At 30.6% G+C, this 70,725-nt stretch overlaps 5 protein-coding genes and 2 long non-coding RNA genes across 8 annotated transcripts; 6 read left to right on the top strand and 1 right to left on the bottom strand.

Annotated features, from left to right (window-relative positions):
* Positions 1 to 10,113: 10,113 nt before the first annotated feature.
* Positions 10,114 to 11,707, bottom strand: LOC111627389. The gene is made up of 5 exons (XM_023370954.1): positions 11,697 to 11,707; positions 11,003 to 11,354; positions 10,633 to 10,920; positions 10,221 to 10,517; positions 10,114 to 10,134 (listed from the first exon to the last, which is right to left on the bottom strand). The coding sequence occupies exons 2-4, from the start codon at positions 11,344 to 11,346 to the stop codon at positions 10,364 to 10,366; spliced, it is 786 nt and encodes a 261-aa protein (XP_023226722.1). The 5' UTR covers positions 11,347 to 11,354; positions 11,697 to 11,707; the 3' UTR covers positions 10,114 to 10,134; positions 10,221 to 10,363.
* An 864-nt stretch (positions 11,708 to 12,571) lies between these two features.
* Positions 12,572 to 13,356, top strand: LOC111627395. Its single transcript, XR_002756993.1, has 3 exons — positions 12,572 to 12,843; positions 13,127 to 13,192; positions 13,275 to 13,356. It is a non-coding gene; the product is annotated as an uncharacterized LOC111627395 (long non-coding RNA).
* A 2,064-nt stretch (positions 13,357 to 15,420) lies between these two features.
* On the top strand, positions 15,421 to 21,567 carry LOC111627393 (nuclear nucleic acid-binding protein C1D-like). The gene is made up of 4 exons (XM_023370957.1): positions 15,421 to 15,758; positions 20,988 to 21,054; positions 21,135 to 21,190; positions 21,559 to 21,567. Exons 1-4 carry the CDS (start codon positions 15,624 to 15,626, stop codon positions 21,565 to 21,567), a joined length of 267 nt encoding a protein of 88 aa, XP_023226725.1. The 5' UTR covers positions 15,421 to 15,623.
* A 194-nt stretch (positions 21,568 to 21,761) lies between these two features.
* Positions 21,762 to 22,546, top strand: LOC111627396. Its single transcript, XR_002756994.1, has 3 exons — positions 21,762 to 22,033; positions 22,317 to 22,382; positions 22,465 to 22,546. It is a non-coding gene; the product is annotated as an uncharacterized LOC111627396 (long non-coding RNA).
* Positions 22,547 to 22,728: 182 nt separating this feature from the next.
* On the top strand, positions 22,729 to 34,939 carry LOC111627410 (nuclear nucleic acid-binding protein C1D-like). The gene is made up of 6 exons (XM_023370976.1): positions 22,729 to 22,824; positions 24,567 to 24,954; positions 30,198 to 30,264; positions 30,345 to 30,400; positions 33,410 to 33,533; positions 34,712 to 34,939. Exons 2-6 carry the CDS (start codon positions 24,820 to 24,822, stop codon positions 34,750 to 34,752), a joined length of 423 nt encoding a protein of 140 aa, XP_023226744.1. The 5' UTR covers positions 22,729 to 22,824; positions 24,567 to 24,819; the 3' UTR covers positions 34,753 to 34,939.
* Positions 34,940 to 43,126: 8,187 nt separating this feature from the next.
* Positions 43,127 to 68,222, top strand: LOC111627409. 2 transcript variants are annotated; one of them, XM_023370975.1, is made up of 6 exons: positions 43,127 to 44,265; positions 44,357 to 44,482; positions 67,483 to 67,575; positions 67,641 to 67,787; positions 67,852 to 67,913; positions 67,989 to 68,222. In XM_023370975.1, exons 1-6 carry the CDS (start codon positions 44,220 to 44,222, stop codon positions 68,067 to 68,069), a joined length of 555 nt encoding a protein of 184 aa, XP_023226743.1. In that variant the 5' UTR covers positions 43,127 to 44,219; the 3' UTR covers positions 68,070 to 68,222. The 2 variants fall into 2 exon arrangements, with proteins under 2 accessions (XP_023226743.1, XP_023226742.1); XM_023370974.1 differs by having other exon boundaries at positions 43,134 to 44,265; positions 67,983 to 68,222.
* On the top strand, positions 49,346 to 53,731 carry LOC111627407 (serum response factor homolog). Its single transcript, XM_023370973.1, has 3 exons — positions 49,346 to 50,009; positions 51,385 to 51,645; positions 51,845 to 53,731. Exons 1-3 carry the CDS (start codon positions 49,686 to 49,688, stop codon positions 51,917 to 51,919), a joined length of 660 nt encoding a protein of 219 aa, XP_023226741.1. The 5' UTR covers positions 49,346 to 49,685; the 3' UTR covers positions 51,920 to 53,731.
* Positions 68,223 to 70,725: the final 2,503 nt, after the last annotated feature.

The raw sequence follows: 70,725 nt of genomic DNA, 5'->3' as shown, positions 1-70,725 counted from the left end.
TTTTTAAAAAAAAAAAAAAAAAAACAATTGCATTGTTCACTCGAGACACCTAATCCGTTTCCTTAGTGTCTGAAAAGGAGATTTATTTTCGATCGACACCCCTCATTCGGACCTCTCAATCGATCCCTGTTCGGGTCCTCACATAAGGCCCTTAATGCCTATTCCTGAGTTATCTCGGGTTATAAGCAAAAGGGGCTAACTAAATAATAAATATGTAATTTCTTAAATTTTAAAATAATGTATTTATTAAAATAAATGTTTGAATGCAAGTTTTTGAATGAATTATTAAATCGCCTTTTTGTAAGAAATTTATTTCAAACCACTCTATAAGATTTTTATAATTTTGAATGTGAACAAAAATTACTATAAAAATCATAGAAGCTATTTTATTTATTGAGCATTATAAAATATAGTTTAAACATACAATCTTTAATAATAAATACATAACAAATAAACATTTTGTAAAAATATGGATAAAATACAAACAAATAATAAACAAATTTTTTAAAATAGAAATAACAATAAATGAATTAAATATAAACTTTTTTGAATTTAACTGAATAACAATAAATAACAAATAAATTTTTAAAACGCGAATAACAATAAATGAAATAAATATACTTTTTTAAATTTAAATAAATAACGAAAAATAACGAATAAAAGTTTTAAAACACAAATGACAATAAATGCATCGGATATAAACTTTTTTTTTTTAAATATAAATGAGGAACAATAAATAACAAGTAAACTTTTTTGAATACAATTAAAATTAAATGAATTGAAACTGAACTTTATATAATATAATATGAACTTTATATAATATGAATAAACAACAATAAATGACAAATATAATTCTAAAATAGAAATAACAATAAATGAATTGAAAATGAACTGTTTTTCTAAATGTAAATAAAGAACAATAAATAACATATAAACTATTTTAAATACAAATTAATAATAAATTAATTTGAAAAAGTTTTCATCTTCAATATGAAGAAGGAACAATTAAAACAGATATAAACTATTCTATATACAAATTAATAATAAATTAATTTGAAATAAACTTTTTTCTTCAATATGAAGAAAGAACAATAAAATAACATATATATGTCTTTATAAATTCAAATAATTAATAAATGAAATGAAAATAAACTTTTTTTTTCAATTGTAAATTTCAAACTTTTTTTGAAATTTTATATTTAAAATATTTTTTTGTGTTTTTATATTTTAGTGAATTTTTTATAATTTTTCTCGAACATTTTTAAATAAAGATAAAAATAAAAATGAACAAATACAAGAAAAATAAAATTGAATATAAATAAATGAAGAAAAAGTAAATACAAAATCTGTGAAATTCTTCTGTTTTCTGTAAAAATAAAATAAAAATAATAAAGATTTTTCTATAATATTCAATTATTTAAATCATTTTTTAATGAATAAGTTTATTTTTTATAAGATAATAATGTGTGCAATTTGTACCGAATTATATTATGTTAAAACACTTGCATATCTACTATGAAACTAATGAAGCTTATGATTCACAGCGTCTGATTCCAGATGATTTCGAACCAATACATTTTCGATATTCTGCAGCTTACTTGTTAGATTAGGAAGACCCGTTGCTGATTTTAGAAAAACCCCATTACACTTAACGTTGAAGGATATCGAAAATGTAGGGAGGCATTGAGTCTGAGCAATTTAGTGTTTCTGCGACGTGTGATTTATAATCTATCAAATTATAGTATTGTCAATTCATATTGATATTACGTAAAGTTACTAACTAGTATTTTTCTACATACATTTATGCTATTGCTTTCGCAGTTTCACGAGAGTACAGTACTATCTTACAAAAATATTGTCTTAGAGGGAAACATTGAAACACATATTATTTAGATCAGCTATCCAACAAATTAACTGAAATTGTATTCTTTAAACACTACTTTGAATTTATAAAGTATTGTACTGTACAGTACATTTGGATAAAGTACTGTACAGTACATACATTACTGTATGTACTGTAATACAGTACATACAGTAATGTATGTACCAAACATTACTAGTTTGGTACATACTAGTAATGTATTACCAAACATTAGTAGTTGGTCGTTGTTTCGAATCGAATATATAAACAAATTAATTGGAATACAGAAATTCAATCAATATTTTTGGGTGATATGTACGACATTATCTAATTAAGAAGTGTTAATAGAGAGGTTGCGGACGACGTTTTCAACGCGAAAACATGTACGTTGGAAGTTCAGCACCGCCTTCCTGTAAGCCTACAAGTTTCACAATGGCGTTTGAAACATCGAGCATGATTCCACTGACGTTCCAAATGCCATTGTCAAACGTCTAGGCTTACAAAAAGGCGACGCTGAACGCCTGACGTACACGTTTTCGCGTTGAAATCGTCGGCAACAACCTCTTTTATATAACTGCCGAATTTCATAAAAATTTCTCGAACGGCCTATGTGTGCATAGCAGATAAACATATTCATTTACATTTACATATAAGTTAAAGATACATACCAAAAGAAGAATTGGAAAAATTTCTTTAATTTAGAGAACTTTTTCTTTTTCGGTGCATGATCCATCGATTGATTAACATGCACATTAGGTGTTGTATTTTCAATTATCCTATTTTTATCAAAATGAAAAATAAATAAAGAAGAAACGTTTGATGACATATATTTATTAATTTTAATTAAAGATTAAAACAGCAAAATAGAATAGAACGTTTCAATGGAGGAACGAATCGATTTTTCTCCATGAGTGAAAATGTTATGTATCAAACTTTATTACATAATGAATGTTATTTATGTATATCCTTTCAGACAGAGATATTCAGTAAACTAAAAATTTATGTTACATTGACTTGATGTTTTTACAATGAAAGAATGAAACATGCGCTGATACTACCTATTTTCTCAAAACTCTGTCGATTTCATTAACGTATCACCTTCATCTANTTTAACAAAAAAAAAAAAAAACAATTGCATTGTTCACTCGAGACACCTAATCCGTTTCCTTAGTGTCTGAAAAGGAGATTTATTTTCGATCGACACCCCTCATTCGGACCTCTCAATCGATCCCTGTTCGGGTCCTCACATAAGGCCCTTAATGCCTATTCCTGAGTTATCTCGGGTTATAAGCAAAAGGGGCTAACTAAATAATAAATATGTAATTTCTTAAATTTTAAAATAATGTATTTATTAAAATAAATGTTTGAATGCAAGTTTTTGAATGAATTATTAAATCGCCTTTTTGTAAGAAATTTATTTCAAACCACTCTATAAGATTTTTATAATTTTGAATGTGAACAAAAATTACTATAAAAATCATAGAAGCTATTTTATTTATTGAGCATTATAAAATATAGTTTAAACATACAATCTTTAATAATAAATACATAACAAATAAACATTTTGTAAAAATATGGATAAAATACAAACAAATAATAAACAAATTTTTTAAAATAGAAATAACAATAAATGAATTAAATATAAACTTTTTTGAATTTAACTGAATAACAATAAATAACAAATAAATTTTTAAAACGCGAATAACAATAAATGAAATAAATATACTTTTTTAAATTTAAATAAATAACGAAAAATAACGAATAAAAGTTTTAAAACACAAATGACAATAAATGCATCGGATATAAACTTTTTTTTTTTAAATATAAATGAGGAACAATAAATAACAAGTAAACTTTTTTGAATACAATTAAAATTAAATGAATTGAAACTGAACTTTATATAATATAATATGAACTTTATATAATATGAATAAACAACAATAAATGACAAATATAATTCTAAAATAGAAATAACAATAAATGAATTGAAAATGAACTGTTTTTCTAAATGTAAATAAAGAACAATAAATAACATATAAACTATTTTAAATACAAATTAATAATAAATTAATTTGAAAAAGTTTTCATCTTCAATATGAAGAAGGAACAATTAAAACAGATATAAACTATTCTATATACAAATTAATAATAAATTAATTTGAAATAAACTTTTTTCTTCAATATGAAGAAAGAACAATAAAATAACATATATATGTCTTTATAAATTCAAATAATTAATAAATGAAATGAAAATAAACTTTTTTTTTCAATTGTAAATTTCAAACTTTTTTTGAAATTTTATATTTAAAATATTTTTTTGTGTTTTTATATTTTAGTGAATTTTTTATAATTTTTCTCGAACATTTTTAAATAAAGATAAAAATAAAAATGAACAAATACAAGAAAAATAAAATTGAATATAAATAAATGAAGAAAAAGTAAATACAAAATCTGTGAAATTCTTCTGTTTTCTGTAAAAATAAAATAAAAATAATAAAGATTTTTCTATAATATTCAATTATTTAAATCATTTTTTAATGAATAAGTTTATTTTTTATAAGATAATAATGTGTGCAATTTGTACCGAATTATATTATGTTAAAACACTTGCATATCTACTATGAAACTAATGAAGCTTATGATTCACAGCGTCTGATTCCAGATGATTTCGAACCAATACATTTTCGATATTCTGCAGCTTACTTGTTAGATTAGGAAGACCCGTTGCTGATTTTAGAAAAACCCCATTACACTTAACGTTGAAGGATATCGAAAATGTAGGGAGGCATTGAGTCTGAGCAATTTAGCGTTTCTGCGACGTGTGATTTATAATCTATCAAATTATAGTATTGTCAATTCATATTGATATTACGTAAAGTTACTAACTAGTATTTTTCTACATACATTTATGCTATTGCTTTCGCAGTTTCACGAGAGTACAGTACTATCTTACAAAAATATTGTCTTAGAGGGAAACATTGAAACACATATGATTTAGATAAGTTATCGAACTAATTAACTAAAATTGTATTCTTTAAACACTACTTTGAATTTATAAAGTATTGTACTAAAAAATAGCTGCAAGGGTTGTTATTCATTCATTTAACAAGGCGTGAAATTTCACACGTGCAGTCTACATTGTTCAAATACTGGTTGGCCTTGAGAACAGCTGGTGTAAGCTTTCCCCAATAGTTCTCATGTAGTACGCCTCAGGGAATATCGGTTTGAAGCAGGAGGAGAGCTAACTTATTGCATTATATTTGAACAGATGCAGTATTTTCAATTTCTATGCTGTTAATATATGAGGGGATTGGAAAAAAGTATGGGGAAAAATTCTACTGAATAAAAAACAAAAAACCTGTTGATGTGAAAAAACACATCCAATAGCGTTTTTTAAAAAATTTTAAGAAAGTCAAAACGGTCAAATAGAACTTTGGAACGATTTAATGAATTTGATAAAAAAAACTCCCATAAAAAACAGTAGCACAATGAATTATCTAATTGATAAATCGTCATAAAATATTTTTCCGGCAAAAATAATACATGAAATTTGCAGAGATCACAAATAACAATGTATATATTCTGTACCATACATTTTAGAGTGTATTAAATAATAGCTTTTTTTATAAGTGTGAGGTCAGCCGATTAGGGTGAGGTTTTTCGACAGCCGAGCGGTCCGTTCTGTCGTGTGGGCGCAGAATGACTTTCTGAGACAGGTTTACCATATAAAACCGTTTATTAAATATAGAAGTTTTCCTTACAAATTCCTTGATGAACGAAGTGGCACCACAAAGTGCGCGGATAAACTTCGAAAAATTCGGTTTTCGTTACTTGTGGATGGACGCTGTCGGTGAAATACTCCGTAGGCCCCGGGGCGTTGATCACGGCTTTCGGCGGCTTCTCGTTGGACGACCTGACGAATCTGTAGATCGCTAGGAGGCACCCAGAAAACGATGCTTCCACGGTGTTCCAAAATGTTCTTTTATTTTCCAAAGATCGGGAGCACGCACGTCCAAGAGAAGAATCACTACGTATCCAAGCACCAAGAACCTTTGTCCCATGAGTCGCACGGTTTTTATAGATTTCTTAACCGTAGTCGCCTCTCCATTGGTCTCTCATTGTCACCTGGTGACAATTCGAAACCTAATGAAGGGCGCGGGAGAGGTCAACGTTGCGACTGAATATGATTCCTCTCTCTCATCGCGTTTTCCTCGAATTTATCCGTTTCCATTGTTTAACTAATTTACCAAAAAAAAAAAAAACAATTGCATTGTTCACTCGAGACACCTAATCCGTTTCCTTAGTGTCTGAAAAGGAGATTTATTTTCGATCGACACCCCTCATTCGGACCTCTCAATCGATCCCTGTTCGGGTCCTCACATAAGGCCCTTAATGCCTATTCCTGAGTTATCTCGGGTTATAAGCAAAAGGGGCTAACTAAATAATAAATATGTAATTTCTTAAATTTTAAAATAATGTATTTATTAAAATAAATGTTTGAATGCAAGTTTTTGAATGAATTATTAAATCGCCTTTTTGTAAGAAATTTATTTCAAACCACTCTATAAGATTTTTATAATTTTGAATGTGAACAAAAATTACTATAAAAATCATAGAAGCTATTTTATTTATTGAGCATTATAAAATATAGTTTAAACATACAATCTTTAATAATAAATACATAACAAATAAACATTTTGTAAAAATATGGATAAAATACAAACAAATAATAAACAAATTTTTTAAAATAGAAATAACAATAAATGAATTAAATATAAACTTTTTTGAATTTAACTGAATAACAATAAATAACAAATAAATTTTTAAAACGCGAATAACAATAAATGAAATAAATATACTTTTTTAAATTTAAATAAATAACGAAAAATAACGAATAAAAGTTTTAAAACACAAATGACAATAAATGCATCGGATATAAACTTTTTTTTTTTAAATATAAATGAGGAACAATAAATAACAAGTAAACTTTTTTGAATACAATTAAAATTAAATGAATTGAAACTGAACTTTATATAATATAATATGAACTTTATATAATATGAATAAACAACAATAAATGACAAATATAATTCTAAAATAGAAATAACAATAAATGAATTGAAAATGAACTGTTTTTCTAAATGTAAATAAAGAACAATAAATAACATATAAACTATTTTAAATACAAATTAATAATAAATTAATTTGAAAAAGTTTTCATCTTCAATATGAAGAAGGAACAATTAAAACAGATATAAACTATTCTATATACAAATTAATAATAAATTAATTTGAAATAAACTTTTTTCTTCAATATGAAGAAAGAACAATAAAATAACATATATATGTCTTTATAAATTCAAATAATTAATAAATGAAATGAAAATAAACTTTTTTTTTCAATTGTAAATTTCAAACTTTTTTTGAAATTTTATATTTAAAATATTTTTTTGTGTTTTTATATTTTAGTGAATTTTTTATAATTTTTCTCGAACATTTTTAAATAAAGATAAAAATAAAAATGAACAAATACAAGAAAAATAAAATTGAATATAAATAAATGAAGAAAAAGTAAATACAAAATCTGTGAAATTCTTCTGTTTTCTGTAAAAATAAAATAAAAATAATAAAGATTTTTCTATAATATTCAATTATTTAAATCATTTTTTAATGAATAAGTTTATTTTTTATAAGATAATAATGTGTGCAATTTGTACCGAATTATATTATGTTAAAACACTTGCATATCTACTATGAAACTAATGAAGCTTATGATTCACAGCGTCTGATTCCAGATGATTTCGAACCAATACATTTTCGATATTCTGCAGCTTACTTGTTAGATTAGGAAGACCCGTTGCTGATTTTAGAAAAACCCCATTACACTTAACGTTGAAGGATATCGAAAATGTAGGGAGGCATTGAGTCTGAGCAATTTAGCGTTTCTGCGACGTGTGATTTATAATCTATCAAATTATAGTATTGTCAATTCATATTGATATTACGTAAAGTTACTAACTAGTATTTTTCTACATACATTTATGCTATTGCTTTCGCAGTTTCACGAGAGTACAGTACTATCTTACAAAAATATTGTCTTAGAGGGAAACATTGAAACACATATGATTTAGATAAGTTATCGAACTAATTAACTAAAATTGTATTCTTTAAACACTACTTTGAATTTATAAAGTATTGTACTGTACAGTACATTTGGATAAAGTACTGTACAGTACATACATTACTGTATGTACTGTAATACAGTACATACAGTAATGTATGTACCAAACATTACTAGTTTGGTACATACTAGTAATGTATTACCAAACATTAGTAGTTGGTCGTTGTTTCGAATCGAATATATAAACAAATTAATTGGAATACAGAAATTCAATCAATATTTTTGGGTGATATGTACGACATTATCTAATTAAGAAGTGTTAATAGAGAGGTTGCGGACGACGTTTTCAACGCGAAAACATGTACGTTGGAAGTTCAGCACCGCCTTCCTGTAAGCCTAGAAGTTTCACAATGGCGTTTGAAACATCGAGCATGATTCCACTGACGTTCCAAATGCCATTGTCAAACGTCTAGGCTTACAAAAAGGCGACGCTGAACGCCTGACGTACACGTTTTCGCGTTGAAATCGTCGGCAACAACCTCTTTTATATAACTGCCGAATTTCATAAAAATTTCTCGAACGGCCTATGTGTGCATAGCAGATAAACATATTCATTTACATTTACATATAAGTTAAAGATACATACCAAAAGAAGAATTGGAAAAATTTCTTTAATTTAGAGAACTTTTTCTTTTTCGGTGCATGATCCATCGATTGATTAACATGCACATTAGGTGTTGTATTTTCAATTATCCTATTTTTATCAAAATGAAAAATAAATAAAGAAGAAACGTTTGATGACATATATTTATTAATTTTAATTAAAGATTAAAACAGCAAAATAGAATAGAACGTTTCAATGGAGGAACGAATCGATTTTTCTCCATGAGTGAAAATGTTATGTATCAAACTTTATTACATAATGAATGTTATTTATGTATATCCTTTCAGACAGAGATATTCAGTAAACTAAAGATTTATGTTACATTGACTTGATGTTTTTACAATGAAAGAATGAAACATGCGCTGATACTACCTATTTTCTCAAAACTCTATCGATTTCATTAACGTATCACCTTCATCTATGATAACAATTTTAAAAGTAGTGTCAAACCTTTCTATTATACAATGTCGTTTAAAACATTTTAGAAGTTGGACATTGATATATGCTGTCTACTGTAGGACCACCTGGATTCTTTGGAATAGGGCAGAAGTAATACAAATACAGAATGTATTAATCCATATAACTTGCAAAAACCAAATGTAAATGCCTCTCTTACAACTTAGCACTTTGAAAAGAATCTATCGCAGACAAGTCTAGTTTTACTATTTGCGTATTCATGCAATTCCCTATGATAAGGGCAATGCTATCTTGTTCTTATGGAGCAGAGAATTGTGGAGGTACAAAGGATTAAAATTCGAACTGCTAAAGATCCTACCATCAGAGATAAAGAAAATTTAATAATACAGTTTCGTGCATCATACATAACAAGAATTTTCAGGTTATTTGCCTCCTTCTGTATCTGTTAGCAAAAAGTTATCTAAAAACTACAGATCATAAATTACTGAAGATATGTCACTACTATCTGCATTCAGACAAACTTACAATAAATAAAAAAAGTTCTGTGAAAATATGAAATTTCCTGAACTTTAAGGATATTAAATACAGTAGAACCTCGATTATCCGGACTAATTGGGGATGAAGGTAGTCCGGATAAGAAAAAATCCGGATAATCGAAAATCCGGATAATGGAGGTCCGGATAATGGAGGTTCTACTGTACTTAAAATCATTAAAGGTAATATTGTATTAAATCTTTAGATCTTTCTCTTCAATTTTTACATAAATAAATTCTAAATTCAAAAAATAATGGTCATTGTAAAAACCGAATTTATCATCAATGAAGAACTTGCTCATTATCATTAAAGTATAAAAGAAATAGCAAAATTTAATTATGATTAGATCTTTCATTTTATTATTATTCTTTAACTACATAAAATGTTTCATAATTCATAACTACATAAAATTTCACAATAAAATGTTAATTTTATTGTTAATAAACGATGTAATAAAATTACATCGTTTATTTAATGTTAGTGAATCTATAAAGATTAAATATTAATTTCTGTAATATGTCATGTCTTTATATTTTCCTATAATATATTAAAATTGTTTTATTTCCAAAAACAATACAGAATGTAAGATATTAATATATGTTAAATAAATATGAAAATCATACCTATTAGAATCCTCTGTAATAACTTCCTGCTCAACTGTCTTATCACAAGATACAGGATTATTTTCGCATTCATCAGAACAAACGTTAACATTATTTTGTAAAATCTGTTGCGAGTAACATTGTTATCGTTGAAACAATCCTCACTAACAAGTAAGATCGAGAACAATATCCGAATAATCCGTTTCTTTGAATCCTTCCATGTCCCAACTCAAGAAATCATCTCGATCATTATAATTTTGTAATTTCATACTAAGAGGAGGAGGATGAATTTGTTCCTCACACATTAACTCATAATTTCTAGAAACAACAACAGAAAATAAAATAAAATTGAATTTCTAGAAACAACAACAGAAAATAAAATAAAATACATATTAAGTACGTTTTTACGTATGATTCTTATATTTAATCTTACCTGTTGAGACAATCGTTCACAGCTTGGAACTCAACTTTTTGAGCACTCGATACACGATGATTTTCGTACTCATCGCAACGAAAGTGAATATTTTCTTTATGATCTTGTTGCGAATTGGAATTGCTATAGCCGAAATATTCCCCAGAAAGACCGAGAACAATTTCCATATAATTTGTTTCTCGGTAACTTTCCAAATCCCAACTCGAGAAATCATCATTTCGATCATCGTAATTTGTTGATCTGAGATCGGGAGGATCAAGTTGCTCCTCACACAAATACTTTGAATTTCTAGAAACGACAATATAAAATGAAATAAAATACGTATTGCATACGTACAGTACATACATAAGATTTTTATATTTAATCTTACCTGTTGTGACAATCGTTGATAGCTTGCAGCTCAACTTTCTGAGCACGCGACACATGATGATTTTCATACTCATGGCAACAACAGTAAGCATCTTTCTTATCAACATTTTGTAAATTTGTATCGCTATAACATAAATAATCCTCAGCAAGATCGACAACAATTTCCATATAATTTATATCTTGATAACTTTCAAAATCCCAACTCAAGGAATCATCTTCATCATTATAATCTGTTGGGAAATTTACGCTGAGATCAGGAAGATCGAATTGCTCCTCAGACAACACAAACGCTGGATCTCTATTTTCATCTTCAAGCATATAAACATCTTCTATATTCTTTTCCATCTTGAAATCTGAGAAAAAAAAAACAATTTGTGAATTATTTGAGTTTACGCGTCAGGAAATAATGAAGCAAATATTTTTCACAGATTTATGCTCATTATTATTTACTTTGGCTAACGTAAATAAAATATATTCTATTTCAAATCAGTTTAAAATATAATTAGTAATTAATCTTAAAATTAATTTCTTATTCTAGTTTTTTGCTGTTAAGTTTAAGAACCTTATGATTACCTAACGACTAATTTCTAGATCTGTAATTCTATTTTTATAAAAATATTTGTTATGTATATTCTGTAGTCTGTCAAAATATTACTTACATTTATTATTAACGCAATTTTCTTCAAGAAACTCACCACAAACTTTCGAAAACGTCTTTTACCTTTGAAAAAAACGACTCAACAAAGAAATTGTAGCAATGGAAAATCTATTGTTGCCAAAGTTCTTGCCTTTCCGCGTGACGATTAAGCTGTCGTAGTAAAAATACATCAAATTATTAAAATATTGAATGCATGTTTATTTATTTCTGTTTATACCATCTTTGTTACCAATAAGTTCTGTACATTAATCGCTGGGCATTATAGAAAAGTAACATTTATAAACTGTGGATAAATATGTTATTAATGCATAAGCATACGTTTTATATTTATAAATAAGCTGCTCCTTTTATCTTTCTTCTTTTGCATCAGTTTAAATAATGCTGAATTTACAATTCAAGTAAAATTTGGAACAAAAATTTTAATCTGTAAACTAATTTGATAGCAACATTTAGCTGTAACTGTTACTATAATTAGAGTTATACTACTGCTGTTTGTGATTAAAAATGTATCTTCGGGAATCAGAAACGTATATTTTTAATTGAACAAGTATGTGTTAGTTCAGAGTAGAGTGATGTTTTTGAAAAAAAAAAAAAAAAAGGATCGATTGTATCCCAAATTTAACTTTTCCGGCCTGTATATATTACACGGGAAAGTATGACGATCGATGAAAAAATTATCTTTAAAGCTTTTTACATTTTTAAACTTAAGACACCTTGAGACGTCGGAAAATGCAGAAACTGAGAGAAAGTGTTTTCTGTATGTATAAATGTTTGTATGTGTGGAGCAGGATTTTGTTCACCCTTTTTGCAGTTGTGCTTTTTGTTGTAAATTTCTAAACTTTTGCGCAGAAATTTGTTTATTAGGTGATAGATGCTATTAAATTTTGATGAGTAAAGATCACTGATGGGGAATTAAAGGGGGTCATGTGTATCTCCAGTAGAGTCTGACTTAATTAATGACGATTTTACTCATAATAAGCATTTACAAATTTCCTAAAAAACCATTTTTACTCTAAAAGCAAGATTAATAAAATAAGGTGATACAACATTTAACTGGCTTATTAACGATCAATTCTTACCATGAGAACTTTTCATGAAAAAGAATTACAGGCCTAGTATTGGACAGAAAAAATCCGTATAAACTCAACGTGTCTAAACATTTTCGAGCTGAGAACCCACGACAGGTACTAGAATTTAGTGATTTTTTAATGAAAGTAAAAATTAGTAAAATTATACTATGATTTTACAAATTAGAATAAAATTATTTGTAGAAATTTTTATATTTTGAAAGATTGTCAGATTAACAAATCCATAATTAAATTAACAAACAGTGCATTGACAAGTTCCAGATTAACAAACTTATACTGTAATATTATTTCTTACATTTAAGATAAAGCTGATAATAAAGTTATAAATCTAAGCTCGTTCAATATTACTAATATATTAAAATTATTTATTATATTTCAGTTGTAAGTACAATGAATATTATATTATACGTGTTTTTCGAATATATATGTAATGAAACACTATTCAGTGAGTATAAATTCATCCATAAATAGCATTAATGGAGCTACTAAATTTTTAAATATACTGTACAACAAACGATTATTTTCAGGAGATATACCGTACCTACTTAATGAAAAAGGAGTGGTTACAGCAGTGTCTTGTTACGAACCATGGACACCAAAATACATCGGAACAGTAGAGTTAAGCTTACGATATGTACTGTACCTACATTCTGGAATCAGATGCATCCTGTTGACACTCCAGTAAATGCTTCTTTTGTTGTTAAAGTTGAAGAAAAAGTGCTGAAAATCGTAAGTACGCATCAAACTTGTAATGAAAAATTATCCTGTGTAATTCTGAACTCTTGCTTTAGTGTATCAGTCTGGAAAGTTGTGAATCTTTTTCATATAAATTTAAGTACGAAATAAAGATACATAGGAACCTTACTGTGACTATTGGTCTTGCATACGTAAGTAAAGTTTTAATAATTTTTAATTGAAATAAACATGTAGTTAGAAAGTTACAGCATAAATATGTACACAATTAATATATATCACATTTCCGTTAATCTGAAAAACTTATTCAATCAGATTAGAATTATTTTTAACCTAGTTGAACAGTTAAATTAGATAAGATTGATTCAGTGCCCACAGAATGAAAAGAGTAAAAAATAAATTTGTAATACATATAATACATATATATATATATATAGTACGTGCAGAAAAAAACAATAAGCTTCACAATAGTTTTTACTACGCACTGGTTTCCAGCATTTCTCAGTTAAAACCTCCATAAGAAATCAGAAATACAGTAATACCCCGAACTTACGCGATAGGTGGGACCGAGCGGTAACCCAGTGGCGTAGCGTGGCTGTTAGCCGCCCGGCTGACACCCAAATTAGGAACATATTTAACCGATCGAATGAACTTTTTAATTGGCAAATTACCTATAATGTTTTGGCCAACTTCCCATTTAACCGGCTTGTTTACATGGGCATTTCGCCGCGATGATATAAACATAATGAAAGTCTGAGAGGCAAGCTCCTCTCAGACTTTCATTCTTTGCCAGGGGCAACTTTCCTATCTCTTTGGGATATCCCTGACCAGACTCTCTGGGCCTGGAAGGAAGATAAACCACTTCTAAACGACATTGTCTCCCTATCTCTTAGTATACAGTAGCATGTAAGATAGCAAAGGTTAGTTATAATTAGATTATAAGTTTTCTTTCTTTGGTTTTTGGGAAGTGGTTTTTTCTCTTTAGCCAATCAGATTTCCATCTCCCTATCGTATTCCCTGTTAGACTACATTCCTATGCCTTCTTCCATAAGGATATGGCAGTAGTTTTGGCGGGGGCTCATACCTCTGTCCGTGTTATCCAGTGATTCACCTGACTTCTGCGTTATTGGATAGGATACTGTTTCAATTTCGTCTTCTAGTCGTTGACTCCCCTGCTGCTACAGCATGTGTGACGAGGCAATACTTTGTTTTTTTACGTCTTCTTTCCTCGGAATACAGAGAACAGTCTTATTCACTAAGATGAGGCACTGTGCGGCGAGGAGGTACTGATTAAATGATCAGACAGTTATTGCGGATGAGGGTGGGTGGCGGTCTTTCGTCATTTCGCAGGAGATTTATTCCCCCGTGTAACATCAATGAGATTCAGATAAGAAAAGAGCTGTCGATCGAGCGGTCTTTTTCACTCATATTCGGAAAATAAAATTTCTTTACGTAAAGAATTGCGCAAAGAAATAATCCTTTCCGGACGTTTTTACATTCCCTATTTGTGTTTATTTAACACGGGCCCACCAGTGGCCAAGCGGTCATCGTTCTCTGAACACTGGGAGTTCGGTCATTGGTTCGTGCCTCGTTCGGACGGGCTAGCACATGGAGTTTTCCAGGTTTTCTCCACGTCTGTAACGCCTAAATAGGTGCAAGTTTCCCTTAATTAACGGGGGTTGAATTTCGTTGAACGTCCAATGAGATGAAAGGGTTATGGAAACTTGGACAAACTGGGGGAATGGGAGTTAAAATTTCCAGAAAAATACGGACGTAATTTATGGACGGTTCCAAACTAAAATGTCTGCAGGAAATAAATAGTAATTTTAAAAAAATGGCATAAATGATATTTTTGTATTCATTCACTTTTACAAAAGAGTTAAAATTATTCATAGTTTTTTATTTTGTTATATGTATTGTAAATTTTCAGTTTATGACGATAATTTAGAAAAAGATGTTTTGCTCTAAACTATTTCAAACGAATTCTAATTCTGGCAACACTGTTTTCGATGAACGAAATGATCAAACACGTGGAAAATATACTGTAGTTGAAATGAATGTTTATCCGTTTTAGTGGGAACGACGTTATTGTTCTTGTACACATATAATATATATATATATATCTGTTATTTATATAAGAAGATTCCGGTTTAAGAGATTTCAAATTATATTTTGAAAAAAATATGATTCTGAAGATGGAGAATTTAGACGATTTTCCGACTGAAATTCAAAATCAACTTGTTACTTTTCATGGCAATCTCGAAAAAATGGGAGATGTTTTACAGACTTTACTACAGTTTGATTTCGAGGACGAAAGAGTAAGATCATTCAGTTTTAAATTTTACGAATAAAAAATTGATAGTAGTTTAAATAAATATACAGAAACTCGCTTTAATATTTGGCCACCCCTTGAAGTTGATGTTTTTAATGTGTATAATAATAATAGCCACTTTAATATTCGGTTACCTCGGTTACTACTGTATACGATTGTGAAAATGCTGTCTCGAGTAACACACTGAATAGGTCTTAATATTTAGTTGGGTACCCTTTATTTTTTACCACAGCCTTCAAACGGTTTGCATATTTATAAAAATTTTCTTGGTATATGTAGGTTCAATGCCTGCTCATTCTTCTGTCATCCTCCTCTTTCAGTTCTTCCTTTGAAGCAATTGGTGTTCTCCGAATTCTAAAACAGAGTTCATCTTGTAAATTCTCAATGGGATTGAGGTCGGGCGATTGGAGAGATGTTTCGATAACTTTGGGGCAATTATGGAAAAGCTATTGGACCACTATATAAGAATTATGTTTGGGATTGTTATCTGGTAAAATTTGAATGTTTTTCTTATCCCCAGCTTTTCTGCATTTTGTGTAAGTATTCTTTGAGAATTGTCAGGTTGTTTTTTTGCCATGGTTTCCTCAATAAATTTCAGTTTGCTTGTGCCAGCTGCAGATATGCATCTCCACACTATTACTTTGCCTCCTCTGTGTTTCACAATTGCCTGTAAATTTTGTTTTCGCAGTTCTTCATTTGCTTTGTGCCACACTAGAAATTTACCATTAGATTGAAAAATGTTGAATTTACTTTCATCTGCAAAGATGATATTTGTCCACTATGCTGACTCCTTGTTCACATGGGCATTTGCAAAGTCTAACCCTTTCTTTCTATTCACTTTGCTGACATAGGGATTTTTCTTGCTACTCTTCCATTGTAGCCCTCATTTCACAGGACCCTCCAAACTGTCTTCAGGTGCACTTGCTTTTTACATTCTTGTAACAATGCCACTGTAATTTTAGGTGCTCTCAGTCAGTTTTTCTTCACCTTTCTCACGATCAGATGCCTTTCTTGATCACTCAGTTTACATGGTTGACCTTTCTTCAACGTATCTCCTGTCTTATGTTCTTTTTGGTATTGTCTTGTGATATCACTGACTATACTGCATTGTATATTTAATACACAAGCAATCTCCCTGTGTGAAGATCCCTTCTCATGGTGTAAGATTACCAGCTGATGCTCAAACATTGTATTGCAACCTTTTTGCTCCATTTGAAGTGTTGCACTTCCCTGATCATGTTAATATGAATTCTCCAATAGCAGCATGAGAAATGACAAATCACAGTGACTTTGATTTGCATATTAACATGAAAAAAAGACTTGAAATTACCTTGTCTCTGTAATGGCTGAATATTAAAGTGACATGATTTTGAGCCATTGTCAAGAAGAGGATCAAACTATTGGCACTTCAAGCTCAAGACTTATAATGATGAAATAATACACATGGAACATTATCTGCTTCTTGTAATTTGTTGTTTTTATCACATGGCCTTACATTATATAATTGTTATATGGAAACTTCAATGTACTGGAATGGCCAAATATTAATGTGGGTCTTTGTATATACAATTTTTGAATGTTTCTTTGTAAGTTGCATAATTTACAGTAAGTTAGAATTCTTAAGTGTTGAAAAAAAATGTTCATGGTTTATGTTTTATGATTTTCAATAAGTTTTATGAATTAATGAACGAATGTTTTATACTTTCAATAAGGATTTTTTTTCCTACTTTAATTAAAAGTCTCATCAGTAAAGCTACTGTTCCTAAATAACAAAATATAAATTCTTGGATAGAAGTTACTTTGAGTTAATTTATATACAGGGCATTGACTCATAGTAGTTGTGTTGTTTGTTTGTTTTTTTTACAGGTGAATCACGGCATTGAGTAAGGAGTTTAAGTTATTTAGATGAAGAGACATCTCAGTCAGTGTGAAGTTACTGAAAAGTTTTAACAGGCTGTAGCTAGACTTCTCATCAATCACATATAGCAGTCTGGGTGTAGCCCTTTAAACTCTTTGGCAACTTTACTTTGACTTTGGTTCCTCATCATCAAAATAACTTGAATTTGTTCTTCCTTACAACTTACCTAAAGGAATCATCTAACTTTTGAAAACTTGAAATAATACTTATTTACATTTTAATTTTTGCATACTTTAAATTATTCATTTGAAATCATAAAGCAACAGCCTTTGCAGTTTCATAAGCAATGCAGCAGTGTGAGGTGTATACTCATAACATAAAAGTACTATAATTTCTGTTTTTTGTCAGTGTAATGGATTTTAGCATTAATAAATTATTGGGTTGTTCAGAAAGTAATTTCGTTTTTTTTACCACTTACGAATTAGTCATATTTTTTCCGCCATTTTTATTCTAAACCATATTATCATTATATATTTTGACAGCTAGAATTTTAAGGCTTATTTATAAAAAATTTTGTTTGATTTGTGTCCATATTTGATGAGACACAAAAATTGAAATTTTTGTGTCTCATCAAATATGGAAGATCGAAAGTAGCATTTTCGACATATTTTGCTTTTTTATTACCAAAAAAATAAAAATGCCATTCAAGCGAGAAAAAAATCATGTGACATGTATGGTAGAGATCTGTTGGCAGAACGACAGTGCCAAAACTGGTTTACAAAATTTTGTTCTTGCAATTTCAGTATTGAAAATGCACCACGTTATGGATGGCCAATTGAAGCCAATGAAAACAAAATAAAAGGTACCGATTGAAGCAAACTGCCGAATAACAACACGTGAAATCACTAAGAGATTAAATTTGTCAAATTGAACTGTTTATGAGTACTTGAAACAAATTGGTTTCGTTTCAAAGCTCGATATATGAATTCCATGAGTTCTTAAAGAGAAATGCTCTATTTGGTGGGATATTATGGAAATTTTTTTTTTGGAGCTTTTACCAGACAATTTAACAATTGATTCGAAAGTGTACTGCATTTGAGTAAACAAACTGCGTAATATCATCAAACAGAAAAGACAGACAGAATTGATCATCAAAACAGGTGTAGTGTTTTATCACAATAATGTCAAATTTCACACAAGTTTGGTAACTTGTCAGAAACTGTTATAACTTAGATGGGACTGCTATCACACTGACCATATTTGCCAGACTAAGCACACTCAGATTATTACTTGTTTCAATCTATACAAATTTTTTTTTAACTGTAAGACATTTACCTGAAATGACAATGTCAAAAATCACTTGGATCGGTTTTTTGTAAGCAACGATCAAAACTTTTATGAATGTGAAATCGTGCTATTACCAGAAACTATGACAACAAATATTTCAACAAAATGGTCGATAAATAATTCAACAAAATATTTATTTATTATAAAATTAAAAATATTGCGTTTTTTCCACTGAAAAAAAAACAAAATTACTTTCTGAACAACCCAATATATATTAAAGGAATAAGCTAGACTCTGGAATTACTTTAATTTTTTTGGATTTAGGAAACATGATCCAAGTTGAAATATAACCAAAAATTGTGCTGACTTTACATTGGTGACTCTAGACTTTCCCTTTTGACATATAACTTTTTTAGGCCATCTTTTTCACTGTGTTTTAGAATTCTTACAAATTCTAATATGATTCATGAATTGCTTAGAATCAATAGTGCACAATAGAAACATAATAGTGTTATTGTAACAATATTATCCACAGTGGTGTAGCGTGGGTGTCAGCCGCCCAGGGCAAAGGAAAATTTTGCCATCCCCTTATTTAGGTATCTCAATTTAAAAGAATAAAATTCATTTCTGCTTCTGACACAATAAAGTGCTATAAATTAAAACACTTGGTGGTTTTTCTCATCTTTATTTAGTTGATATGGGTGAAAAAATTTACACGTTTCGGGCTCCTGAGTATCAACTAAATAAAGATGAGAAAAACCGCCAAGTGTCTTAATTTATAGCACTTTATTGTGTCAGAAGCAGAAACAAGTTTCAAAGCATGGTTTCATATCATTTTAAAAGACTAAAATTCAGTTTTGTCACAGAATAAGTAATGAAAAATTCCATGCTACTGTTGCCACCTTTTTAAAATCGCTGACCTGGACAGCAGGTGAGGTTTGTTCAAGCAGAAGTTCCTGACGCATGCATATGTCATTTTGCAATGTGAAGAATAATGTGTAGTGCACGTCGGTTCCAAATCAGTTATAGTTAGCGAGTAGGGAGACTCAGGTAGGAGTAACGTAAGTAACCTAGACAACTTAGCTCTATTGGATATTGGAGGTGTACATGAATATGATTGAATCGTACAGGCAAAAAAAAGAAAGAAAGAAAAGGTTGACAGGTTGTGCACGGTATCTCCGGATAAATTAATAGTTCATCCAGACAGTGAGTCGATTCCAGGACTTTCTGGATGGTAACACTATTCCCCATGCTCATTTCAATCAATCCAAATTGTAGGTGCAACGATAATATGAAATAAAATGGTTCAAATTTTTACAAGATATTATTATTATTATTTATTGTGAAATTTTGCTGCCCCCCCCTATGCTACGCCACTGATTATCCATAAGACAAAAGGCTGGTAATTTCTAGGGAGTCAATTTATTACTTGATAAAATGTTTTTTGAGACTATTATATCTTTTTGTCAGATCCAAACTTAATAATATGACTTTATTAAATGTAAAAACATAGAACAACTACAGTTGAATAACAAAAATTTCAAATAATTCATAAACATTCTAATTGTGAGATGATTCAAATCTAATGACCAATAAGATCAACATTTTTCTGTAGAACATGTAAAAAATTACACAAATTAAAACATTAAAAAATAAAAAAATAAAATAAAAAACAAAAGTAATAAAAATAAATCAACATGTAATTGTAATGGCTGGATTAGCAGCTAAACTATTAACATAAGGATGTAATAGTAATAAATTCAGTATTTGACTGACTAATATACAGTATACAGATATTTACTTCTAGCCATCTTAGTTAAGTGACAAAATAAAAATTAAAAATTTTTTCATTATTATCTGCTCAGAAATGTTATTAAGTCTGATTAACTTGTATTTGTGAATGTTATTAGCTATTCTATAGTTAGAACTGTAAAGTATATTTAGAGTAAAATTTAATATTACTAACAAATTTATATGTTAATATATATATATTTATCTAAATTTTAAATGTTATTTTTGTATTTACTATAATAATTATAATTTTTAATTATTCTGATTTTAATATTTTAGCTAACTCCATTAGAGAAAGCAAGGTTACATTTAACTTCAGCATATACAATGAACTCATTGTTTTGGAGTAAGTGTTTACATATTTATGAAATCTTTTTAGTCTATTTTAATTTTGAAAACATTTCTTAGTTTTGATATTCTTGACAGTGTATTTGGTATGTAAAGGAGAGAATCCCAAAGAACATCCAATTAAAGCTGAAATAGTAAGTTTTCTCTTTTATATAATTTACATACAATTATCAGAACTTATGAATAAAATTTTGACACTACTAAGAAACAATGTTATTAAAATGATGACNGATAGCAACATTTAGCTGTAACTGTTACTATAATTAGAGTTATACTACTGCTGTTTGTGATTAAAAATGTATCTTCGGGAATCAGAAACGTATATTTTTAATTGAACAAGTATGTGTTAGTTCAGAGTAGAGTGATGTTTTTGAAAAAAAAAAAAAAAAAAGGATCGATTGTATCCCAAATTTAACTTTTCCGGCCTGTATATATTACACGGGAAAGTATGACGATCGATGAAAAAATTATCTTTAAAGCTTTTTACATTTTTAAACTTAAGACACCTTGAGACGTCGGAAAATGCAGAAACTGAGAGAAAGTGTTTTCTGTATGTATAAATGTTTGTATGTGTGGAGCAGGATTTTGTTCACCCTTTTTGCAGTTGTGCTTTTTGTTGTAAATTTCTAAACTTTTGCGCAGAAATTTGTTTATTAGGTGATAGATGCTATTAAATTTTGATGAGTAAAGATCACTGATGGGGAATTAAAGGGGGTCATGTGTATCTCCAGTAGAGTCTGACTTAATTAATGACGATTTTACTCATAATAAGCATTTACAAATTTCCTAAAAAACCATTTTTACTCTAAAAGCAAGATTAATAAAATAAGGTGATACAACATTTAACTGGCTTATTAACGATCAATTCTTACCATGAGAACTTTTCATGAAAAAGAATTACAGGCCTAGTATTGGACAGAAAAAATCCGTATAAACTCAACGTGTCTAAACATTTTCGAGCTGAGAACCCACGACAGGTACTAGAATTTAGTGATTTTTTAATGAAAGTAAAAATTAGTAAAATTATACTATGATTTTACAAATTAGAATAAAATTATTTGTAGAAATTTTTATATTTTGAAAGATTGTCAGATTAACAAATCCATAATTAAATTAACAAACAGTGCATTGACAAGTTCCAGATTAACAAACTTATACTGTAATATTATTTCTTACATTTAAGATAAAGCTGATAATAAAGTTATAAATCTAAGCTCGTTCAATATTACTAATATATTAAAATTATTTATTATATTTCAGTTGTAAGTACAATGAATATTATATTATACGTGTTTTTCGAATATATATGTAATGAAACACTATTCAGTGAGTATAAATTCATCCATAAATAGCATTAATGGAGCTACTAAATTTTTAAATATACTGTACAACAAACGATTATTTTCAGGAGATATACCGTACCTACTTAATGAAAAAGGAGTGGTTACAGCAGTGTCTTGTTACGAACCATGGACACCAAAATACATCGGAACAGTAGAGTTAAGCTTACGATATGTACTGTACCTACATTCTGGAATCAGATGCATCCTGTTGACACTCCAGTAAATGCTTCTTTTGTTGTTAAAGTTGAAGAAAAAGTGCTGAAAATCGTAAGTACGCATCAAACTTGTAATGAAAAATTATCCTGTGTAATTCTGAACTCTTGCTTTAGTGTATCAGTCTGGAAAGTTGTGAATCTTTTTCATATAAATTTAAGTACGAAATAAAGATACATAGGAACCTTACTGTGACTATTGGTCTTGCATACGTAAGTAAAGTTTTAATAATTTTTAATTGAAATAAACATGTAGTTAGAAAGTTACAGCATAAATATGTACACAATTAATATATATCACATTTCCGTTAATCTGAAAAACTTATTCAATCAGATTAGAATTATTTTTAACCTAGTTGAACAGTTAAATTAGATAAGATTGATTCAGTGCCCACAGAATGAAAAGAGTAAAAAATAAATTTGTAATACATATAATACATATATATATATATATATAGTACGTGCAGAAAAAAACAATAAGCTTCACAATAGTTTTTACTACGCACTGGTTTCCAGCATTTCTCAGTTAAAACCTCCATAAGAAATCAGAAATACAGTAATACCCCGAACTTACGCGATAGGTGGGACCGAGCGGTAACCCAGTGGCGTAGCGTGGCTGTTAGCCGCCCGGCTGACACCCAAATTAGGAACATATTTAACCGATCGAATGAACTTTTTAATTGGCAAATTACCTATAATGTTTTGGCCAACTTCCCATTTAACCGGCTTGTTTACATGGGCATTTCGCCGTGATGATATAAACATAATGAAAGTCTGAGAGGAAAGCTCCTCTCAGACTTTCATTCTTTGCCAGGGGCAACTTTCCTATCTCTTTGGGATATCCCTGACCAGACTCTCTGGGCCTGGAAGGAAGATAAACCACTTCTAAACGACATTGTCTCCCTATCTCTTAGTATACAGTAGCATGTAAGATAGCAAAGGTTAGTTATAATTAGATTATAAGTTTTCTTTCTTTGGTTTTTGGGAAGTGGTTTTTTCTCTTTAGCCAATCAGATTTCCATCTCCCTATCGTATTCCCTGTTAGACTACATTCCTATGCCTTCTTCCATAAGGATATGGCAGTAGTTTTGGCGGGGGCTCATACCTCTGTCCGTGTTATCCAGTGATTCACCTGACTTCTGCGTTATTGGATAGGATACTGTTTCAATTTTGTCTTCTAGCCGTTGACTCCCCTGCTGCTACAGCATGTGTGACGAGGCAATACTTTGTTTTTTTACGTCTTCTTTCCTCGGAATACAGAGAACAGTCTTATTCACTAAGATGAGGCACTGTGCGGCGAGGAGGTACTGATTAATTAAATGATCAGACAGTTATTGCGGATGAGGGTGGGTGGCGGTCTTTCGTCATTTCGCAGGAGATTTATTCCCCCGTGTAACATCAATGAGATTCAGATAAGAAAAGAGCTGTCGATCGAGCGGTCTTTTTCACTCATATTCGGAAAATAAAATTTCTTTACGTAAAGAATTGCGCAAAGAAATAATCCTTTCCGGACGTTTTTACATTCCCTATTTGTGTTTATTTAACACGGGCCCACCAGTGGCCAAGCGGTCATCGTTCTCTGAACACTGGGAGTTCGGTCATTGGTTCGTGCCTCGTTCGGACGGGCTAGCACATGGAGTTTTCCAGGTTTTCTCCACGTCTGTAACGCCTAAATAGGTGCAAGTTTCCCTTAATTAACGGGGGTTGAATTTCGTTGAACGTCCAATGAGATGAAAGGGTTATGGAAACTTGGACAAACTGGGGGAATGGGAGTTAAAATTTCCAGAAAAATACGGACGTAATTTATGGACGGTTCCAAACTAAAATGTCTGCAGGAAATAAATAGTAATTTTAAAAAAATGGCATAAATGATATTTTTGTATTCATTCACTTTTACAAAAGAGTTAAAATTATTCATAGTTTTTTATTTTGTTATATGTATTGTAAATTTTCAGTTTATGACGATAATTTAGAAAAAGATGTTTTGCTCTAAACTATTTCAAACGAATTCTAATTCTGGCAACACTGTTTTCGATGAACGAAATGATCAAACACGTGGAAAATATACTGTAGTTGAAATGAATGTTTATCCGTTTTAGTGGGAACGACGTTATTGTTCTTGTACACATATAATATATATATATATATCTGTTATTTATATAAGAAGATTCCGGTTTAAGAGATTTCAAATTATATTTTGAAAAAAATATGATTCTGAAGATGGAGAATTTAGACGATTTTCCGACTGAAATTCAAAATCAACTTGTTACTTTTCATGGCAATCTCGAAAAAATGGGAGATGTTTTACAGACTTTACTACAGTTTGATTTCGAGGACGAAAGAGTAAGATCATTCAGTTTTAAATTTTACGAATAAAAAATTGATAGTAGTTTAAATAAATATACAGAAACTCGCTTTAATATTTGGCCACCCCTTGAAGTTGATGTTTTTAATGTGTATAATAATAATAGCCACTTTAATATTCGGTTACCTCGGTTACTACTGTATACGATTGTGAAAATGCTGTCTCGAGTAACACACTGAATAGGTCTTAATATTTAGTTGGGTACCCTTTATTTTTTACCACAGCCTTCAAACGGTTTGCATATTTATAAAAATTTTCTTGGTATATGTAGGCTCAATGCCTGCTCATTCTTCTGTCATCCTCCTCTTTCAGTTCTTCCTTTGAAGCAATTGGTGTTCTCCGAATTCTAAAACAGAGTTCATCTTGTAAATTCTCAATGGGATTGAGGTCGAGCGATTGGAGAGATGTTTCGATAACTTTGGGGCAATTATGGAAAAGCTATTGGACCACTATATAAGAATTACGTTTGGGATTGTTATCTGGTAAAATTTGAATGTTTTTCTTATCCCCAGCTTTTCTGCATTTTTGTGTAAGTATTCTTTGAGAATTGTCAGGTTGTTTTTTTGTCATGGTTTCCTCAATAAATTTCAGTTTGCTTGTGCCAGCTGCAGATATGCATCTCCACACTATTACTTTGCCTCCTCTGTGTTTCACAATTGCCTGTAAATTTTGTTTTCGCAGTTCTTCATTTGCTTTGTGCCACACTAGAAATTTACCATTAGATTGAAAAATGTTGAATTTACTTTCATCTGCAAAGATGATATTTGTCCACTATGCTGACTCCTTGTTCACATGGGCATTTGCAAAGTCTAACCCTTTCTTTCTATTCACTTTGCTGACATAGGGATTTTTCTTGCTACTCTTCCATTGTAGCCCTCATTTCACAGGACCCTCCAAACTGTCTTCAGGTGCACTTGCTTTTTACATTCTTGTAACAATGCCACTGTAATTTTAGGTGCTCTCAGTCAGTTTTTCTTCACCTTTCTCACGATCAGATGCCTTTCTTGATCACTCAGTTTACATGGTTGACCTTTCTTCAACGTATCTCCTGTCTTATGTTCTTTTTGGTATTGTCTTGTGATATCACTGACTATACTGCATTGTATATTTAATACACAAGCAATCTCCCTGTGTGAAGATCCCTTCTCATGGTGTAAGATTACCAGCTGATGCTCAAACATTGTATTGCAACCTTTTTGCTCCATTTGAAGTGTTGCACTTCCCTGATCCTGTTAATATGAATTCTCCAATAGCAGCATGAGAAATGACAAATCACAGTGACTTTGATTTGCATATTAACATGAAAAAAAGACTTGAAATTACCTTGTCTCTGTAATGGCTGAATATTAAAGTGACATGATTTTGAGCCATTGTCAAGAAGAGGATCAAACTATTGGCACTTCAAGCTCAAGACTTATAATGATGAAATAATACACATGGAACATTATCTGCTTCTTGTAATTTGTTGTTTTTATCACATGGCCTTACATTATATAATTGTTATATGGAAACTTCAATGTACTGGAATGGCCAAATATTAATGTGGGTCTTTGTATATACAATTTTTGAATGTTTCTTTGTAAGTTGCATAATTTACAGTAAGTTAGAATTCTTAAGTGTTGAAAAAAAATGTTCATGGTTTATGTTTTATGATTTTCAATAAGTTTTATGAATTAATGAACGAATGTTTTATACTTTCAATAAGGATTTTTTTTCCTACTTTAATTAAAAGTCTCATCAGTAAAGCTACTGTTCCTAAATAACAAAATATAAATTCTTGGATAGAAGTTACTTTGAGTTAATTTATATACAGGGCATTGACTCATAGTAGTTGTGTTGTTTGTTTGTTTTTTTTACAGGTGAATCACGGCATTGAGTAAGGAGTTTAAGTTATTTAGATGAAGAGACATCTCAGTCAGTGTGAAGTTACTGAAAAGTTTTAACAGGCTGTAGCTAGACTTCTCATCAATCACATATAGCAGTCTGGGTGTAGCCCTTTAAACTCTTTGGCAACTTTACTTTGACTTTGGTTCCTCATCATCAAAATAACTTGAATTTGTTCTTCCTTACAACTTACCTAAAGGAATCATCTAACTTTTGAAAACTTGAAATAATACTTATTTACATTTTAATTTTTGCATACTTTAAATTATTCATTTGAAATCATAAAGCAACAGCCTTTGTAGTTTCATAAGCAATGCAGCAGTGTGAGGTGTATACTCATAACATAAAAGTACTATAATTTCTGTTTTTTGTCAGTGTAATGGATTTTAGCATTAATAAATTATTGGGTTGTTCAGAAAGTAATTTCGTTTTTTTTACCACTTACGAATTAGTCATATTTTTTCCGCCATTTTTATTCTAAACCATATTATCATAATATATTTTGACAGCTAGAATTTTAAGGCTTATTTATAAAAAATTTTGTTTGATTTGTGTCCATATTTGATGAGACACAAAAATTGAAATTTTTGTGTCTCATCAAATATGGAAGATCGAAAGTAGCATTTTCGACATATTTTGCTTTTTTATTACCAAAAAAATAAAAATGCCATTCAAGCGAGAAAAAAATCATGTGACATGTATGGTAGAGATCTGTTGGCAGAACGACAGTGCCAAAACTGGTTTACAAAATTTTGTTCTTGCAATTTCAGTATTGAAAATGCACCACGTTATGGATGGCCAATTGAAGCCAATGAAAACAAAATAAAAGGTACCGATTGAAGCAAACTGCCGAATAACAACACGTGAAATCACTAAGAGATTAAATTTGTCAAATTGAACTGTTTATGAGTACTTGAAACAAATTGGTTTCGTTTCAAAGCTCGATATATGAATTCCATGAGTTCTTAAAGAGAAATGCTCTATTTGGTGGGATATTATGGAAATTTTTTTTTTGGAGCTTTTACCAGACAATTTAACAATTGATTCGAAAGTGTACTGCATTTGAGTAAACAAACTGCGTAATATCATCAAACAGAAAAGACAGACAGAATTGATCATCAAAACAGGTGTAGTGTTTTATCACAATAATGTCAAATTTCACACAAGTTTGGTAACTTGTCAGAAACTGTTATAACTTAGATGGGACTGCTATCACACTGACCATATTTGCCAGACTAAGCACACTCAGATTATTACTTGTTTCAATCTATACAAATTTTTTTTTAACTGTAAGACATTTACCTGAAATGACAATGTCAAAAATCACTTGGATCGGTTTTTTGTAAGCAACGATCAAAACTTTTATGAATGTGAAATCGTGCTATTACCAGAAACTATGACAACAAATATTTCAACAAAATGGTCGATAAATAATTCAACAAAATATTTATTTATTATAAAATTAAAAATATTGCGTTTTTTCCACTGAAAAAAAAACAAAATTACTTTCTGAACAACCCAATATATATTAAAGGAATAAGCTAGACTCTGGAATTACTTTAATTTTTTTGGATTTAGGAAACATGATCCAAGTTGAAATATAACCAAAAATTGTGCTGACTTTACATTGGTGACTCTAGACTTTCCCTTTTGACATATAACTTTTTTAGGCCATCTTTTTCACTGTGTTTTAGAATTCTTACAAATTCTAATATGATTCATGAATTGCTTAGAATCAATAGTGCACAATAGAAACATAATAGTGTTATTGTAACAATATTATCCACAGTGGTGTAGCGTGGGTGTCAGCCGCCCAGGGCAAAGGAAAATTTTGCCATCCCCTTATTTAGGTATCTCAATTTAAAAGAATAAAATTCATTTCTGCTTCTGACACAATAAAGTGCTATAAATTAAAACACTTGGTGGTTTTTCTCATCTTTATTTAGTTGATATGGGTGAAAAAATTTACACGTTTCGGGCTCCTGAGTATCAACTAAATAAAGATGAGAAAAACCGCCAAGTGTCTTAATTTATAGCACTTTATTGTGTCAGAAGCAGAAACAAGTTTCAAAGCATGGTTTCATATCATTTTAAAAGACTAAAATTCAGTTTTGTCACAGAATAAGTAATGAAAAATTCCATGCTACTGTTGCCACCTTTTTAAAATCGCTGACCTGGACAGCAGGTGAGGTTTGTTCAAGCAGAAGTTCCTGACGCATGCATATGTCATTTTGCAATGTGAAGAATAATGTGTAGTGCACGTCGGTTCCAAATCAGTTATAGTTAGCGAGTAGGGAGACTCAGGTAGGAGTAACGTAATATAGATAATATAATAGAGCTAGACAACTTAGCTCTATTGGATATTGGAGGTGTACATGAATATGATTGAATCGTACAGGCAAAAAAAAGAAAGAAAGAAAAGGTTGACAGGTTGTGCACGGTATCTCCGGATAAATTAATAGTTCATCCAGACAGTGAGTCGATTCCAGGACTTTCTGGATGGTAACACTATTCCCCATGCTCATTTCAATCAATCCAAATTGTAGGTGCAACGATAATATGAAATAAAATGGTTCAAATTTTTACAAGATATTATTATTATTATTTATTGTGAAATTTTGCTGCCCCCCCTATGCTACGCCACTGATTATCCATAAGACAAAAGGCTGGTAATTTCTAGGGAGTCAATTTATTACTTGATAAAATGTTTTTTGAGACTATTATATCTTTTTGTCAGATCCAAACTTAATAATATGACTTTATTAAATGTAAAAACATAGAACAACTACAGTTGAATAACAAAAATTTCAAATAATTCATAAACATTCTAATTGTGAGATGATTCAAATCTAATGACCAATAAGATCAACATTTTTCTGTAGAACATGTAAAAAATTACACAAATTAAAACATTAAAAAATAAAAAAATAAAATAAAAAACAAAAGTAATAAAAATAAATCAACATGTAATTGTAATGGCTGGATTAGCAGCTAAACTATTAACATAAGGATGTAATAGTAATAAATTCAGTATTTGACTGACTAATATACAGTATACAGATATTTACTTCTAGCCATCTTAGTTAAGTGACAAAATAAAAATTAAAAATTTTTTCATTATTATCTGCTCAGAAATGTTATTAAGTCTGATTAACTTGTATTTGTGAATGTTATTAGCTATTCTATAGTTAGAACTGTAAAGTATATTTAGAGTAAAATTTAATATTACTAAGAAATTTATATGTTAATATATATATATTTATCTAAATTTTAAATGTTATTTTTGTATTTACTATAATAATTATAATTTTTAATTATTCTGATTTTAATATTTTAGCTAACTCCATTAGAGAAAGCAAGGTTACATTTAACTTCAGCATATACAATGAACTCATTGTTTTGGAGTAAGTGTTTACATATTTATGAAATCTTTTTAGTCTATTTTAATTTTGAAAACATTTCTTAGTTTTGATATTCTTGACAGTGTATTTGGTATGTAAAGGAGAGAATCCCAAAGAACATCCAATTAAAGCTGAAATAGTAAGTTTTCTCTTTTATATAATTTACATACAATTATCAGAACTTATGAATAAAATTTTGACACTACTAAGAAACAATGTTATTAAAATGATGACATTTTTTTATTTAAAGAAAATAGTTATTTTAAATAAATAAATTACATTTTTCAAGATCCAATGGTCATAAATAGCTTGAATTTTTTTAACATTTGAATTAAAATTTATATTAAAATCATTTTATTTCTTATTAACAACAATGAATTGGAAATTAGTATAAACTTCATTTGTTTTTCTTTCTGAAGGAACTATTACTACTAAAGTTTGTACTCTCTGAATGAACATAGAATTAAAATTATAGTGATTTTTATTTTATAAGTATAAAAATGTTTATAAATAGATTTAATATAATTTCTTAATTCATGATGGAGTTTCATTCCAGTAGTCAGAACATAGGTCTTAACTAAGTAGAAAGTAAATTGAATTATTTTCTATTTAGTTAAGTTTAATAGTTGATACAAGTCACAAGTTGCTGTAAGTTAGGAGTACTGTTATACTGTTTTATTGTTTGCTCATTGTATTATCATTTTATTGTTTGCCCACTTCTCATTATATTACAGGTAACTCTTGTATAATACTGCAGTTAGGTTCCTATACTAGGCAAAATCAAAACTAAAAACTACTATGAAAAGAGGAAATACATTCCAAAAGTTAACAAAAATATGCCATTTTACTTTTAAGATAATTGACAACTTAATTTTTATTAAAAATAGTAATAACCAAAGAAACATCTTACAGACTGTGATACATATATATGGTCTCTTCAAAAAGTTCTGGAACATTTCAAATAGCATACAATGTCATCTGGCAACAATGTATGGTGATGTGTGTTGGATAGCAGTGATCTTTCTTCATAACCTACCAGTTGCCATTTTATTGTGCTGCAATTACTTTTCATGTTACAGATTTTTATTTACTTGCTTGTAGAGGGTGGTCTGTGATTCGCAACATGCAAGAGAGCAGACCAACATTAAATTTTGCTGTAAGCTTGGGAAAACATTTACAGTGACCCATAAAATATTGAAGCAGGTTTATGGCAATAAGTGTCTTAATCATATGCCATGTTATGAATTATTTAAGAGATTTAAGGATGTTCTGCAGTCAGCAGAAGACGACCATTGATTTCATCTGACAACGCTCATGTTGCACAAGTTTGTGAAGATTATAATCATCATTTGACAGTTCAAGAAATCATCAAAGAGTACACTATCTCAATAGAATCTTGTCATAACATTCGCAAGGAAAAATTGCAGATGCATCATGTCAATGCGAAGTTTGTGCCATCACTGGTGACGAGGTCAGAGAGACACTTGGGTTGCAAGCTGTCAAGATCTTTTGGATTGTGCCAATGAGGATGAAACCTTCATAAAAAGAATTATTACTGGTGATGAAACTTGGGTGTACAGATACAAAGTAGAAACAAAAAGGCATTCATTGCAGGAGGTTGGGAAAATGTCACCATGACCAAAGAAAGCATGACAGGTCAGGTTGGAAGTGAAAGTCTAGCTAATTTATTTCTTTTTATGTTGAAGATATTGTGCATCTAAAATTCTAACAAGATGGACAAATGGTGAATTGGAAATATTATTTGGAAGTACTAAGGTATTTAAGATAAAGTTTCAAAAAGACAAGGCCTGAACTTTGGAAAAAATCTTGTAGATCCTGCATCATGACAATGTACAAGTGCCTTCATTTCTGCTGATTTATGACTTATTGGCTTAAACAGGAACACCTGCAATTCTCTACCCACACTACTCACCTGACCTCACTCCTGCAGACTTTTTTCTATTTTCAGTGCTGAAATCCATTTTGAAAGTGTGTAGACAGAAGCACCTACAAATGATTCCTAAAAATGCTTACCAGATATTCTTCCCGAAATGGCAGAACCACTGGAAGCAGTGTATTGATAAAGGAAAGTACTTTGTAGGAGTCAAGGACAACTAGGTTGTAGGTATGTATAAAAAATGAAGAAAAAATAAGTTTCAGAACTTTTTGAACAGAACATGTATGTTAAATAATGTACTGTCATTTAATTTTCTTTCTCTTACTTGCTGTTAAGCATAATTGAACAAGATCATTATCTCTATTGCAGAATAGCTTATACCTGAATTTTTTCTGTAACATTTATATTTTTCTCTCTCTGCTCTCTTTCTTTAAAAGATGCAGTAATCTGCATTTGTTTGTTTTTGCTTGATAGATCTTTGCGAATTTCATGTTATGAAGTTATGTATTTTTGAAGTTTCTTTTGAACTTTGTGCATTTTTCAGATCTGCATTCAAGAAAAAAGATTTTATTTTTCTATTAAATCTATGCCTTCCCACATGCTTTTTGTTATAAAATTTAGAACTTTGAATTTTCATCTGCATTATTCTTTGAATTGATTTGCTTTACCTCTGATTCTATTTCCACCAAATCTGCTTCATCCTCTCTTTCTATCAGTAATTCTTTAATATTTTCACTAGTCTTATTATCAAAATCTCTCCATGCTATGAATTTCTACTATTTTATAAACAAGTTCTACTATTGCACTAATTCTATTTTTTGCTGGTTTGGCCATATTTTTTGAATGAACAGTCTGGCTATACATTTTCCAACATCACACTAAAAGATTTAAATATTTTATTTCGGATCCTTCTCTTAACTTATTTCGCAATTATTTATTTGATTGTGTGTGAGTGACATTCATGTTTTGCTTTCTTTAATATGTGATTTATAATAAGTGAATTATATTTGCAATATTTTCTAATTATATAGAATGTAACAAAACATTTCTATACATAGTTTACATTTTTTTACTTCACTTAATAAATATAACAATAGAATATTAAAACAAAAATTATTGTATTATGTATTATACTATTAAAAAAGAAATTTTTAGTCATCTACTGATTGTTTTAGTTTGATTTATCAATATTAGTATAAAAGTCTATAGTAATTTTGGAATCTAGATAAATTATAATTTTTATTTTTATAGGACAGAATTAAAATGTACATGTTAAGAGCAAAAGAAATTGCTGATAAGGAAAAGGCTCCTAAAATAGACAAAGAAGCTGCTAAAAGATTTGTGAGAAGTTCTTTATGGGAACCAGATAGTGATGGTAAAAAGCTTTTTTTTAATAAACTTAATTACAATGCATTCTTGCTAATCTGAACTCTTCTTGATTTGAACCAGGTTTTTTATTTTTATTTTTTTTATCAAGTTAATGAATTTTATTTGGTTTTTAATTGTATTTATAACAAATGTTTTGAATAAAATATGCAGTAAAAATATGATACTGCATAATTATTACTTATATAATAGTTGCTTTAATTAAAGTCATATTAAATTTGTATGTTTTTATAAGAATTCTAATTTTTAGTGAAATCTATATAAATAAAAATGTAAATGTTTGTTTGTTCAAAATCTTAAATCTCCAAAAGTTCTTTGCTGATTGCTTTTAAATTTTGAAACAACATTGAATTCGAATACGTGCATGTTTTTATATTATATAGAGGTCGAGATTCCCTCCACGGGGAGAGGGACAAAATTAAGGCTTACCGTGAAGAACTGAGCTTCTATTATACTATTTCAGATGCAGTTTTTTGTGTTTTAATAGGGTATGCCAAGAGAATGTACACTAAGAAGGGATTTTTCGAAATTCCCCACCACGCAGGGAGTGTTATATATTTATAATAGATACATTTTGAATCACAGCAATGTGTGGCCGTGTACAGCTAGTAATAAATAAAAATAATGAAAACCATTTTTAATACTTGCAAAGAGCACTTAAGATGCAAAAATGAAAATAAAAGCAATATGTGCATTTAAAGAAATTTTTTAAAATAAATGTATTTATCATAAAGCTCTTCCACACATGTAATGTTAAAATACCAAATTTGACTATTAATATCTCCAAGACCAATGAACCGATTTGGAACTCCAAGGAAAATCTGTCTTAAAGTTGTTGCACCTACATTAATTTGGCTGAACATTAGAACATCTTTGAGCAGTATCAGTGAAAGAAGTTTGGGGCACAATAAAACTAAACAAAAGTTTCCTTTATTTAGACATTTTTGCTCTAATTTTTTAACCTGGTTTCACCAGCTTTTTATAGGATGTACAGTCTTCTCATACTTCTTTTTCTTTATGTTTTCCCTTCCAAGCCAAACTTTTAAGTAACTTGAACAACCACATTCAGTAATTAATTTTGATTAGCAAAAGTACACTGTATTTAAATAAATATAAGATTTAATTTACAATTTTCTTTGTTTTATAACTTTTATGATTATATTTCAGTCAAAGAAGAAAAAGAAGGAAATTCAAAATCTTCTAATTAAAGAAAATTATAAACAGTGATATATTTATTTAGAGATGGAGTTCATCTATCTAACAGAAGAGTGAAGTTTATATGCTGTAATTATACATTTTGATAAAAAAAACTGTACAGTTAAAATGAAATTAGTTTATATGTGCATAGTATTAATATGAACTTTTTAAATGTATTTTTTTGTAAAAAAAAAAAGTTAAATTTGAAATAGAAATATATAAAAATTTTTACAAAAAATATTCATAATTTTAATAATTCTTGTAAAGTGAAATCAAATTTTCAAAATGGGCATTATATGTTCAAAAAACAGAAAAATATTCAGAAATTTACAATCAGTTTTGAGTGACAGATAATCTTAACTGGTTTGATTTTTACAAGTAAATACAAGTAAGTTTATAGAAAATGAGGTATTTAACAATGTTTTTAATTTAAAAAATCTTGTGTTTTCCGGTTCCGACCAGTTCTTATATAGTTAATCGGTGCTTTTGGTATATGGTCTCAATTTTCATCTAACTCCGTTCTCGAGATTAAGGAAGAATGGACACCACAGTGGAAATCTATAGGTCTGCAATTTGAAAATTGCAACCCAATAATGTGACTTTTAAACTTGTAATTAAAAGTTTTTAATAAAAGTTTATATTTCTAATAATTAGTATATGATTACAATTTCTAATTGATCTTTTAACAAATATGAATATATCTAAGAATAATTTTTAAGTGTTAGCAAAGAAAATCAATACAAATATACAGCATGCCTATAATTCATTTAAATTGATGTTTGTTACAGAAGCAAACAAAATATTCTCATTCATTGTAATTATAGGGTTTGTAATAGATTTAATTTTACATTCCTGGCTTGTTATGTATATAGCACGGGAAAGTATTGGAATCATGTCAACTTGACCCTCCAGGTTTTTTGCAAATCCTACGTTCTGAGACCCTTAAATCCAAAAATGTGAAAAAAAAAAACTTGGTGGATGGGTGTGTGTTGGTATCTATTAATATTCGTTTAATATCAGGATCGGATAATGATTTAACATGGTAACTTTGAAATGGTAATGAAACAAACTTCGGCATGGTGACTTGTGTATTAAATTTTGGTGGTTAAAGGTGAGGGGGGAGAGAGAGGTTAGATATCATATCGCGAGTGGCGTCGGACTTAATGATGATTTTACTGATTATTAGCATTTACAATTTTTTTCATAAAACTCGTCTGTACCCTCAAAATTAAGTTTTTTTTCCATTTTATAATAAATAATTTTTAAAATAAAATATGATAACGGATGGTGCCACGCAATTTTATTCATTATGATTAATAATATGTTACTTTTTAAATAAAATCTTAAAATCCAGGAAAATAATGCAACGCGTTGCTGGATTTTTTTCAATAAAATAGCAATGTATGCTTGTCTACAGCCTGTTTTGTGCTGTTAGCCGCCTGCGTGCTACAGATATTTGGCCGCCTCTGTGAGAGCCTACTGGTATCTTTTATGACCGTTCCATACAGTTGGAAAGGGTAAAAAAAACCCATAAAATATTTGATATATTTATTTTAAGTTTATTCAAATCAAGCTGGCCTATAGGTAACAGGTTCCTTGGTTCAAAGTAAAATTTCTGCACACAATAAAACAATTTGAAAATATGAAATTAATTTTCAAAAACTTATTTACTGAGTACATAAATGTATCAGAGGCGCTCGTACATTGGGGTACATGCCCCCTTTTCGTCTCGGTTGCCCTTTTCCTAATCCTCAAGGGGACCCAAAACAACAGAAAATTCGTGACTTCTAGCCTATTCTGCAAATATAAAAAAATTAATGAACGATATTTGTCCATTGACTACTGGCACCTTGTGGGAAGGCTGATCCGGCGTTGAATCATGGAGTTTGAAGCGCCTTGCCTAATGTGCGATGCCCTTTTTTTATAGCTTGTGCTCCCCCTTTTCATAGTCTGCGAGCGCCGCTGTATGATATATACTTATGTATATATAAAAATGAATTTAAATTAAAAATGTTGGTAAGCATCTTTATTTAAATTTTCTTTTGGTTCCATAAAACAATAGTGTAAACATCATTTTAAGATTAGCGATATGGAAAATAAAGGCTCACAGGGGCGCCGATAGCTGTTTGAACGCCCGTGTGCAATACCGATTATGCCGCCCCCTGTTTAACTACGATTACCTATGCTGAGCTTGCCAGAAAGGCTCTTTGCCGCCCCCTGGACGTGCCGCCCGCGTGCGGTGCACGCCTTGCACGCCCGCTTACGGCGGCCCTGAAGGCTCATTCGCAATGAAATTAAGCATAAACATGAAACCTTGTACCTACGACATAGGTATAGGTACAATGTTTTATGTATTAAGTAACATAGGTACTGTACATTCACAATAGGGGTCACCCTAAGTTTTTTTATAGCAATCGCCAATCCATTCACCAAACATTTTTTATTCACCAAAACAGAAAGTTATTCGTCAGCTTACTTTTTCACTTATTGTGGCTTTGTACCAATCAGAAATGAAAGGACGACTGACAATGTAAAAACACGCAGAGTTTTTATGACTGATTTTCTCAAGTAACTTTATTTTTTAATTTTGGTTTATAAAAAGTAAAATTATTTCGGGCCGAGACTGATTCATGTTCATTGTGATATTTTTTTTACCAAGTGACATTTTTTTCTTTTTGCAGACTGCTCTGCGGCTATTTGTCACTCCAATTGCCTGATGTTAAAAGCAATCACAAGATGAATAAAATTTTCGCAAATAGACTCCTGATAATGAGTTGTGTAAGTGTAACGTTAGTATATATATAAGGGGCAGCCAAGTGAAAATGAGACAGATGGGAAAAAAGTAAGTAAACTGTTTATTATTTCAAAAGTAATCGCCATAACTGTTAATACATTCATCCCACTGTGAGAAAAGATGGTCAATGCCTTCATGGAATAATGTTTGCGGTTGCCTACGGAACCATGATTGTACCCAGGAGTGAACATCTTCATCCGAAGCAAATCAACGGCCACGAATGTCTTTCTTCAGGGCTCCAAAAATATCGAAATCGCATGGGGCGAGATCGGGACTGTATGGAGGGTGTGTAAAGGCTTCCCAGCAAAACTTGAAGCGCGCCATCAAGTCCAAACGCCCAGGAATGTTGACAGACGGCATCATTCCGTTGCAGGATAATAATCGCGCCACATGTTGCCAAGGTTGTTTCGACTACGCTGCAGAAATTTCTCTGGGAAGCCCTTAGCAGCCACAAATTACACAACATTTGCTCAAGTAACGTAATCCACATGATGTGGATTCCACAGATGTGGATTGGCTATAGAACAAGATTTTATTATAACCTATAGAGGAAAAGGTGGGATTATGGAACTCTGCAGGTATTATGGCACCCCTCTATTTCAAACTGATAATAAAGGCGAACTGTAGCGGATTGTGGCTGAACTGCACTAGGCAGACATCCATAGCAAGGGGAAAACCCGTTTCACTTCAGCTAAACGGTAGTCCTAGTGAATCAGCATATTTGTGTTTTTCGAAATTCGAAAATTTTGAATGGTAAGTTAATTTAATTATTTCTAAAATATAAATCGTGTAGTTGTAGGTTCACTGGTGCATGTATTTCGTTCCAGAGACTTAGGGGTACATATTAATCTGTGTGATGTTCACGTTTTTTAAAGTTTGGTCTTGACAGACATAAGTTAATTCAAGATGGCGATGCGTGAAATACCATTGGTGCTTTTAATACGGAACCCAACTCCTCCAAACTTTTTCTTTGCAAGCAAACATTCGTCCGGAGCAATTTGTGGAAAAGACTAGGTAGAAAGCCAATTCTTCCCGAGAATATCGAAAAAGAGCTGCTGGAATATATATTGTTGATGGAGGTCATATTTTTCTGTTATAATGGCATTTTTTCGATAAAATATATTGGAGTAAATAATTTTGTAATTATTTAACATTCTTTGTACTTTCCTATTTGTTTTTGGATACATTAAAGCATTTTTTTGAAAACATACAGTAAGGTTCCCTATTACCACCCGGTTTTCCCTAAGCCTACTTTCTGACTTTTTGTACATAAGCCTTCAAAAACCATACTTACAGTTACACTAGCGAAAAATCCAATTAGGAATATTTAGTTTAATAGTTACCAGTACTTTTCGCACAAAAAATGTGGGTGTAGTTATGATACCTTGTTTACAATTCACTATAATGAAAATGGGGTTCCATAATACCACATTCTCCTCTACTTGTAATCAGTCAGTTTTCGTTCCGAACTTTGAAACAGCATGGGAAAAATATGTTTTAACTAGCCGAAAACTATTTATATAGGCCTATAACTATTTACTATTTACATACAACGTTTATACTATTTTCTTTTCAATACTGAATGTATTAATCATGTAATTTACGTACTGTTCATCGATAAAATTCTTATTTCTTTTTCGACATGTGACATGTTCATGTAGTCATCCATCTTCCCCGCTCTCTCTTGCTAGCGTGACTGCTCTAGCTGTTGAATTCTGTGAACAGCGAGCGTACTCTCGTATCGCTGCGCTAGCAAAGGAAAAACTGCGCGGGCAAGAAGAAAGGAGCCTTTGACGTCATCCGTTGTGCTAGCGCACGTTTGCTAGCGTTTTGCTCTCGCAAATGGCTAGTTTGCGGCGGCTCTTATGATTTTCGTGAATATTTTCAATCAGTTTCATTTTTCATCGCTCATCCATACGATCGGTCTATATGCCAATAAGGCTTCTCCGATGGCTTGATGACTGAAACAGTTGATGACACTTTTGGGGAGACTAGAGATCGAATCTGGACAATCATCACCGGAAATTTTTCATGGGTGGTTTGTTCTGGATATGTTGAGTCCCAGCCCTCACTATCCGTCTGCTCCATTATGGATCTGGCCGAACCCGTGATGGGACTAGGAAAAGGTTCTCTGAAGTTACGTTTCATAAGTTCTCTGACTGCCGCAGGACGGAGTCTAAAATGAAAAAAAAGTCAGGTTTCTTGTAATGGACAAAATTCTGCTTGGTAATAATCCATAATTAATTAAATTGATAAGTTTACAAGCAGGACTGTCGAGAGCTTGTATGGGGTACGGTGTAAGAGCAGGACCTTTTATATTTTAAACAAATGAAATACAAAGAATGTTTTTTGTTGATAAAAAGCAGTATTAAAGATTTTATTTTCTGTCAGCAAAAACAGCACTAATTTTATAGAGATAGGAATCACTATGGACCCCTAAGTTTACTCCTTGCCCTGGAAAAATTTCCAGCTTCCTTCTTGATGGCTCTTTTCAAAAGTAATCCAATCTGTCTTTCAGAAATCTTAATGCTATGAGACTCTTAATGAAAGAGTCTTAATATTATCATTAATAGATACATTGAACTCAATATTAATATTGTTAGTATCAAGTTCAAGGCATCATTTTTCAGAGCTTGAAATTGATACAATGATTTTGCAATTTAATACACGTTTTATATTAATACCTAATATGTATTGAATTTATATTTAAGTTATATTATAATTAAGTTCTATTTACTTTAAATAAAAATTATTCAACAAGAAGACGAATCGTTCAAAAATAAATAAATAAATAAATAAATGTTCCCGACAGAGGGCAGGTAATCTGCCAAAGATGTCATTGATGATAGTGCACGTGTCCCTCAAGCATTAAATATTACTAACGTGTTCTACGTTTTTATTTTCATGTAGTTTTTACTTAAATAATTAATAAAAAAAAATTTATATAAGATTACATTTTCTCAGATTTTTGTACGGAAATATTGCAGTATTAGTATAAAATGTAATTTTTTTCCACTTCTAGAACAGAGATTACGCTAAAGATCGACAGGGAAATAATATGTATTATCAGAATACGTTAAAAAAATCACATGTTCGATGAACACCAGAATACCGCTTAGAAATCGCGTTTAATACTGGCAATGATTAAACACTTTGAAGTTTTTAAATGATCACACGATTGACCACTATTCAGTGACATCACACCAGAAAAAAGAAAAAAAATAACATTGAGTAACTTCGAACAAAATCGCAGATGTAGCAATAAGACCGCAGACAAAGGTTCCCTTGTAATAGAACTTAATGTTCGGTGTAAGGCGCAGCAGTTGGTTGAAGATTATTTCATTCCAGAGAAAAAACCTTGAACATTTGCGCATATAAATTTCATTCGGAGTGAAATCAATTTGGATATCGTTAAATGATAAAAGGCCATTGGTGGCTCCCTCTAGTTTACATGTATGCTCCAAAATCTTATGCTAATAGACACGTGGAATATTCCTTTACATTTTTTATTTAAAGTCGGTCGTGAATATTTCATAATAACTCTTTATATTTTTTTTAAATATTTTTTCAATTGTCGATTTAAAAGGGGAAAATGTATTATTTTTCAGTTTGAAAATTAATTTTTAAAATTCTATGTATATATAATTATACGTATATAATCATATACTTATTTTATGATAATTAAATTTAATTTATATATTTATTTTCAACTCCATTGTCACAAAGTACTAATTTTAAATACTTAAATATAATGTTATTCGGAAATGTAGAATTATGACGTATAACAAATAGAGATAAATTTAACCTCACAATTTTAATCTGAATTCAAACAAGTTCTGAATAACATTTATACAGTTATTTATTTTGTAAATAATTGTAGAAAAGCTTAATTTAAAAAATAAAAATATATAGGCCTATATCAGGTCCATGTGCAAGAGTTTTAAAAGGGTGGAGTTTATACAGGTATACATACACTTTTTTGTATTATTTTATTTTTTAATTCTTTCCAAATGGGAGGTTAAACCTCCAGAAAACCCCGTNTACGGTACAAATGAATTCACTGTCAAGACGTATCCATTAAAAATTGATCAAGAAACCATTGTATTCCTAGTTACATCATAGTTTAAAACTAAGACGAATTATAAGTGAAGTACGTTTATTTTTATAACCTTACTCGCTTTTCATAAACATTCCGCACCCATCAACGTTCTCGTTTTTCATAAAATTTGCTTCTTTTTTATGCAGTGCAGTGTTACGAACTATCCGTTTTCTTTTCTAATTTGTACTTTTAATAATTAAAAAACATGAAATCGAACCCGGTATGCATCTCCCGCTTACCCGTCAAAATTCGGTGTTAAACAGGAAAGCATCTTTATAGGCTAAGATAGCATTAGCGCAATACACGATAATAATAAATATAACATTAATGCCTAATTATGTTAACCTAGAGCGTAGTTTATGTATGCATCGAGAATTTCGCCCGAAAATAATGTTAACAATTCATTCGATTTAAAGAAAAACGATTAGACGTAACAGGATTCTTTTCACCACAAGTCTAATAGAATATCCTTTTGTGAATTTTTGATATTTTGATAAAGATCATAAAAATGAACGGAAAGAAAAACTTTAATGAGGCCATTTTTAAATTGAATTATTATATTTTGCCATAGAAAAATAGATTTTAATTGTTTTGCACAATGAAACACGAACCGTATTTAGCGTAAACGCTGACGTAAGAAGATCAATGTCATTTATTTAACAAACATAATTTGTCATTATAACAGGTTGCCTTCTAACCCACACGGACGATTCTCGACGACCAGTCATCGATTGTCATACGATTTACAAAACCCAAACAATACCAAGTTACCTTATATTTATATTTATCAATAGAACATAGTTAATATAACAAGCTATACTGTAAGACATACGAAAACCTTCCTTAATTGTAAAACATCTGTTAAAAAGAGCCAAGAAGCTGATATCATTACACGGAGTGAAACACGAAGGCAATCCCGACAATGATATCACAACACGTCAGAAAATTAAACAGAATTACTTTTAATAAACGGATATTGGATAGCCGGACTTTCCTATTATATCTATTAAAGTTTAATATAAGTAGTTTAATATTCATTAAATTAAATATAACAAATATAGAATACAAATACTTTCATATATTAATCAAATAAATTGATAAAAACGTATGAATTTAGATTATGCAGCTTAATTAAGCTCTTATATACTTGGCAATTTATAAATAGTAAAAGACTAGATTGAAGTGAAGCCTTCTATTTATATTTATGGAGTGATCTATTCGAAATGAAATCCAACACTAATTAAGATTTTGGGAAATTTAAGATAGGGTAAAATCCCTAATTTATTATTTTACCCTTTTCCCGATTGAATATCGCGCTGTTTTATCGAATCTCTTGATATAAATTCTAAAAAAGAATGAAAAAACATGTAAGATAAACATGTACAGTGTAAGATAAACATGGAAATTTTTAAATATTCAACATTTTCGAAATTAAATATATATATATATATTGTTAGATAGAATGTAATATTTCATCGCATTTAATAATTTTATAAAATTGATAAATGTTTAAGTGTTTAAGTTGAGTAAACAGTTAAAATCACTTAATCATTGGTTTAAAGAGAATTGATTTAAACAACGGAAGTTGTATTGTCTGTTTATATATCAACACACTATATTCAGTCTGTGTTACGTCTATGAATGCAGGGTTATCCAACATTTAATGCTTATCGAAGGTGCTGTCGCTATCTTGGCCATTCCAGACTACTAAATATGGAAAGCAGAGGACATAACCAAAATTGGATTGGACGTTGCCAAACATAGCTCCTTGTATTTCCCGAGTTGGCAGCTCGCAGCGTACTTGTCCTCTGAGCTCACTCTCGGCAAAGACCCGATTTGGAACAGTTTTGTTCCGTTTTACCAATAATAAACAATTTAAATTCTCGTCACGGGAACGTTAAATTATAAGAGGCCGTTCGGAAATCGGTTCCCTATACCGATTCGACCAATCCGAGAACATTTTACATCGGTGGCATTCTCTTAATTATTCCCCCTAAAATGATTATTTTCTATTTGATTAATTAATTAACTAACTGTTCTACGAAGTGAGTAAAATTTGGATAACATTTCCCTCTCGATAATTTAGAAAGAAGATATTATTCGCTCGTTCCAATTCTCCTTCTTTGGTTTACTGCCAAATACCGCAAACACCTTTTAAAGTAGAAACTCTATTTTCATCTTTGAAATGTTTTCAAATTATCTATTATATGTTTATTTTTAATACTGTCTTTTTCAACGTATTTGCTTCGCCAATTGTTGAATTGCTATACTTATTGAGATCCATTACTGTATTATTTTTAATATTTTCGTATACCGGCAGATGGCGACTTACGGGAATTTTCTTTTAATTATTAAATTATAATTTTTATAAATATTATATAGGGTTTTACTTAAGCTTTATCTTACAGGAAAGTATCAAGAATCAATTCAATTCGGGCGCATCTACGCCCGAAACTATCATTTTAGGAAACGGAGGTAATTCTGCTACGGTCACCAGCACCACTCTGTCTAGTCCTCTACCATTGGCTACCGTCCCCGTGCTGACTACCTCTAGTCCAACCACATCCTCGCCTACGTCCGTCTCTATGCAGTTACAACAAACGGCCGGATTCGCCACATTTTTAGCGCAAGGTGCGTCATGTTTTCGGGGAATTACCGAAGCGAAACGGAAAAATGACCTTTTTTAATACCCATTTATTTATTTATTTATTCATTTCTACAGGTAATTCTTTAACACCAGGAACAACGGTTCAAATTGGAGCATTTCCAAATCAATCTAACGTTCAGCAAACGCAAAATCAAACACCAGCTGTCTACAGACTAAACCCGACTGTAGTATCTATTCCAAGTTAGTATTATTTAGGAAATATCATTTCACGCATTTAATTAACTCTTTGATATATCTGGAGGCCAGAAAACAAATTTTAAGGACCCTTAAGCTATGCTTAATTATTCATACACTTAGCCAAAAAATTACAAGACTACTTAAAATACATTATATAATTTATGATTAATGAAACAAAACTGAATTAATTATAAAATTCGACCAATCGCATCTCTCTGTTGTTTGGCATTTTAAACCTTATTAAAAAAAACTCTATTTAATTGGATTTAACATTTATAAAATCAACAAAATATAAGTTCTACAAGGATTATTTTATAATTTATATACCATAAAATAGGACTACAATAATCTTAAATTGGATATAGGCTAAATAAAATGAAATCTTTTCTTAACGGAATTTAAATAATTAACCTATAAGTTAGCTTGTTCATAGTTTTATTATCGTATTTAAAACACGTGTTATAATGTAAATATATATGAGATATGAATTTCCATTTACGGTCAAAAATTGTTTTAATACAGATGAAAACTCGTAATTCCCGAATATTTGTAATGTTTTACGTAAATACGTAAAAAAGTCGTAATGTCCTGGATACGTTCCTACAGGAAATTTTTACTTCCTCCAGAGAACACAATAAATACACAATAATGATAGTATATGTGAAAGTTACTGTTTCCACGAAATAAGTCTCTATCGGAATTCCGATGAAAATGTTTTAACATATCTTTAATGGATTTGTGGATCGCAGACGAGTTACTTGTCTGCATAAATTCGAAAATAACGTCCTGTATACGCCTAATAAACAGTATATATATACTGTGATTTATATATAAAGAGCTTTCGGGAGCTCTTATAAACCCCGGTGGCCCAAGGTTAGAGCGGGCCCTATGCCTCTTAGAGGGTGTCGTCAGCCTTTTGTTTATTTATTAATTGTTTTTTTTTTGAACAAATGAAATACGTAGAGTGTTTCTTTGTTAATAAAAATCATTCTTATAGATTTTAGATAACGTTAATTTTATAGGGGTAGGAATCACTATAGGGACCGAGAAAAAATCTCCAGCTCTTCCCTCTCGACGGCTGATGTATGTATCGGGCCTGTATCGGGCTGTCGAGAGGGATACAGGTATGCCCATATATACATCATACATGTAGATGACAGATTGCTGCTAACTCTTAGAGCCAGTTAAATTTGAAAAACAGAAATTTAAATAACAAATATCAACCCATGAAGAAAGTAATTGAACAATAGAACAGATTTAATTTGTTCTAATTGAGTAGTGAAGCTTATAACATAGTTTACATTGAAATATTTTCCTCGCAGCAATCAAAATCCCATTGACTTAACTTTTATTTGATAAGCAATTTGGCTATTTGAATTCAACAAAAACAATTTATAAACAGATTTTTTTAAGATTTAAAGTTTCAGGAAAGGTGTTTAGCTACCTTTAATAAGTATTGAGAATCCACCGAGAATTTTTAAATAAAAAATATTAACATCATTTCTCTGATAAAGATTATGATGTTATCGGATAAAATTGCCAAAATTTTAAATGCTGTATAGGTTTGTAGTTTAGTTAAGTAAAAATTTAATTACTATAAATTCCATAAAAGTAGACACATCTCTTCATTACATGGCAATGCTTCAGGAAGAGGTACAGTACATATCTTAATTATCGCTTAACGGACAAAATTTAAATGACTTTATTAAAGAAAACTGCATGATTAAAATATCGTATGCAAATTTAAATCTCTTAAATAGGCCCAAGTCACACGAATCTTATGAAAACTAAATCGAAATACGTTTTTAGAGACACGCCACACGTTATAGATAAAATGGGTAGTGACTAAATTATATAAATCGATTCACTTTTATTTTGATAGCATAGAACCGGATTGCAGCTTATTCTATGTTGTGTTGTCTTCAAGTTGAAAATTGAGCAACGTAAGGCCTTTTTAAAAGTCTTTTTTATTTAAACTCAGGCTTGTTTATTGGTCAATAAAAGATGATTTTAAAAAAGGCCTTACGTTGCTTAATCTTCAACTTGAAGACAACACTACACGATCTATTTTTAATTGAACGAATTAAATTTGTATTAAAAAATCAACGACTTAAATATAATTAATTTTTATTGATATTGTTTGATTTTTAGATGATACAGAATAGAGCTGTATATTTAATGTATACGCTACGTTATTATTATTATAAATATTTATCTAATTATCATTTGTAATACATTTATAATTAAGGATACTTTTAAATATCGTGATAAACAGGACACTAGTAGGACATAGTCATTTATGAATTATTATAATTATTAATGAAATAATATCACCGAAAATTGTGGCATTATGATAAATGTACTGTACAGTACAGGGGCTTACATTCTGCTGGAAATAGTATCTATGTATTTTATCCGTTTGGTCTTGTTATTTACGATTTTATGATAATAATAATTATAATACTTAAACGTATNTTTTAAATGAAATGAAATAAATATAAAAAGTAAATATTTTATATATTTAAATGTTATAAATTAAGATAAAAAAAAACATGCGATTATAAGAAATGTATTTATTTTGTAACGAAAATTGAGTTAAAAATTTTATTTTCACAGAAACTTAAAAGCTATAATCTCTCGTGTTATAGTGGTAACAATCATTAATATAAAATTGGCATGGCAAAAAGGATTGGCCTCATTTTTTCGTTAGCCCTATAGTAAAAAGTATGAAGAGGCCCAACATTCTGGATCACACAACTCTACAATTTATAAAAACATTAAGATTATTAAGAGTAATAAACACAGATTATTTCAGAAATAATCTTTATTAAAGAAAACTTTACAATTATTAGTAGATCTTGTTTTAAAATTTTATTTATTATTATTTTGAGAGGAATGTAGATAGATTTTCAATTATATAGCCTATATAATGAAACAAATATATGCATATATATTTATACTCGATTCTTTCATTTAAGTATTATGTTAAGAGTTGAGAGGAGGAAATGTGTGAGTTTAGAAGACGCGTAGCGAATGATACATAAACTTGAATAATCTATATCAGGAAGGCATATCTAATCGGTCGACTTTCATGCTAAAGGGGATGTTTATTCTAAGTCATTCTCGAGTGAACTGACCATTTCTAATGCTTGTAGAACGAAAATCGTTACGGAATTCCGGTAGATAAATGGGCACGATATTTGTTCTTCGTAGAAATATAATGATAATTATATAAATTTAAACTAAATCATACTGAAGAATAATGTGCCCTTTATTTATCCATTCATTCTTTCTTTCCTTCTGTTAATCGGAACTTAACTTGAGAGATAAATTTTTGGAATATTTTACAGATAAAGGTATGTGAAATATAAATATTAACTCAGGCATATTGCTGTTTTATATATTTTATGTCAAAGAACTAGTTTTAAGTTCAAGGCTACAACATGAAATTTTTCCCTTTTCCTTTCTTAGAAAGATATCATCATCTCAACTGGTGCATTGGAATCGATCGATCATCGATATAAGATCGATCTTCTTTTAGTCAGTTACGTTGCTCCCATTAAATTTTGATAGGTTCAATCCATATTTAAATATTTGGATGATCCGTATCGAAAGCTATTTTAATTAATAACTAATAAACATAATAATTATCAAATTTCATTTTAGGTTAGAACACAAAATTATTTTTTAATATATTTATTAGATTTACTTCGAAAACTAATTTTGTGGATTTAATATAACACATAATTCTATTAATTATCGTTAAACATTGATATATTCCTTCGTGTGATTCATGGCTCTTCCTGTATTCTTATACGCATTTATATTGGAAAAACATAGTTTTATCATTAAAAAGGTGCAGTCAATACCCGGAACTTTGGTTTTAATGATAGGCTCAGGATGTAGATGTGAAAACATGTGATTACCATGTTTTAACAATGCTAATTTTTTAAAAATGTTTTCATATAAAAGTCGAGCCAAATGGACAAACAATGAATATTTTGATTTAAGTATTTACGAAGAATTTTATTTCACTATTTATAAATTTACTTTTAAAACAGAAGAAAAACGCCATTATTATTATTATTATAAATATTTATATACATTAATATTAACTTAGGGTACCACCGGTGGGAGGAACAGAAGCTAAATAAATCTTATCAAACAGAAGATAAATCATTTCATTTATTTGTTGAGTTATACATTTTTCCAAGAAAAATTTGTTATCTGATTTAATAAATTATGCTTTAATATGCGAGTTATCTTCATAAAACGAATACTAATCATTGTACTGTACCTTTGTGGACCACACGATCGTCATTGAGTGATCACAGAAGACGAAGAATATTCAGTAAGTTTGACTGTAGTTGAACTTATCGAATATTCTCCACGTTCTGTGATCGATCGTGTTGACTGTAGTCGAAGTTTTCTTAATAAATTATGTATAACTTCCTTCAGAGTCGTTTAGAGTGTGTCAACCCCAAACAAAAGTGTTTAGATGGACAGCTGATTGGTAACCATGTGCGAGAGAGAGCGAGAACTAAAGAAGCCAATTCGTCTTTACATGGTGCAATCGTGCAAAAAATCGATCCCGTGTGACAAGAGAAAACCATTTCTTCGGAAAATAAGCAATATTTCGTATTTTTAGTAACGAAAATAGTCATGTATTTCCCGAAAAGAGGAAGTAATTTTCGAAGCCAGCAAACTGGGTACCGTCCATTGAATCAATTAATGGAGAGAGAGAGAGAGAATTTCGATTCTTTAATATCATATAACTCTTAAAATCTAAGACGCCGTGCACTTGTCTCAATAGAAGTCGAGTGAAGTGCGAGAAGGACTGTACTACATCACTCAATGCCCATATATGGCTTACGTCTCCTTATATGGAAAGATCGTTTCCAGACGTAGAAGGATGTACTAGTTAATAATCCATTCGCCGGGGTTAAATTAACTAATGTCGAGTTCGGAATAATCCGATTCGACTAAAAACGAAAGGGAGAGAAGTTTAGAGCCGAATGAGTTCGCACTGACTCGGATTAACGAGAGGTGACGGTTTCGGTCGGTGATTTTTGCTGGGAACTATTTCGTCACTCGGATAGATACAGTCGGTTCGCGTCTAAAGTGTTTACCCGTGTGGAAGAATTGGAAGTCAGTTGATGCGAACATGTCGGAGTGAGCGTTTGCGCGATATTTAGTTCTTTAATTAATGATTTTTTGCTCTTTAATTAATAATATGCAGAGTAATATAGTGTCGAAACAGGAGGATGTTTACCAGAGTAGTTGTGCCGTCTTTCGTATGAATGGTGCAAACGAAAGAGCGATGATAGAAGCCAACGGAGGTGGACAGACTTATCTCGGACATAAACGAAAGATGGAAGAAGAGGAGAACACGGGACAAGAAAGCAAAAAATCACTTCCACCCAACGGTAAAAAAACGAAAGGCAGAGTCAAAATCAAAATGGAATTCATTGATAATAAGTTAAGACGTTACACAACTTTCAGCAAGCGTAAAACCGGGATTATGAAAAAGGTTTGTTTATTATCCTAGTTATTTTAAAAGTTGCATTAATTATCGTGCAGCCGCTAATTAATGAATTAAGATAGTTTCTTTCTGCCTGACGTCATTTTGAGTGGGAGATTATTGTCGCTGTCAGAACAGCTGTGCACGTGTTCTTATTTCTTAAAAGTGAGAAAGTGCATTTTATCAACAACCTGGGGCGAGTTTGACCGTATCCAACGAACATTTACCATCGGATACGTTTATTGTTAAATTTTCGACCGTTTTAAACCATTCTATAACGATTTAAAATGCTAATAACGTAACAGGTGTATTTTGATTGCTGAGTAATAAACCGTTTTGCTTTTTTTTTGTTCTCATTTCCGTGGGAATAAGGATTTATGCTTATAATTTTTGTGACGTTTTATTAACGTTAATTGCCAAAAAATGCATTTATACAAAAAATAACCTTGTCTAAAACTTTCTTTTTTCTTCTATGGGTTGGAAGCATCTGCCGCTATGGTGATAAAACCGTTGGTTGAAGCGCTAGAAAGGTTCGAAGTCGCATTTGGAATGGGTTTTTTTTATGGGTTTATTTAGACTTTATAGCCGAAGTAGAACATAGTACAAAAGAATTAATAACTTGGGTGACAAAGAGAAAGTAGGCTTTGAAGAAACAGGACGAGATTAATGACTTAAATCTTCTTTCGCTAAACTAGTTTCGAACTTGTATTAATAGCTGATCTAACAATTCATAAAATATTCAAGTGGTTTTTTAAATAGTTTTATGCAATAACTGACGAAACAAGAAATAAATAGCGCCGAAATAGATTTCTGATCAGCTGATTTCTTTTCGCTTTCGAGCTGATCGGGCTGAATAAATGAAAGCTCCATTGATATACAACTCGTTCTCATTAGCAATAAATAAATAGATTAAAGCAAAATTCAAACGTAATTCTGTGATGTATTAAATTAAATCATCATCGATTACGTCATCTTAGATCAAATCTGTTCTTAAATATTGTTAATTCAGTCATTTAAATCAATATTTCGAAAAAAAGAATGGAAAATGCTTACATGAATTTGATACGTTAATTAATATGAATGAAGAGATCTGAAGAGTTATAAATTGTATTCTTTAGAATGAAAACACCTATTCTCAGATTTTTCAACGGTTTATGAATGAAAATTTAAAAAAAATTTACAGCCAAAACTTTAAAGATTTTTTAGTCTAGTGTATTAAGAAAGATCCGCAATAGTTAGATAGCAATGCAGTACGCATAGAGATCTTATCTTTAAGTGTTTATAGTATGGCTCTTAGCGGTTATGTAGAGTCTCTTTAGATAATCTTAAGTGATTGCATTAAAAGTATGTACGTAACATTAGATTTAAAATTTTATATTTGCAGGCTTATGAATTATCGACACTAACAGGCACTCAGGTAATGTTGCTGGTAGCGAGCGAAACAGGACACGTATATACATTTGCTACCAGAAAACTGCAACCAATGATCACGAGTGAGGCAGGTAAAGCCTTAATCCAAACATGTTTAAATTCTCCCGATCCTCCAGGAGGAAACGGGAGCACAGCACCCGATCAAAGGATGAGCGCAACTGGATTCGAAGAGACTGACCTGACATACAGCGTGACAGATGAAACCGACAATAAAGTAAGTACATCAGTTGTAGCAATTAACAACGGTCGAATGTTACGCTGATAACTTTCCAACATTGCACCCTTAAATCAGGACCGTACTGATTTTTCTGGCGCCTTAGAGTCGGTCGACCTGTTTTACCGCCGGGGAACATTATGATTAAAATAATAATTTTTTTTAGGGTCGCTAAATCGAAATTTCTTATTATTTCTAGATGTCTCACCTTCCAAATTTGAACCAGATTCCCGAATACACAACGCAGAAACTCCCCCCTTTCTATATGATCTAGCGTTTGTTGTTATAGAAGTAAAACCCATTGATGGGTCGACAGTCTGGCACCCGCAGCCTTGGAATCGACGTCAAGCGTCCTTGCTGCAGGCAAACCACAGCCTATGTCCATATATGGAGACAGTACCTTATTTGTCACACTTCTACACTCCTTATAAGCTGCACTTGCCATAGAAGGAAGTCAGCGCCTGGATCACGTGACTGTAGTGATTGGTTCGTCTCCTTTCGATGTACCCTGTGCCATATATGGAAGTTGTCGGAGCTGGCTCCGTCTCTACATTCCAGGCTTTGGTTCTACTCGTGTTTTTTTAATTTCGTTAATTTAAAAAAAAATTTTAACTAACAAATGTGTGCTTTTTTGCTTAACACTGTGTGTTAACACTGTTATGTTTATTTTGCTGTATTGATGTACCCATGTGCATGATGTGATGATGTCTTGATGCACGATAAATGTGAGACCTGCTTCCATTAAAAAAAAAAAAATGTAAACAAAACCGAAAGTAAATTTATATATTAATTTTATAAATATATATATAAATACATTAAAAATATATATATATATTTTATTTTACCTGCGTCTCTAAAGTTATATTGTTACTAAAGTAGTTCAAATTGTTAAAGAATCTCATGTAAAACAAGGTGTTTATGTTTGTGTTGTGGAATTATTTTTATATTTGGGATCTATTTGTTATATAAATGGACTGGCAGGTATCCAGTTATTTTTGAAATATTTCTATTTATGGAAAATAAAAAAAAAAATTAAGCTCCTTAACTTTGGAGTTGGAGCATTTTGTAATCAATCACATAAATAAATAATAAAGATTGGTTCTTTTGTAAATGGTTTTGTTCTTCTGATCGCATGATTAAGATGGCATGATGACTGTTTAACTCAAGATTAAAAATAAGCCCTCCTTTAGTGCATCAAGCTATCCTTTGCTGAATAATCATAAGCATATTATCCACGAATATTTTTTTAGAATAAATGTAAAATGATAATAAATATAATCCAATAATCGCATTTTAATACTTTTTTTTAAAAGAGCTTTCGTTACTTAAATATTAACAATTATGTCTAATTTTCAATTGAAAAAAAAACCTTGAAAAATCGTTATCGCTTCGAATCTTAAATTCTTTAATGTTTGATCGAAATTCGATGTTTCCGGATATTCCTTTCATAGCTTAGAGGTCTTTGTATACTGTATATAAAGAGCGTGATTAAGTTTTGTAAGTTCAACGTTGACAAATTTAATCGTAGCGAATAATCAGATAAGGTAATGCGAATTAAGAAAGCACTAGATAATCAGACATATTTCATTCAATGGAACGACAATGAGAAAAAGAGACTCTTACTCGAGTAAGTAACTTTAAGTATCGGCTAATGATCAATTTTTGCTATAGATAAGGTATAAGTGTTATTAACACATTCCTGTTTACGAAAATCGCTTTCCTTGTAAGGACTATTCATTCAGCAAAAGCGCAGTTGTTATTTCATATACACAACAAATTACAACCGACCTCTTTAGTTATTTTTAGAATCTCCCACTCTTGCATAAGTCGCGAACGTTTCAAAAATAATGTTTATCAACATGGAAATTTCTTTTCTTATTCCGAATTTTGCTCGATTATATACGGTTTAAAATCATTTTAAATCTTTACATAGGATCCTCGTACGGGCGAATAGAATACGACTTACGATAAAGTCACATTCTACTGGCAAAACGGCAGGTTTTTTGTTATTAAATATGAGATAATTTGTATTACTTTGGCATCTTAGATGTTGCTCATCTCACTCGTTAGTGGCCTGTTACGGAACGAAAGTAGAACTTACTCGGGGTCTACTCCCGGAGGTATAATCAAGTTCTACTTTCAGATGGGACCGCACTTCCTATCTACTGACTTTTTATGATAGAAGAAAACGAGGAAGAACATTATATCTGGTTCGGAGAATCGCGCATAACTTCGAATCAGAAATAGCATTTTTATTGGTGATTAATGGGTTATATTTCGAATTAAAAAAACGTTTTAATTAGAAGTATTAAGACGTATCGGTCATTATAAATCGCTAGTTTCTCGTTACAGAATAAAACTAGATTGTAATTACATTTTTAGAACAAGGTTGGAATGCAAAAGTCGATCGTGTTTCGTATTTAAGTTAGTCTCTACCGTTGATTTAATGTAAGAGATCGAAACAGATATGAATTTATTTTTATATTATAAATATAAAATGCTACAGTAAATAACGAATCTCCCGGAAAGTTAACGCCGTAAATCAAAATGGATGTTAAGTTATTTCCGTCAGATGAAGGGCGAGGTCGAATTTCCTATAACAGGTGGATGCGAGGAAGAAGTTTTCTACGCTGAAAAAACATTGCGATTGTAACCGCATACTGTACTTTGTTTCGAAAAAGGCATAACGATATTTATTGGGGAACAAATGCCCTTTGTTTTGATGAATGAATCCGATTAATGGAAACAGCTGTCGTGTATCGTAGTTGCAGCCACGATGACCTTCTCGAACCTGTCAACGAGCTTAAGATATTTTACTAAGTTAGGCTCGCTGGCTGACTTAAGTATGATCTGCCTTTATTCAATAGTTATTTAATGATTTCTGAAGGAAAAATTAACATTACGAACGCGAATTTAATTAAAATTGTCGGTAGTTGACATAGAAGCGTGATTCATTCCACCCAAGCGAGCGAGACCCGCACCTTCGACCTAAATCCATGTGGTCGTTGTAGGCGCCAACGGAACCCAATTTGTTAGAAATCCGGCACAAGTTTTTGTAGAGCGCCAAATTTCTTTTTTCTCTTTTTTTTTAATAACTTTTCGAATGTAACTTCGATCGAATGAACTGGATTGTGTTTCGCAATTGATCGTTTATAGATTTAGATCTGATTATCTTTGGGTGTTGTGCAGAAAAACAACTTTTTTTTTTGTTCTATGCCGACTAAGAATAATATTGTCGAGATTTACCTATCTATATTTAATGAATGTACAAACGTGGATGACCGGTTTGTTTCAATTTTTAACTTAAAAACTTTTCCAAACGTCACAGCTGATATCTTAAAACTCACCAAACCTGACTTTGTAAGATGATAATTATAAAATTTATACTTTTCATAAAACAATCGAGGGAAAATTTGATATTTTCATAATAATATAAGTAAATACTTTTCGTATTACCTTAAAAAAACCTTAAGAAACAAAATTTGTTTGCAAGATTTCCGAAATGAACATCGAGGAACATTTTAATTGTTAAATGCGATCTCTAACGGAAATTGAAACACGATTCTTGACAAAAATAAGTAAAGAGAATCCTCATTTCCTGTTCGGTAAATCTGTAACAAGTTTCGGTTTTCAAATATGATTAATATGTCATTTACTATCAGGTGTTGCTTGCAAAGATGCTCTACAGGTGGTCCATTAATGTCAATCTTCAACTGTATCCATCCGTCTATCCGACGACCGATGTAATGTAATGTACTGTACTGTATTGTACTGTACGTAGTAGATGAATCACATACTGTACATCAGTCTATAATTTGCAATGCTAATCATTAAGAAATGATGTAAGTGATAAATGAAGATACGTTTCTAAATTAGTCCGTAACTTAATGAACGATTTTTTGGGGATTTATATCGGATAATTTATAGACCTCGTATGCTAGCTACACTTAAAGACTATGATTAAATTAATAGTTATTTAATTTTGATATATTTTTATACTTTTTAAGTCAATGCATAAATATAACCTATTTATATAATAATAATTGAAAAAATAATGTAAGAAATTATGTAAAGCATGCTATAATAATGGTGTAATAAAACAAAAACAGCGTTAAAATTAGCAAAAAACTTGACTTTAAATAATAATGTAAATCATATAATTTGCTATTTTTAGGAATAATTTTTAAAAAATGATTCGTTTAGGTTTTAATTTATTTGATTCCAATCGCATCCCCTTTATTTATTAACCTATTTATTATCCTAGACGAACGAATCGCATGCTTGTGAATTACGGAAAATTAAATTACGTTTTATGCAGATTTATTTATGATCAAATATATAATTTTGAATTAGTAATTCAGAAAATGGTATAAATAATAGGAAATTATTCAGACAATTTTAAAACCATTTATTTTTTTATTCATGATTCCATAAAATATATCTTTAATTAAACCTCATAAAGAAGGATTTACGTTAAGGAAAGTCTAACTAAATCGATATTTCCTGGTGTAAAAACGATTATTCAAATTCTATTTTATATTTCGAAACCTCTCAACTACGGTCAATTATTCTCTTTTCTGGTAGAGCAACCATAATAGTCAAAGGTTAACAAGAAAATCGTGATGTACAGTAGAAACTCTATAAATTTATGAGAATTTATTTTTTATATATTTAAATTATCTTTTAGAGTTTTGTAATATCGGGCAGAAAAGTTTTTAAACGAACTTTCTACCTTAAAAAAATTTTTTTAACGACAAAAACAGCATTATTACGAACGGAAATCATTATAGAATTTGTTACTTTTAGGGAATTTTTACTGTTATAATTATGTGTCGAGGGAATTTCTGGATTACAACGAATCTCGAGTAGTCTTTATATAATTTTATTCGAACATTTGGAGATAAATAACAAACTGTTGTTGTTTAAAAATCATTAGCGTAATTAGATCCGTCATTAGAGGGGCTCGAATTAGAACGTGCAAACCTATATTCACCTCTTTAATTAACAATATGTATATAGGCACTAGCGCTGTGGATGAAGAGTAAGATATTACGTATAAGTGTGTATGAGTTTGTTGCATTTAAATACTTAACCCATAAATACTGTGTTTGATTATTTATTTATTTATCCGGGCCTCAGAGTCCTTCTCTGGTTACGCTACTGCTTCAAATTGACGTTTAATAATAGAAGATATCATAATGATTTTTAAATTCATTAATTTATTAATTTCAAGCCATTGAAATAAAAATTAAAAAAAATACGCACATGCTTGTTTATATTTTATATTTTATTAAAATTTTACAAAAATTGAATTTATGTTAAATATTTTCGAACATGAAATTAATTGAAAATGACGGAAATTCAAGTTTTATTCCAGACAATTCGATCCTATCAAAGGTTAAATAGTAAAAGTCTAGGGGCACGCTTCCAGTCTATTCATAGATATGAGGCCGGACTTAGGCCTAGACAAATTAAATAATTGCTTAGGGCCCGGATGTAACAGGGCCCTCAATCGATTTGTAAGTTGATGTATGAATAAATAAAATGCTAAGTGTAAAGTGAACATAATATTTACAGCATCTAACATTACCTTGTAATATATATTATACAGTAAAACCTGCGTAAACCGGACTTTTACTGTACGTTACCGAATATTTTCTCCGGTTTGGCAGGTTTCCGTTTTGAACAGGTTTGTTTTTTTAACACAGAAAATCATCGCGCTCCGAAGAATTCTTCCCGTTTAGGCAAGTTTCCGTTTTATTAAGGTTTCGTTTTGAACAGGTTTTACCGTATAAACTTATTCTGTAATAAAAAGTTAATTTAAATCAGCAAGAAACTATTATAAAACAGTGAAAAATATGAACATTTTCTTTTATATATAACTGATGGCAATAATTAAAATTGATGCTATTAAAAAGTTTTTACTTTCCTCAAATCAAATTTTCCTCATGCATAACAATTAACCAATTCTTCCACGATTAAAAATTTTGATTACATATTAAATATTACATTTATATTTTATAAAATTGAAAGATAAATTAGAAGAAAAAAAGACGAAAAAGTAAAATTAATATATAATTACAGACGAGGTTTAATATCGTGACAAAACGTCCACGTCGTGCCGAGATAACCTAATTGCATAATAATGTATACTTGTCATTCCGAATCATATGTCAACGTGACAGCAGTTCTTTATTCCCAATACTTGCTTTTTATTTAACTCTACCTAACATAGAACAAAGTTAATGACCTTAACTAGTATTTGTTTTTTTTTAAATTTAAACTTTAATAGTTATAAAATGCTGTCCATTGCACGAAATTAAGTCACGATTTTTCATTCCTTTTGACAAGTAACGTTTGATGTACTATATTTATCGGAGGAAACAACTACTGTTCGATGACAATAAATGCTAGAGAATTGACACCGATTCTCCAATTAAAACCTTTGTTCAATTGAATCTTTAGGAATAAGAACGGAATATTCCCTCTTAATATTTTTTATAATGCAATTTTTCGTAAAGCGGAAATGCATATCATGTCTATTTGAACTATTCTTAACGTACAAACCCTAAGTAAGCATCCTGTTTCTGTAAGCTCTTCGAGGATAGGCTCATTAAAAAAAAAAAGAAGCGGATGTTGATTACATCATTTCTCCCAAATGAATAATAATTAGTTTTACATGTAAACTTATCAAATATGTTTATTTAATTATTATAACATATACAAATCTATTTATGATATTAATGAGCTCTACTCAATAACTGAGAGTAACATTCGTATGGAAATTCTTTTTATTACCTTTTTTAATTCTATTAATTATTCGATTAAACATATAAGAGAAAGATTTGATGTAAGAAGAATTTTTTTATTTTATAATTATACATTTATTTGTCATTTAAAAATGAATCACTTTATGTACAGTACGGTACAAATGAATTCACTGTCAAGACGTATCCATTAAAAATTGATCAAGAAACCATTGTATTCCTAGTTACATCATAGTTTAAAACTAAGACGAATTATAAGTGAAGTACGTTTATTTTTATAACCTTACTCGCTTTTCATAAACATTCCGCACCCATCAACGTTCTCGTTTTTCATAAAATTTGCTTCTTTTTTATGCAGTGCAGTGTTACGAACTATCCGTTTTCTTTTCTAATTTGTACTTTTAATAATTAAAAAACATGAAATCGAACCCGGTATGCATCTCCCGCTTACCCGTCAAAATTCGGTGTTAAACAGGAAAGCATCTTTATAGGCTAAGATAGCATTAGCGCAATACACGATAATAATAAATATAACATTAATGCCTAATTATGTTAACCTAGAGCGTAGTTTATGTATGCATCGAGAATTTCGCCCGAAAATAATGTTAACAATTCATTCGATTTAAAGAAAAACGATTAGACGTAACAGGATTCTTTTCACCACAAGTCTAATAGAATATCCTTTTGTGAATTTTTGATATTTTGATAAAGATCATAAAAATGAACGGAAAGAAAAACTTTAATGAGGCCATTTTTAAATTGAATTATTATATTTTGCCATAGAAAAATAGATTTTAATTGTTTTGCACAATGAAACACGAACCGTATTTAGCGTAAACGCTGACGTAAGAAGATCAATGTCATTTATTTAACAAACATAATTTGTCATTATAACAGGTTGCCTTCTAACCCACACGGACGATTCTCGACGACCAGTCATCGATTGTCATACGATTTACAAAACCCAAACAATACCAAGTTACCTTATATTTATATTTATCAATAGAACATAGTTAATATAACAAGCTATACTGTAAGACATACGAAAACCTTCCTTAATTGTAAAACATCTGTTAAAAAGAGCCAAGAAGCTGATATCATTACACGGAGTGAAACACGAAGGCAATCCCGACAATGATATCACAACACGTCAGAAAATTAAACAGAATTACTTTTAATAAACGGATATTGGATAGCCGGACTTTCCTATTATATCTATTAAAGTTTAATATAAGTAGTTTAATATTCATTAAATTAAATATAACAAATATAGAATACAAATACTTTCATATATTAATCAAATAAATTGATAAAAACGTATGAATTTAGATTATGCAGCTTAATTAAGCTCTTATATACTTGGCAATTTATAAATAGTAAAAGACTAGATTGAAGTGAAGCCTTCTATTTATATTTATGGAGTGATCTATTCGAAATGAAATCCAACACTAATTAAGATTTTGGGAAATTTAAGATAGGGTAAAATCCCTAATTTATTATTTTACCCTTTTCCCGATTGAATATCGCGCTGTTTTATCGAATCTCTTGATATAAATTCTAAAAAAGAATGAAAAAACATGTAAGATAAACATGTACAGTGTAAGATAAACATGGAAATTTTTAAATATTCAACATTTTCGAAATTAAATATATATATATATATTGTTAGATAGAATGTAATATTTCATCGCATTTAATAATTTTATAAAATTGATNTAAATAATATAAAATAAATATTGAAAATTATAACGAGATAGTTACGGTTAATAGATATATTATATCTAAATAAATAGATGTTATATGTTTTTATCAAAGCAAGAATTGGCATTTAGAGGGCATATGGAATATATTGGATCTAATAACAGAGGTAATTATATTGAACTTGTTTATTTATTAAGTACGTCAGATAAATAATCTATTAAGAATACATTTAAAGAAAGAATTAACTGATTGCCCCTGGCAGTCGGATTCTTATAGAAACACAGCTTCCCTATCATCAAATGTCACGGCACGCCACTGCAATGATCTCAAATATCCAGCCCTCTTGGCAGGGGTGTCGTTTCCACTATGGAAGACTCCATACCTCACATTTTTACAGGTATGGAATTTCATACCTCAGAATATTGAAAAAACTATTTATAATTTAATGCAAGGCAAGCCAAGGCACTTGCTCTCTGTACGAAAACAAATTTTTTCCTTGGATATTGACCAATCGAACTCTAACATAATCCAAAGTATCAAAATTTTTCTAAGCAATTCATCATTCGGTAGGTAGCTCTAGGCAATTGTTTTTTTTTTAATATTCAATTTAAATAAATTATTTCTTTACTTCAAAATACCAATTATCTATTAAGATGGTGCCAAATGTCATTTTCTTACGAAAGCGTTGAAACTCGCGGTATCAGTTATTAATACTACCATACATAAGTGCTTTAAGTTTTGTTAAGATTTTACGTACCATTATCGATATACTCAACTTTGAATTTGCATATTTTAACGAGGCATCTTATGGGCAACTAATTCAAAAACGCATATTTTTGTTAATAAATTTAAAAATTTTCTTACCGTTAATTTTAAAAAAACTATTATTTTACGTAAATTTTTATGTAAACTTTTTTGTGTGATTATTCATTGGATGTAAAAAAACAAACACGAAATATACTTACAATATTTTATTTATTACGTAAAGGGGTGTCTTGCTTTCACAAAATTCCATACCTCAACTTTTAAAGAACCGACACCCACGCCTCTTGATACCCACAAGGCGGAAAGATTAAAAAGAAAAAATTTCCATCATCAGCAACATTTTCATTCTCTTAACATTGTACAGTTTCAATAAGCTTATCACCCATCAGTAACTGAGTGGATGAAACCACTGAACACTTCTAATGGGTTCCCGACTCACCAACAGGGCTAGCCACATAGTGTTTTCTGGGTATCTTCAGATGTTTAGCATCTAAACATGGTTCAATTACCCATAAAAGTCGTGGAGACATTTCCCTTGACAGGTTGCCCATGTGTTGCCGTGCCATCAATCCAATCAAATAAGCTTGCCAAGTTCTGAAGAATTGATTCCTGAAGTTTTCCATTTCAGAAATAAAAAAATTACTGGGGATTTAGCATTTTTTATTCACAGAAACATCAAGACCACTATATTTAATGCCAAAAGCACTAAATTGTCTGATGCATTTCTTGAGTGAGTTGCACAACTTTTTTTGGAATTTTCATTCAAGTACCCACAATTAACTATGTTAATGTGGTAAACATTAACATAGTTAATTATGACGTATTACATCGAATCTAAAACATGAAAAACTGAGTCTTACATTCCAGTAAATATGGAAATTCAATGTATTTATGCATTAATATAATGAAATTATTTGATGCTAGCAAAGAGAGCAATATCAAATTTAACACTGAAATAGACGTCTATTATCACTCAAAAATTTCTATAAAGGTGTATTATTGTTATTAACATAATAATCTTATAACAACTTTTGAGAAAAGCAAAATATTTCAATCAAATTTATGAATTTTAGTTAAATTGTATTATTTATACAAAAATATCAGAATAATGAAACTCATTCAAGGTTTTACATTATTAATTATAAAATGTGTCTACTATTGCATTATCCTATCATTTATCATCAGTGATTTTAAAATTAGAAAGGGACTGCAAAGATTTTTACACACGTACAGACAATCTATAAAAGAATATTGGTAAATTCATTCTTTAAAAATTTCAATGTACAATTAATACAGAATTTAGTTTTTGAGTTTAAAGATGAATGTGCATATTTTTATTGATAATTATTAAAGTATATTATCAACATATGTATCTATGTTTAATACATTTATATTAATACAATGCATTTCTTTTGCTGTAACACAAATTATCCATATTATGAAAAATATATTAAAGTTGTTTGAAATTAAAAATTCAGATGTAATCCTTAAAACTGACAAATCAAAATCTTAATTTCTAGCAGGTCCTTGTAAGGGTCTGTAAAATTATCACCACTTCACAATAGCTAATTAAACACTGTACATTATAAGTTATAGGATAGTAATAAAAACAAGCTTATTAATACCTTCAAGTTCATGAGTATTTGATAATTTTTAATATTTTCCTAATTGTTTTATGTAACCATGTTTTCTTTGGCACTCATTCTGCCTTGCTTATGCTGTACTGGATTAAGCCAGCAGATTTGTTTGAATGAGAAATGGTGGGAAAGCTATAAAACTATATTCTTTTTATAAAATTTATATATGACAGTGTTATTAAAATTTTATAAGTACAGTATTTTGAATTTATTATTAAAATAAACAAACTAATTTAGGAAAAATATTCCATGAAGTTTTTGCATTATCTTTTAAAATTGAATGGAAAATATATCCATTTTGACAGTGTTTTGCACATGTCAAGAACAGAAATGATTGATGTCATCACTAATATTTGAAAAATATTCCTAATAAGAAAAGTAATATACATGTAATACCTATTTTTAAAAAAATTTTAAATATATTGTTAACATTAATAAATATTCAAAACAATTATTTTAACTTTAAGATGCATAATTATTTCATAATAAAGACATTAGTGTTGATGGTATATGGAACTTTTGAAACATAATTTAGCTAACAGAAAAAAGAATTCTGAGATTAAAAATTTAATATGATAAATACAACAAAACAGTTTAATAAGCTAATTAATTAATGTGACTCAATTAATGACTCTTTCATAGTGTGATTATTTTCAATCTTAAAATCAAAGTTAACTGATTGCAATTATTAATCAAATTAGTTTTTATAATGTTATATTGATAAGTATCAATTAATCAAAATTACTTGCAAAATCTAATCTAGGACTTAAAGTATGGATTGACAGACAGTAAACTATATTTTTAAAGAACGTTTATTAAAGTTTAACTCGATAAAACATTTGTTTTGCACTTGTAAAATTACGTTTTGAATTCATAATTATTCAGTAGTAAATTCTGTATTTCCAACAATAATTTATAAGAANATTTTTAGCGCAAGGTGCGTCATGTTTTCGGGGAATTACCGAAGCGAAACGGAAAAATGACCTTTTTTAATACCCATTTATTTATTTATTTATTCATTTTTTGAGTCATGCCTATATTTATTTACATATGAAGCGTAAACGCATGCACTGTAATATAAATATACAAGCAAGAGATTCGTTTGTAATGTACCACGGCCTACACTAAACTATGACTTCCATTTAAATATGTAGTTAATAATTAAATTATTATTTTTACTACATTTCTCTTCAGTCAGAGTGCCACTGAAAATCGTCCCTCAAGCTACGTTTGGCACAGGTGCCATAGATTGTCGGCCCCTGCTCTACGGATTATCTTCGGAAGATTGATTCGAGTCCAAATGAAATGTTCGGTGTTTCGGAGTCTGCCTGAATTTAGTCAGTCAATCGACAGAGACTGATCTACTCTGACAGTCGGACGTAACCGTGCAAAGAGAAAGCCTTCAAATCAAATGTTGCAGAATAAACCATTTTCTTGTGGACTGTCAACTGTCAGCAGCCATCGTTTGAAAAATGGGATTTTATCAAATGCGACTGTATCGTTAATTCTTGTAACTGCAACAAAAACGAGCGATTCAAAATTTCACAATTCGAATTATTGTTGTAATAAATAGTTTTAATCTTTTCGTCCAAAATATTTATATAAACTTCCATTAATTTTGTCTTATGCATCTATTAGAGTAAAACTCTTTGAAATTAAATATTAAATCGTTTACGAATACGTTTCAACTTTTCACCCGTGTTAGGTATTTTCCTTATCTTTGTTTCATCCTCGACAAAATGCCAAACAAAATGCAAAACACTTTACTTTGGACTTGGATCAATCTAGTTCAGACATTCTATTGAATGCTTGATAAAATCTATGCGAAATCCGAATAATCTGTTATTTCGAACTTCGTGAAATATCTGGGCCATTTGCAGATTGGTCGACTTTATCGGTTCAGTAAAATTCCGATCATTCGAGGCGAATTTGTAAGTGAATACACTACTTTTCTTACACTAATTCACAAAAGAAAAGTGTAAAACGATAACATGTATTACAAAATGATTTCTGGTTACCTTTTATCATTCAATGCAAGACACATTATTCACATTAAAATGTAACTATAGCCTAATAATACACATTCTTAAACGCTAATCTTGCAACTCAAATTTCATCTACTTCTAATTAAGATAGAAGGCTGAAACTTTGAGAACCTGCCCAAGTCCGATGATAGTGCATTTTAATGATGTTTCAGAGGGGTGGTCACACTATTGTCTCCCCACCCCGGAACCCGATAAACACAACAAAATGTAGAATCTAATCATAATATGTATACACTATAGTGATGGCACCTCAACTCCCACTGTATACATCATTACAGTGCTTTCCTCACCCCCAATCTCGAAAAACACGACCCATAAAGGATTTTTTAAATATATTAAAATCATTCTTCTTATATATGATTTAAAAGAGGCTTAAAGTAATACTATATAAATATTATTTGTAATTTTTAATCCGAATTATCTATGGTCTATATTACCTCAGATAATCGGGGTTCTATTGTAATTATAAAAAGATATTTTCTATTGTAAATAACGTAGGAATAAAAAATGCGAGAAGTGTAAAAAGTAAGCGGAGAAAAAGAAATCGATATTGTCTGTTAGAGTCTGATAGCAGATCGAGAAAAAATAATCTCGAATTTCTAAATACAGAAATTGATATTGCATTTTAATTGATCGTAATAAGTTATCTTTAATCGTGTAATTCGATTTCGTCGAAGTAAACGTAGGAAAGGGCCACACCTTCCTCTAAGTTAAATGTTAAATATTTAAACGCGCTCAGAGAACAACTTACAAAGTTCCATGAATATCTTGAAATTTTTTTCCCTGTAATTCATTTTATTAACGCCACTGGATAATATTTCATTCAAATATTTAGGGATTAAGTTATCTTTTGAGTGCTGATAAATATAATTAAACTATTATAAGACTGTTGCGTTTAGAAATTTTTATTTGCCTATTGCAAAAATTTATTGGGTGATGTTCATTGTTTACCATCAGTCGACGTTCCGTAATTTCAAAATCATTTTGAAGCAGTCAGAATTTTACTGAAATTTTGGTTTTGTTGTAACCAATTTCAATCTTCGCTAAAAATTGAATATCATTTATTCTCCGTCCTTATATATTACTGTACTTACGACCTACATATCGGTTTCTATTCTTATATCATCAATTTTATTGTTCTATAGAATAATCAATAAAGCAATATATTTATCAGTCATATATATTACTTTCACTTCTCAGAAATACAGTAGGAGGCCTAGGGAAAAAGATGTGAACATCCCTGCTCTAAATTTCTGAATGCTCTCTAATGAGATGTAGCCTATAATATAAAAAATAAATAAGTACAGTACCGCCTTAATGTAAGGCCACGTGACTTCCGAAATCTGTTCTCTAATCACTTCTTGCCTTGTCCCCTCCAGATAAGGATATAGGCTACATATTATCGACGCTGTTTATTCACATATAGGCCTATTTTATATTTTTTAAATTCGTAATTGCTTCTCGCAACTTCAAAATGTAAGACTGCATATTCGCCGATGAGTTACAGAAAAGGTTCAATACGAATATCGATATATTCAAAAATACTGTAGCTTATATCAGTTAAAAGTAGAACGATCCCCAAGATTTGAAATATAAAATAAATACTAACATAGATTTTTTATAAAAGAGATCAAACGAGGGAGTCATGTGCTTTTGTTTTAGCTCGACCCTTTTTCCTCAGGAGAAGTTGGCGCCCTTAATTGCAATCCAAATTATTTTCATTCCTGGGTTTTTTCCCATTTTTCAGCCCCGTGGAAACACTAAAAGCTTGTTTTAATCATACCCATCGTGGGTTCGGCCAAGTCCACATGAGAGGCGAGAGGGTAACGAAAGACTGGGCCAGACATATCCGCCCATGAAAAACTCCTGAGAATGCTCTCTCGGATTCGAACTATAGGCCGATGTCTTAACCGTCTCGACTATCCGGCTGTCTCATCATTATTACGGAAAGAAAAAAGTTTCCAAGTTTGTTAGTAGATGGGAGGTTTACTTTCGCTCATCACTTTTTTCATCTTGGTTGTTTTTTCCACACTTGTCAGTCAGGTGGCTGAGACAGTTAAGGAATCCGCCTACCGCTTTCTTGGGATCAATTCCAGCCCGTCGAAAAACCCCAGAAATTTTTCGAGGGGTAATCCGACCCCAATATGTCGGACCCCGTCCCTCATCATCCAGCTGAACCCACGATGGGTCTGAAAAAGACCCGTCTTAACCTATGAAAAAGACCCTCTTAGCGCTCACAGAGCAGAAAGGGTAGAAAAGTCTTCGGAATTTTGTTCCCCAGAAAGTTGGCAACTTTAATCGTAACTGAATTTTAAAGGTTGAATATTTGAGTAAATAGATATTGATAAAATTAATCAAACTTCTAAAAATAAAATTCTTATGCCTAAAACACATGAAAATTTAAGCTTAATAAACACAGACCGAAATTTAGATCTATGTACAGTATTTCTTAAGTGATATACATTCTAAAATTTATTATTCGTTCCATAAATCATATGAAACTTTTATTTGTTTCTAAGGTAATAAAAAGATGTAAAATTATCGTAATTATATGAGTATACAAAATATTTTATCTATTCCAGAATAAAAAAGAAGATACATTATTATAATAGAATGACAATAGTGTATCTTAATTTATTAATAGTTCCGGTTTAGAGGGTAAACAAATGATAATGGTTCTCAGAATTTGTATTAATATCTTTGCAACACACACTTAAATGTTTCTTTTATTTGGGTTGGGTTATCCACTTCATCTTTCTCGTGTAGGCTAATCATATCTTTTTTCCCGTACGTTTAGTAATTAGCAAGTTAACATTTATTTAAATTTATGTCAACAATTCGTCCATATAACAGAGCATCCATTATCTAACGTTGAATGCGAAATAATCAGCAGTTTAAAATAACTCGATTCGGTATTTGCAGGTGTAGGACAAGTATCTACAAGTACGTCTTCGTCTACTCAAAATGCTATGACCGTAGTTCCTACAACTCAACAAAATTTGTCGGTAGTTTCAGGTATGCTTTTATTAGCATCATTTCCCCCCGAAAACGTACTAAATTTCTTTTCGATTTTTCTCTAGGAAACATGGTAATACCCGCTCAGGCAATGGGACAAAATTCCGGCGCGACAGTCATGTATCAGACCAACCAAGGAGTAGTTTACGCTGCTTCCACAACCAATTCACTCCCAGATAACGTTATTTTAAATCTGGGCCAGCAGGACCAAGGTACGAATGTAATATTTAACCTAGGAAATAATAAAAATATTAATAACAACGCATTCGTTGATAGGAAATTCGAGCCAACAATTCATCACAATTCCCGTACCCGTCTCACTCACACCTAGTCAGCAGGTAATGTATTAATTAATTAAACTTATCGTTAATGGTTTAACTATTTTTCATATTAACGTATTTTTTTAGCAACAGCTTATTCAAGGGGCATTGAGTTGCCATTCTTCCGAGAACACAACAGAAGTTACAAACAAACGAGATAAACAAAGGAAGTGAGCTTTTAGAAATTCAATCTGGGGATCACCAAACTCATTGAAATGAATAGAGTCAATCGCCATTAACTCGACCAATCAGTGTCTAATTACCAAAACTTATCAAGTGCTGGAATGTAAATAAATATTTATAAATATAAAATTATTTTAATTTTAAAACTAGTTATTAAAGTTTGTCTTTTATAAAGAAAACGAAAATTATTGACTTTATTTTAAGAATTTAAACACCTTAAAAAAAGAAACTTATACAATTAAATTACAGTGATACCTCGGTTTTCGTCGATCGGCGAAATCCGAAGCAATTATTTCCATATGAATCATTGTAAATCCAATTAATTCGTTTTAGACACTCCAAAATACATACCAAAACACACTTCATAGAGAATAAATGTAGTGTTTAATACTAAAAACCTTTTCTCATATGATGGCCTCCGAAACAAAATTGCCATGTAGATGTTTTTGATTGATCTAAATTAATAATAACTGTTCGACATCTTCAATTGTTTGCGATCTCTGTTTCGTTAGCACATCCACGCCTTTCGCTACGTTAGCCACCTTTATTGCTTCCTTTTTCGTCACAATGGAACTTATCGTGGATGGCAATTTCCCGTACATGCGGCCGATTTCAGCAATCTTAATGCCGCTCTCGTATTTTTCAATGATTTTCTTCAACTAGGTCGTGTTTCTGGCTTTCTTCTTCGAAGGGCTGCTGACTCTTTTCTTTGGTTCCATGACGGAGCTAAAGGAAAGGAAAGGAATGGAATTGTTTGTCTAGACGTGCGGGATAATGCTCACACAAAGAGAAATAGCGCCACACTGAGCAGGAAAACGCGTGGGTGACCCTTTGTTTTCGCAAAATAAGCAGCGAGGTCACGTGGGCAGGCCGACGAAATCCGAGACAAACTTTTTGCGGAAAAAATTGATGAAAACCGAAACCATTTAACTTTCCGTGTTAGTCTCTTCTGAATTAACACTGGATTCGATGCTCAAATCTTCTCACATGCAATCATCTACAGTGTCTTTTGAAGAATCGGAAAATGCAACACACGTTATCAAGAGTTACTGAGAAAAGGGGTAAATTTTTAAAAATAAAAAACGCCAGAAATGGACTAGATTTTCTATCACTTAAAAGACAATTTATTTGGTAATATTAACGATAAACACATTTTCCTAGCATACACAGTAATAACATTAATACAATTTACATTACATTTAATGACCCAGTGGCGTGCTGTCATTAGAAGCGGTGGAAGCGCCGCTTCCCTTGTATTTTCTAAAAAATAAATACATATTAATTTTAATTATATGAAAATAATCGCACAATATTTTATTATAACCGCATTATGTATCTTATTACAAATTTCTATACTAAATGTGAAAAAAGATAAGATTGCTATTGTATATTCGAATATTAGTGGTAGAGTGGAAGTGCTGTATTGTCAGTTTCCAAACAGCCAGATTCGCGCATGCGCTTTAGAGCACCAACCTCACCCCGTTTAGCTGGTGGAAGCCAAGGGCCTTGGGTGGAAGCTACACACGTATAACGCTTCCAATTCTATCCAGGACTGGTTATGGGCGTTAGCTGCCTGCCTGCTAGATATTTGGCCGCCTTCGCTCGATTACGTGAATCACAAGTAGCTTTCTAACTTAACCCAACCGATAAGAATTTACCTCTATGTTTTTATGATAGTTTTCTGTATAGTTGACAGGAGTTTTAAAAAATCCGTTAAAATATTTGATATATTTATTCCACTTTCCGATTTTATATTACTCGTGGATTTCAATGTTAAACCAGTGATATTACGATTTCGTATGTCCTCTCTCCAAAGGGATGTAGAAAAAAACGTGTACAATTCTTGTATAATGTTAAAAAATTAACTGTTACTTTGGTAGCATAATTTACAACTAAATTTAATGAATGAGAGAGATGCACGAGGTACAGAAAAAGCTGCAGAATTTATTTTCCTTAAATTTACGATTTATGTATCCGTTTGTCATAAAAATTTGTCTTTCCACTTTTTTCCCGAGACTACAAATATTCGAGTACGAAGTAACCGGTTTCGACTTGTGGCGACTAATTCCGAACTCCGTCCGATCGCCACCAGAGGGAGTCCGGAGGCTATAAAAGACCGATTCGAACACGTGCCTTTGGTCCTGTAATTCGGAGAAAAAGCCAATAGGCTAGAGTCTCCATATTAATAAGATAGAAAGAAAGAAAGAAAGAAGTGCCTTTGGTCCTTTGTCGACTTCTCGTCTTGAGTGCGGACTTCTGTTTAACCTGTGCAACCTGAACTCTTTTGTTGGCGATCAACGCCACAGACTTATTTCTACTTAAGAAGTACTGTAGTTAAATAATTAAGCGATTAGGGAAACCCTGCTGAAAGAGTTGGAATATTACTTAAAAACATAACCGACCCAATCTCCAACTGAGTACAGTGGGGACTGATTTCTTCGAAATATTACATGTAATAAAGACAGACATTTTTCCAGTTCAACGAGAATGACCGAAAAGTCGTAAATTTTGGAAATTTCCGTGGACAACATCTGGTCCTAAAACGAATTAGTTAGAAAACAAACGACGGACAATCTATTAAGTTTAAAATATTTAGACTCTTACAGCTATGGTGAGAAACGTTTAAAATTTACAACAACCCTGTCGC

Source organism: Centruroides sculpturatus, unplaced genomic scaffold (assembly GCF_000671375.1).
Source record: "Centruroides sculpturatus isolate CEXI.00-Female unplaced genomic scaffold, Cexi_2.0 scaffold434, whole genome shotgun sequence".
NCBI lineage: Eukaryota > Metazoa > Arthropoda > Arachnida > Scorpiones > Buthidae > Centruroides > Centruroides sculpturatus.
Note: the sequence above shows the minus strand (reverse complement) of the source record. Positions and strands in the feature narration are given on the sequence as shown.

What these genes read in the sequence shown, in the direction of transcription:
- LOC111627389 (XM_023370954.1), bottom strand. Translation starts at nt 11,346, where the DNA reads ATGGAAAAGAATATAGAAGATGTTTATATGCTTGAAGATGAAAATAGA. An exon ending in ATCAACGATTGTCACAACAG is followed by an intron (nt 10,921 to 11,002) that starts GTAAGATTAAAT and finishes TGTCGTTTCTAG; the next exon opens with AAATTCAAAGTATTTGTGTG. An exon ending in GTGAACGATTGTCTCAACAG is followed by an intron (nt 10,518 to 10,632) that starts GTAAGATTAAAT and finishes TGTTGTTTCTAG; the next exon opens with AAATTATGAGTTAATGTGTG.
- LOC111627393 (XM_023370957.1), top strand. Translation starts at nt 15,624, where the DNA reads ATGATTCTGAAGATGGAGAATTTAGACGATTTTCCGACTGAAATTCAA. An exon ending in TTGATTTCGAGGACGAAAGA is followed by an intron (nt 15,759 to 20,987) that starts GTAAGATCATTC and finishes TTAATATTTTAG; the next exon opens with CTAACTCCATTAGAGAAAGC. An exon ending in AATGAACTCATTGTTTTGGA is followed by an intron (nt 21,055 to 21,134) that starts GTAAGTGTTTAC and finishes TATTCTTGACAG; the next exon opens with TGTATTTGGTATGTAAAGGA.
- LOC111627410 (XM_023370976.1), top strand. Translation starts at nt 24,820, where the DNA reads ATGATTCTGAAGATGGAGAATTTAGACGATTTTCCGACTGAAATTCAA. An exon ending in ATCCAATTAAAGCTGAAATA is followed by an intron (nt 30,401 to 33,409) that starts GTAAGTTTTCTC and finishes TTATTTTTATAG; the next exon opens with GACAGAATTAAAATGTACAT. An exon ending in ATGGGAACCAGATAGTGATG is followed by an intron (nt 33,534 to 34,711) that starts GTAAAAAGCTTT and finishes ATTATATTTCAG; the next exon opens with TCAAAGAAGAAAAAGAAGGA.
- LOC111627409 (XM_023370974.1), top strand. Translation starts at nt 44,220, where the DNA reads ATGCAGTTACAACAAACGGCCGGATTCGCCACATTTTTAGCGCAAG. An exon ending in AAATTTGTCGGTAGTTTCAG is followed by an intron (nt 67,576 to 67,640) that starts GTATGCTTTTAT and finishes ATTTTTCTCTAG; the next exon opens with GAAACATGGTAATACCCGCT. An exon ending in CACTCACACCTAGTCAGCAG is followed by an intron (nt 67,914 to 67,982) that starts GTAATGTATTAA and finishes GTATTTTTTTAG; the next exon opens with CAACAGCTTATTCAAGGGGC.
- LOC111627407 (XM_023370973.1), top strand. Translation starts at nt 49,686, where the DNA reads ATGATTTTTTGCTCTTTAATTAATAATATGCAGAGTAATATAGTGTCG. An exon ending in AAACCGGGATTATGAAAAAG is followed by an intron (nt 50,010 to 51,384) that starts GTTTGTTTATTA and finishes TTATATTTGCAG; the next exon opens with GCTTATGAATTATCGACACT. An exon ending in CAGATGAAACCGACAATAAA is followed by an intron (nt 51,646 to 51,844) that starts GTAAGTACATCA and finishes TATTATTTCTAG; the next exon opens with ATGTCTCACCTTCCAAATTT.